This window comes from Gossypium raimondii, chromosome 9, assembly GCF_025698545.1.
Source record: "Gossypium raimondii isolate GPD5lz chromosome 9, ASM2569854v1, whole genome shotgun sequence".
NCBI lineage: Eukaryota > Viridiplantae > Streptophyta > Magnoliopsida > Malvales > Malvaceae > Gossypium > Gossypium raimondii.
The window spans coordinates 32,197,389-32,269,477 of record NC_068573.1 but is presented as its reverse complement, the minus strand read 5'-3'; the positions used below and the strand labels follow the sequence as shown (position 1 = coordinate 32,269,477).

Sequence of the window (72,089 nt, the reverse complement as noted above, 5' to 3'; positions counted from 1 at the left end):
GGATTCCGACAACCGATTCTTGTGGCACCTGAGGTGTTGGATGATCATCACAGAATCGACTTACGGCAATTGCATATGGATTGACCGAGATTCTGGTCACACTATATCCAAATGTGAGAAGATCAGTATGATTATATACCTACTCAGGAACCGATCATTGTTCCAGAGTTAGCGTGCGTGCCGGAATACATACCATGGTTTAGGATCCATGGCAAGCCATATTTACTGTCGGAAAAGGAGGAGCAGTGGCAATTGCGTGTCCAAAGGGAACGACGTGGCCCTCTAAATCCAAGAAGAATGGACGACAACGCAGGCCCATCACAATCACCCGGCCCATCACTAGGCCCAGCAACAGCACCCACACAGTCACCTGGCCCAACACTTCAACCAACGACACCCATAGCACAGCCTTTTCAGATGATGCCAGGTGCATATCCTAGCCCTTTTATGTATCCTAACCCTTATATGTTTCCTTTTTCTAGTCCTATGGCAGGTTGGAATGCATGGCCCGGTTCATCTCCATTTTCGATTACTCCGAATGGACCGCCGATTTATATGCCACCATCATTCGAGGGATCGTACGAGGGGCTGTCGGGGAGCTCTTCTTTTTACCAATCCCCATCACCTTATAGGTTTCAAACACCTTCGTCATTGGTGATGCAAACACCTCCGCAGTCAATATTCTATCAAGGTGGGTCATCCTCCCAACACCGACAACCAGATCCCCTATCAGAGGAATCAGAATCCCCGTCGGAGCAACCACAACCCCCGCTGGAAGCTGGACAAAGGAGGAATCCAGTGCGTAACCGTCAACGACCTCCATGTGGCACTGAATCCGGCGGCCACGGACATTGATTTTTATTTTAATATATTTGTACAAACATTTTGAATATTTTTATATTTTTTCATGTAATAAAATAAAAGGCAATATTTTGAATATTTTTATATTATTTCATTTAATAAAATATAAATAATACAACATATTTTTTTACAACAACTATCAACTATTGCGATTTGGACATGATCTACTTGTATGGCCTGGGTTCCTACACTATCCGCACAACTTCTGTTGATTGGCTGTTTCCCGGATATCCATATTGTTACATTCACTCATCTTCAATTTCTAACCTTCTTAGCCTCTATAATTTTTTTTTGCTGTAACTTATGCAACCTGAGAAAAAAATTTGGCTCATTTATAGCCCCAGGCCAAATAGGAACTACTGTAGCAAAAGAGCGTCCATGTGGGAGCTTTTTTCAGTACTTTTGCTGACATTGCATCCTGATTGAAGCGTTTTTGACACTATTTGCTCAAAAACATCTTCTCAAAATTATTTTTTTAGAAACTACTGTAGCAAAAGAGCGTCCACGTGGGAGCTTCTTCAGTACTTTTGCTGACAATGCATCCTGCTTAAAGTGTTTTTGACACTATTTGCTCAGAAACGTCTTCTCAAAATTATTTTTTGAGGAACTACTGTAGCAAAAGAGCGTCTATGTGGGAGCTTTTTTAAATTAACAAATAATTTAATTAAGTAACCCTAAACCCCAAACCCTAATTTATTTGATTTTTCCTTAAAAACCCAAAATAATAAACCCTAATCTAATTTTTCTAAAATTTATAATTAATTTACTCAAGTAACCCTAAACCCTAATTTATTTGATTTTTTCCTTAAAACCCATAAATGCTAAACCCTAATCTAATTTTTAAAAATTTATAATTAACTTAAACCCTAAACCTTTATTTATTTAATTTTGTCCTTAAAACCCTAAAATCTAAAAACCCCAAAACCTTAACCCTAATCGTAAAAAACCCTAGCCATAAAAAACGGGGAAAACGCTTCCTCAAGGAAGCGCTTTGTCCATGTGGACACAAAGCGCGCCCTCAAGGACGCATTTTCTGTCCACGTGGATAAAGCGCTTCCTTGAGGAAGCGTTTTCCTGCTTTATCCCCTGACATCGCGCTGACGTGGATGCGTTTTGGGGGAAATTGGTCCATTCCGGTAATTAATTTAGAACCTGGCCCATTTCGGTAATTTTAAAAATAAAGGGGATTTTATTGGTAATTTACCCTATTTTTGTAGATATGTGTTCTTCAATGATTGTGCGATGCATATAAATATTTCAGATTGTTTCCCGATTGAAAACTTATTGCATTAATTGTTTACTAAGTCATTAAATTATTAGTAAGTTTACTATTTGGTCATTTAATTTTAGAAAATTATAAAATAATTATTGAACTATTTGAAAGTTTTTATTTAAGTCACTAGGCTGTTAAAATTATTGTTGTATACCTTCTTTGTTCATACCGCATGCACTAACTGGAAGCTTTCATTTCTCTTTTTTTTTTCTGCAGTTCAATTTTTTTTATGAAACAATTTTAAACGTCACAAATTTACCAACCAAAATCGAATCATCTTTCTTCTTTGATCTTCAGATCGCCTTGGATCAAAATTATGTTTTCCTAATCGTCGGTAGGTATTAATTCACTATACTGATTGTCATGTTGTTGCTTGGAGCTTGCTAACCGAACTTTAAAAAAAAAACTTAGCAGTCCAATGACTTAAATAAAGACTTTTGAATAGTTCAGTGACTTAAATAAAATGTTCCAAATAGTTTAGTGACTGTTTTTAACATTTTGAAGTTAATTGATCAAAACGCAAATTTACAAATAGTTTAATAACTTTAGTGTAATTTACCCTTGTTTAATATATATATACTTGTTTATAAAACAAAAAGATACTGATAATTTCTTTAATTTACCCTTTAAAAAGTGTGGTAAAGAACAAGTGGGAGAATGGTGTAATCCTTGTAATGATATTTTAGCTACCATCCTTACTCAACTTTTGGATAAAGATTATATTCATTTTCTGGTTGTTTGCCGTCATGGATGTCAACATCTGCTTCTCAGCAGACCAATCACCAACCCTCACTTTAGAGCAAGTACTAGGGCTGTAATCGATTCAAGCCGAGCTCGAATATTGTTAAGTTTGAGTTTAAATTTGATCGAACATCTATTTTTAAGCTTGAATTCGGCTCAAGATATAATCGAGCTACTCGATGTCAAGCTCAATTAAACTCATATACTAATTTTTGTACTCAAGCTCGAATTCTCAACTCAATAATTAAGCTTAGGGTTAACAATCACTACACCAAAACAGGATTTTAGCGGTGCTTTTTTAGGCCTTTAGCGGCGCTTTTTAGCGCCGCAGAAACTTTTAGCGGCGCTTTAATAAGCGCCGCAACAGAAGCCGCTAAAGATTGCTCCGCTAAAGACTCTAGTCTATAGCGGCGCTTATATCACAAACGCCGCTGAAGAGTAAGAGCTTTAAAGACCCTGATCTATAGCGGCGTTTTGGTCACAAACGCCACTAAAGACCCTGATCTATAGCGGCGCTTTTACCAAAAACGCCGCTAAAGACCCTATTCTATAGCGGCGCTTATACCAAAAAACGCCGCTAAAGACTAATACCTTTAGTGGCGTTTTTAAAAAAATGCCACTAAATTTGGCAGATTTGTAAAATAAATTTTTATATATTTTCAGCCCTCCTGTAAAAAAACAAATCAGAAGAAATCATATCTAAACCAGCCAAAAGTAATAAATCTATATATTAAACAAATAATATAATAAATATCAATAAATATTATAAAATTCGTATTATTCGTACAAAAATGTTAAAAGTTAAAATGATAATTCAAAGTAAAAATTGAAGTATATTTACACGATAGTCTAAGGCACGGCGATTCTATGATCACAAACATCTTCATCATACTCTGAGCTGCTTGGAGTTCATCGAACTTTTGACGCTGCTCTGCTTCCCTCGCTGCAACCTCTACTTCCCTCGCTTTAGCCTCTGCTTCCCTCTTAGCAGCCTGTACTTCTCTCATTGCCGCTTCTGCTTCTCTTGTCGCCAGATTCTGCTCTAAGTCTTCTTGGAGTTCTTCATACTTTCGTTGAACCTCAGCTTCTCTCGCTGCTGCATCTGCTTTAAGTTGTAGCTGGAGTTCTTCATATCTTCTTTGAACACCAGCTTCTCTCGATGTTGCCTCCGCTTTAAGTTGTGTAATTTGCTCAGCTGTTGTCGCTTGCATCTAAGCCATCTGGTCTCTTAACCTCTGAACTTTAGCTTCAGCTCGACTCCCCGAAGGCATATATTGTTGCGAGCTAGATCCAAAATATTGGGATGGGTTAACAAAAGATCCTTGAAATCGAACCCGACCATACCTTTCAGGACCCAAAACTTCATTGATAATCCGGTTATATCAATGTCGTCAATATGAACAGAACTATCACTGGAAGCAATCGCTTCGTACTCTGCCTTTTTATCCTTCAATTTTTCCTAAAAAATAATCACATAGTTAGGAACGCAATATATATTAAAAAACCGAATGCAACATAACTTAACAATATTTGCATTACAATAAATGAAATAAATAATTAGAAAGTAAACACTATAAATAATTAAAACAAGTGAAATTGTATTAAGCAAACGTACCATAATTTCTGCAGCTTCAGGAGTCATAGGGTTACCATCTTTCTTCCTATGTGTAATGTCAAAAATTTGAAGTCGTCCAACTTTTGACCGGACGACGCCCTACAATACAATAGTAAAAATATTAATTGATAGAAAGTATTAAATATCGCCAATATTAAAAATTCAAAATACCTCTGCATGAGCTACACACGCAAAAACTTTTCGACCCAATTGTGTGAGTGAATTTTTGTTGCTGCCTACTTTGTTTTCCAACTTTTTCACGATCCTACATTATGAAATTATTAGTACGTTAATTAGGAAATACTATACACCAAAATAATTACAAAATTTTATAAGTTACACATACCTCTCCTTTCTTCGAAGTCCAAAATCTAACGACCTCTTCCCACTGGTACCTCAGCATTCCCGGCGGGACATTTTGTAATCTCTCGTCGAGTGTTGTTTTTGTCTTAAAATATTCTTTCTTTAAAGTGCTCTTATGGTCTCTCCATCTTTTTCCCAATGCCTTCTTTACATAAGCATCGGAGACCTCTAGAGCAAATCTCGCCTACAAAAAACACAATTTAAGAAAGTAAATGTAAATGTAAATGAAACTTAAACCCAAGTATTATAAATGACATACACGTTTTGTTACCTTAATGTTATCGAGAGCTTGGTTCTTGTTACTCTCGGGCACTTTATGCCATGACTCGAAGTTAATTGGCAACATATTTGCATTCCGTGCTAGAATGCCCATGTATCCTGCTAAAAGGCGGGCTTCTGATCCAACAGGCTGACCAAAGCTATTACTGGATACTTGGACACGCTCGACTGGATCTAGGTCGTATAAATCGCTCAGTACTGTACGTCCGCGAACTCTCCGAGTCCCACCAGTTTCATCTGAAAAATAAAAGTATTGTAATATACGAAATTTAAAAAAAAACAAAGAAGAAGTCAACACACATGTAAATTAAATGTTAAATTACTTTGATCTTCTATAGGTTCCTAAGGTGTAACCGGAACATTCGAAGATCCAATAGCAGTCTGTTGTTCAAGGTTTGTTTGTTTCATGAGTTTGGAGTACCTTGAACAATGCGGTGCGATCGCACTTTTCTTCTAGGCATTTTATCTGCAATACAAATAAATTAGTTGAAAACATAGTATACAATTACAACAATAATATCACATATAAAATAGTTGAAATATCATCATTCGTAAATATATACATACATAATCGTAAAAGCTTACTACATTATAATTCGTAAATATCTTCATCCGTATCCTGGCGGACCCATCCAAATTGTGTACTAGTACTACGGATGTTTTCATTTAAGTTCTGTTCTGGAAATGGTAAAGTTTGTGTTCTGTCGTCAATGTCATCTCTACTTCCACTGCCCATGTCAAACAAGTCTCTAGGGATGTTACGGAGTACAACGTACCAACCCTCATCAGTTGGATCTTTTGAGTAAAAAACTTGTTTGACTTGAGAAGGAAATACATACGGCTCCTCATTCAATTGTTGTCCTGTGTGAATCAATCGAGCGAAGTTTACCATTGTGGAACCAAACTAATCTTGCTTGATTCCACGTGCAGTATTAACATCTGCCCAATCACCTCGAAATAAGAAAACTTTCCATTTGCCGTAGTAATCCAACTCAATTATGTCAGTAAGAAGTCCAAAATATTCCACATTTCCCTCCACAGGATTATTGTCCCTAGCACTAGTATAACTTGTAATTGAGGAATTAACAACTATTCCACAATTTTGCGTTCTCCTCAATCTCTCGCGATATTTTGTATGAAATCTGAATCCGTTTATGAGGAACGCACTATATCTTTTAACCACCCGATTTGGACCTTAGGAAAGCCATTTAACTTCGTCGGTGACGTTCTTCCCACTCAAACCTATTGAATGGAAAGTAAACCGAGTAATTAAAATGTTTTGAACAAATATTATTATTTGTCGGTGAAAGCTCAATTACATACCATTTGGCTTAACCATTCATGAAAAGATTCGTAAACAACTTATTGATATCTCGATGTTGTGTTCTTCTGGGAGCGAACGAGATCTCAATATTTGTTTGTACTCACTATGTTAAAAAATGTTCATTTGTTAGACTATAAACAATTTTTAAATGATGAATATTTATCAAATTTCTAGAACTTACTTGCGTAAAGGTTCCATTGATTCGTGGTGAAACAGAACATATCGATGTGCTTGTACCCACGATAAATCATCTAATTCTACAATTTCAACTTTACCGATTGGTTCTCCAAAACTTTGGAACAAATAATTGTCGGCAAAGTTATGATCCGTGAGTCCAGCATTTCTATTAGGTCTGTTCAACCGTGTTCCAACATCTTCCAAATATCTTGAACAGAAGGTCATACATTCCTCTGCCAAGTAGCCTTCAACAATCGATCCTTCTGGAAAACGCTTGTTGCGGCAATAAGACTTTAATTTGGACAGGAACCTAAACACGATATACAACATTATCAAAAGTTGTAACTAAAGTCATAGGTGAACAAAGGAAAATTTTAAAAATTGTAATTAACACCTTTCTATGGGATACATCCATAAGACTTTAATTTGGACAGGAACCTAAACACGATATACAACATTATCAAAAGTTGTAACTAAAGTCATAGGTGAACAAAGGAAAATTTTAAAAATTGTAATTAACACCTTTCTATGGGATACATCCATCGATAGAAAACGGGTCCGCCAAGAATTGCTTCACGCGGGAGATGGATTATCAAGTGAACCATAATAGTGAAGAAGGAAGGTGTGAAGATTTTCTCCATGTTGTATAAAGTTAAAGCGGCGCGATCCTGTACCTTCTGAAGTTCTTGAACATCCAAAACTTTGCCACAAATGGCTTTCATTATATTGGATAATTCAATTATACAAGACGTCACCTTCTTGGAAATACAACATCGTAGAGCAACTGGCAGTAAATCTTGCATCAAGATGTGATAGTCATGTGATTTTAGCGAATATAGTCTTCGATCTTTAACACTAACACATCGAGATATATTTGATGCATACGCATCTGGAACCTTTATATCCTTCAACACCATGCAGAACACTTCTTTCTCTGTCTTCGACATTGAGAAAATAGAAGGCGCCAACCGATATTTACCATTCGGAAGTGGAGTCGGATGAAGATCAGGTCGAATTCCCATCTGAACTAAATCAAGTCGACTCTGAAGATTGTCTTTTGATTTTTCGTCTACATTCAAAATTGTACAGACAATGTTCTCGCAGACATTTTTCTCAATATGCATAACATCAAGATTGTGTCGTAAAAGGTGGTGCTCCCAATAAGGCAACTCAAAAAAATACTTCTTTTCTTCCACAAGTCCGCCTCATTAGGATCATCCTCTTCATCGGAGTTATCATCAGCTTCATCATTTGATCTTCTATTTCTTTGCGTGTTTGCCGGTTGATTCATCTTTCCATAACTGAAATTCATATCTTCCAACATTAACAAGATTTCAGATCCACTTGTATGCGAAGGAGCTTCTCTGAACTCTTCAGTACCGTCAAATGCCGAACTCTGAAATCTAAATCTATGATTTTCCGGTAACCACCGACGATGCCCCATGTAAGAGAACTTCTTCCCATTGTATAACCATTGCGAACATGTTTATGCAAAGACAACAAGGGCACGATAACGACCCTTGGTACTCCAACCGGATAAATTGGCATAAGCTGGGAAGTCATTAATGGTCCACATCAAAGCTGCACATAAATTAAAGTTCTCCTTTCTCAGCACATCGTATGTCTCGACACCAACCCATAATTGTTTTAACTCTTCAATAAGTGGCTGTAAATAAATGTCGATATCATTCCCGGGCCCTTTCTCTCCAGGGATAATCATAGATAAGATAAGGGAATATTGCTTCATGCAAATCCACGGAGGTAGATTGTAAGGAACAAGCACTACTGGCCAAGTACTGTATGCAGTACTCATGATCTTGTAAGGATTAAATCCATCAGATGCTAGGCCAAGCCTCACACTCCTAGGATCGCTTGCAAAGCTTGGAAATTTATTGTCAAATGATTTCCAAGCTAAAGAATCTGCCGGATGCCTTAATAGTCCATCATCGGTTCGTCCTTCATGGTGCCACGTCATTGACTCCGCTGTCTTCGACGACATGAATAGCCTTTGAAGCCTTGGTATCAGCGGAAAATACCGTAAAATCTTGACCGGCTTCTTTCTCGACTGTGCATCATTTTCATCGCTGTTCCCATCTTCTGTGTTTCTATTCATCCAACGGGATTCGCCGCATACATGACAGCACTGTTGGTTTATCCGATTGCCCCAGTACAACATGCAATCATTCGGGCAACTATGGATTTTGTTGTACCCAAGACCTAAGTCTTTTATCATTTTCTTCATATCTTTGCATGATTGAGGGATTTTTGCAAACGGAAACATTTCTCTCAAAAACTCTAACAGCATTGTCAATGAGTTCCCGGTCCACCCTCCCAAACATTTTAACTGGAAAAGACGAATGCAGAAAGACATTTTTGAAAATTTCGATCCCTCATATAGTTCTTCGTTCATCTCATTAAGTAGCGCGTAGAACTTTGCCGCTTCTCCATTCGGCTCTTCATGATGTACACTTCTTCCGGTTCGGTGAAAGCATTTCCACCGAGATTACGATCATCGATGGCACAAAGTCGGGTGGGAACGATCAGTAAACCATGATTGTGAATATTAAATGCTTCCATAACATCCCTTCAATGTTATCCCTCTAACGGTGATGGTAAGTAGTAATATCATAAGATACATCCATCCTTGAAGAGGAAGTACTAGGCAGGCATTCTCCATGAAAAAACCATTGTTTATAACCACGAACAAACCCATCAACAATTAGATGCTCATATACAACTTCACGATAATGCCAGTTTATGTTGACACACTTCTTACACGGGCAAAGAATCATGTTCTCTTGGCTTGCATATTGAAATGCAAAATTTAGAAATGTTTGTACTCCATTTCGATAACCGTCGCTTACCCTTGACAAATTCATCCAAGACCGGTCCATTTCTTATTTCTTGAAGCCTAATCTTGACAATAAATTGCATGGTAAGTTATGTATTGTGTAAGCTATGTAAGTTGTGTATTATGTAAGTTATTATTATACTTTAAGTTATGTAAGTAATGTATTATGTAAGTTGTGTATAATGTTAGTTATGTAAGTTATGTAAGTTATGTAAGTAAGTTATGTAAGTTATCAAAGTAATGTATGTTATGTAAGTTGTAAGTTATTATGTATTATGTAAGTTAAGATGGATTACGTAAGTTATGTAAGTTAAATGTATTATGTAAGTTGTAAGTTAGATGTATTATGTAAGTTGTAAGTTAATATGTATTATGTAAGTTATGTAAGTTAAATGTATTATGAAGGTTATGTAAGTTGTGTAAGAGATTTAAGTTATGTGAGTTTTGTATTATGTAAGTTATGTAGGTTATTTAGGTTATGTAAGTTTTGAGTTGTTCAAGGTAGGTTATTGTTATTAAATATTAATATCTATTATTATTAAATATTTTTAATAAAAATAAAATAAATAATTTAATTATATTTTAACATAATTATTGTTAAGTACAATTTAATAAAATAATATATAATTTAATAACATAACTAATATAATTATTAATAATATTTAATAATAATTTTAATATAATTTTATTATTAAGAATATTTCATTGCCTAATATCATTTGATTCAATCTAGCATCTCACTTGTTCTCTTAAGTCAAAATAGCCAATATTAAAATGAGTTTAACATACTTGTATGATAATCCAATAATAACATTTTATTTTAATACTCAATTTTAATAGAAAACATATATTTTATATTTTATATTTTATATTTTATTTTATCTTTTATGATAACATGATAACAAAAATTAATTATAAGGTATACTCTTTATTAAATTAATTATTTATAACCCGAATTGGTGAAATAAAACCTTCAAAATGTCAAAAATTACCCCATTGTTTATAACATTCAAAAGTCATAGTCCTATGTTTTAAAAACTCATAGTTCTTTTCAATTAATTATATGATTGCGTTTTTTGCACGAAGTCTGCAGAGAAAAAACATGATAAATGGAAAATTCCATGTTCATAATCCTTTCTAAGATAAAAGAACTGTACTAATCGAAGTTAATTGATTTTCAACAAAGAAAACCGAACACATGAGAATTCAAATGGAGATCAAATATAGTAAGATCACATTATACTTATTCTTCTATCATATTAAATATTCATGACAACTTCAAACAAACAAAAAAGAGGTCTCCTCAAGATTCTTTTGCCTATTACATTGATATGGCCATCAATCCTCATAGTTTAACAATATTCAAGATTTAGTCCCTACATTTAAATGTAAATAAAGGCTTCTAGCAAAAGTGGAATTACATTGCTTAATGAAATCACAATGTTTGACCATTCCAATTACATTGCTTAATGAAATCACAATATTTTATCTTCTTGTAATTTAATTCTAGAATAATATTTTTATTATAATGTAAGCGTTAGAAAATATGTTAATTTATCTATGTTTAAAACTTTAATGAAATAAAAATATAAACAATTATTAAATATCAAACTAAAAATACCATAAAATATTTTTAAAATATGGATAAATCTAAAACGAGCTTAAATTAACGATTTACGATATAAGTATACTTAAACAAACATCAAAATTATTAAACCATACAGTAGCTTATTGTACCTTTTAAAGCATGACAAGTATTTTATGGTTTTCTAGCTTATTGTACCTTAAAGCTTGGAGTTAGCCTTCTTCTCGCTCAACGAATCATTGTCTTCTTGAACTATTGTTTTCGTTTTATTTTGATTACTAAATTTTCTTCTCTTCTTTCTTTTAAATTTATTCATTAATCTCTTCAAAATTAAATATTTGATCATTCTCTCATTAGTTGCGTTAGATAAGTGACAATAAGTTGATGTCAACTTTTTATTAGTCTAATAATAAATTTAACCCTCAAATATTTATACATTCTATCAATTTAATCCTAAATAGAAAATATTTAACAAATTCAGTTATTACTATTTACATAATTTTGATGAAAGTTCAAACCGTATTACTTTTTCACTATGAAAGGAATGGTGATATTTCCATAAATAAAGTAGTAAAGACATGAGGCGACATCAATTTTTCCTAAAAAAAATTCCCAGCCCAGGTGATAACATGAGAAGTGCTACAATTTTGTTTCTATTTATTTTGTTTCTATAATTAGTCTGAACGAGGAACTCAATAATAGGATAATTCGAATGGAGAAAGAATTAGATGGAAAACGGGCATTAGAAATGGAACTTCAGCAACTAAGAAAGAGATTGACAGTTTTGAAGCAGGTTGAGGCAAGTATTAAGAAGTTCGAGAAATGGATATTAAACTTGCATTTTCATCACTTTACTCCAAACCAATGAAAGCATTCCCGAGATAAAAGAAGTGAAAGCTATAGTGTACCTTCATAGCGATGAAGAAAAATGAAACAATTGGAAACCCTATACACAGAGAAGACGATTTCAAGACATTTCAGGGTCATCAACAAATAACAAACAAAAAAATTAAGCTAGACAAGAAAACCCAATGTTTAAATGCGCAGAATCGGGAAATCTTACCTTAAATACTGTTTCCCCCGACGACAGAATCCGAATGTCTGCCCACCTTCTCCGTCTTCTTTGACTGGGTTATGTGAGTTAGCAAGAATCCGAAACAATGAAGGTAAATAATCCTTATAAATTTGCAAGAAACCGAACAACGGAACACCGAAGCTTTTCAATTGAAGAATCGCATGTAAGAAATCGCAAATAGAAAAAAGGATTAGGGATTTCGACAGATTGGGGGATTTGGTGCTGGGGGCGGGGATTTAGTTGAAAACTGAAATATGTTTAAAACGACACCGTTGTCGATTCCAACTTTTACGGCGCTTAGAATCAAACGCCACTAATTTTACAACATTTACGGCGTTTTGAGAATAAACGCCACTAATATTTAATTAAATCAATGAAACGTATTTGTTTCGTTCAATTTATATTAAAGATACTGCAGCGTTTATTCACAAAACGACACTAATATTTAGATTGTGTGGCGTTTTTCAGCAAAACGCCACTAATTATTCACTTTTAAAAAATATATTAATAAGTTTATAAGTTTTCAAATTATTTTTCAGCAGGTACATTGTTATGACTTTGTTAATATTATTTCAATAACATTATATAAAAATATGTTACATATTTAATACAGTAATTTTAAATGTTAAAATTTAATAAATTTTATAAATCATACAAATTTCATTTCATGAAACGGCTCGTTTTATTCAATTTATGGATATTATTCATATTTGCGGCGTTTTAGAAAACGCCACTAAAATTTCATGTACGAAATCGACGGTGCCGTTTTATTAAAACATAAGTAAACTTTACGGCGTTTTCATAAAAAGCATACAAATGATTAACTGAATCAACGCCGTTTTGAGTTTAAAGATAATTTCTGCGTTTTCTAAAACGCCACAAATAAAAATGCAATCGAGATATATATTTGCTAAAATTTGAATAAATTTTGTTATTTATTTATTTATCTATTGTACATTTAATTTAAATTTTACATAAATACTTGTTAAAATTTTAAGTAATATTTAAAAGTATTTAATATAAAATTAATCAATAACCCTAATTCCCAAATTCCTAACCCATATATAACCCTAAATCCCTTTAGCCCTTAAAGCATAAACCCTAAACTCCTCTAACCCTAAACCATAACCCTAAAAATTTTATTATATAATTTTACTATTTAAATTTTACGTAAATAAATATTATTTAAAAATATTAAGTAATATTTAAAAGTATTTGAGACATGTATCAATATCTACATGCATAAAGTGATCAATCATCTATCTATTAATTATATATCTCTTAAATAATATAAACTATATACTCATAATTTAAATTCATCCAAATTTCTTATTAACTTAAATAACATATTTGATATAAAAATTAATAAAAAACTATTTAATCTAAACTTAAACTCTAACCTTACCGTTCAAACCCTAAACCAAAAATCCCTAAACCCTAAACCCATAAACCCTAAACCTTAAGTACTCTTAACTCCCCCTAACACCAAAAGCATAACACCTAATACCTAAACCCTAAATCCATACCCTGACCTACTCCTTAAACTCTAAACCATATACTATATATATATAATGATAATTAATTCAATATTTTAAATTTAATACTACCTCTTTTACGATTATATAAGAAATTATTTAATATATAAACTAAAAAAATCAGTAATGTATCCAAAAAACTTTAAAAATATTTTAAATAATAGTTTTTTAATTTTTCAATTTTTAAGAAATACTTTAAATTATTTTAAATCCCTTATCATTAGCGGCGCTTTTCTAAAAACGCCGCTAAATCCCTCAAAAGCACAGAAAACGACGACGTTGCACTTAGTTTTTTTGCGGCGCTTTCCAAAAAACGCCTCTAAAGACTGAACATTAGCGGCGCTTTAACAAAAACGCCGATAAAATCCCCGAAAGCCAGAAAACGGCGTCGTTGGGCTTAGGTTTTTTTTGCGGCGCTTTAACAAAAACGCCGCTAAAGACTTCAGCATTAGCGGCGCTTTTTGTAAAAGCGCCGCTAAATCCCTGAAAGCTCGGGAGAAGACGTCGTTGCGCTAGTTTTACGTAGCGGCGCTTTTCCAGAAACGCTGCTAAAGACCTAACCATTAGCGGCGCTTTATAGAAAGCGCCGCTAAATCCCTGAAAGCTCGGGAAACGACATCGTTGAGCTTAGTTATTTTTGCGGCGCTTTCCTAGAAACGCCGCTAAAGCCTTGAGCATTAGCGGCGCTTACTGAAAAACGCCGCTAAATCACCGAATGCTGGGGAAACGGCGTCGTTGCGCTAGGTTTTTTACAGCGCTTTCTCAAAAACGCCGGGAATGATTATTTTCAGCGGCGTTTTTAATAATGCGCCGCTAATGATTGATCTTTAGCGGCGTTTGTTATCCAAACGCCGCGAAAAACGACGCTAAAAGCCTGTTTTGGTGTAGTGAATATTTATTAAAGGTAATGACATAATTTAAGAAATAAAAAAATATAAATAGTTCGATAAGGCTTGCGAACTATTTGAGTCAAGTATTATTAAGCTCAAATTTGAATCGATCGATAGCTCGAACTTGACTCGATAATTACTAAATCAAATTTATTTTTTTTAAATCAAACTCGAATAACTTACGAATACCAATGTCTCGTTAACACCACCAAGTCGATATCCATTTCTTTCTCATTTCTCGGGCAACAGTTGCAAGTGCAAATTTTATGATCCGTTCTACAATGGTTCATACGTAGCAGCTTACATGCAATCATTGGACCGAATTTGACCGTTTCAGCGAAAAAATAGGCCTAATTTAGCGGAAAGTATATAGTTTTATATAAGCACGGATAATACTTCTTTTAAACTTAAAAAAAAAAACATACTTTTTTGCTCAAAGGGTCTTCGCTCGATTGACATTTTTATTGTTGTCAGTATAAGAACGTAAATTTAAGTGCATTGAAGCGCGTTTATCTTTTTATTTAATGTTTGGAAGAACTCAAAACAATCAAAAACAGTAAATGAGACAAAGTTGTATATAACAAATACAATGTTTTGAATAAAATTATTTTAAACAACATTTGGAAAAATTGTACTTCAGATTATATCTAAAATACAAAATGTTAAATTTATACTTGGAAACAATTTTCAAGGCCAAGTTAATTAAAAACAATATTTCAAACATTTTCAAACAAGATAAAATGCTTCAGCCAAAAATATTGATATTTTTGTCCGGTATCGATAAATTTCTAATAATTTATACCAAAATAGGTCACCGACTTGTAATTAAGTTACCAAGTATCGATACATTTTTATTGGTATCGATTAATTTTAAAGATTATCGATTTTGGTATGTTTTTTATTGATACATTTTTTAGTATTGATACTGAAATTAACACTCGCCATTTTTAGGTATTTATTAAGTATCGATCTAGTATCAATACATTTTATTTGATATCAATAATTTTCTCTTAGTACTAATTTTATCAAGATAATGGTCATTGAATTAAAGCATTAAATGTTAAAATTATCGATACTTTTGAAAAAGTATCGATACATTTTGTTGCGTGAATTAAATGAACTGGTATTTTCATCCCAACAGACTTTATTAACTAAATTATAGGTATAAATATCAGGTTTCAAAGGTCCTACAACAACAAGATAGAGAATCGAAGCAAAAAGATTAATCATACAACCTTAGTGCTTAAATTTTCAATACTTTTCTTACATACACTTGTGAGCTTTATTATTTTTCATTCAGATCAAGTGTTCTCTTTATAATTGTGCTTAATTGGCAAACAACTTGATCTTGTAAGGGTTTTTTTTTTTTTGTTTGCTTCTTTGTATTTCTTTAAGAGAGTTTGAGTCTTAAGGTTTGGGTAGAAATCTTAAGGGAGTTGTAAGGTTAAACATTTTCCTAAAAGGTTGAACAAATTATTGAATTTAGAAAAATCATTAGTTGTGGAAAGCTAAGGTAGTGTAGTAGGCAACTGGGGCCGAACCACTCTAAATCTTTGTGTTAATTGTTTATTCATTCATTGCTTCCACCAAATTTATTAAAAGACCAATTCACCCCCTCGATTACTTCAATTGAGTTTTCGATCCATTATCGAGCTAAAAAATATGACGTTTCGGATTCGGATCGAACTGTCTCGACCGGATTTAGGGTGCCACACAAATAAAAAATGAAATGTGAAATGTTAGACACTTAGTTAATGAGAAATGAAAATAAAAGCTTAACATTAGATAACTTTTTCATATAATGAAATGAGAAACTTTGACATAAAATCCATTAAAATAAAATGGTAAATTAATGAAAATATGTATGTTGTGGATAAAAAAATGTAAATATAATATAGTTAAATGAATATTTACTCAAAGTGCAAGAATAACAATAGCGGTAATCACCCTAATTGTGTATCGAAAATTGATCTAATCGTATGAGGCTTGAGTAATAATGATATGTTACTTACTCGAGTTTTACGAGCTTAACGGGTTAATGGTTTCAATGTTGTTTTGAAAATATTGAACTAGTGACTTGAGGCATCGCATCACCGTTTGAGGAATAGAAGATTTAAACTATGATATTGATTTTGAGTTTGCTAGTAATGACATGTACATAAAAACCTAAACTTCTCAAAGAGTTGTATAATGTTGTTTTACGATTTTAAACTATGATATATTGTGTTAGAATAAGCGGCTTAAGATATCATCATGGATGGTTCCTCCATTTCTCAAAAACAAGGAGAGCAACTAGTGTCAAAGAGTAAGAGAGAACGGAGTGAAGAAGATAAAAAGAATATACAGCTCAATGCTGAAGCCATGCACATTCTATTTTGTGCACTTGATCCGGATGAGTATAGTAGGGTGTCATCTTGTTCTAATGCGAAGGAGATATGAGACAAACTTGAGGTCACTCATGAAGAACAAGAAGAAGCCTATTTTTTGCATATAGTCATAGAAGATTCCAAGATAACTTCTAACTCATCTAGTTCAATTTCTTATTCTTCTGATGAATTACAAGATGCCTATAATGAATTAGGGTTGAAGTTTGAAATTATGGTTTCAAAATATAAGAAAAACATTTCAAAATTAAAAGATGAAAATAGTGCACTATATAAGATCAATCATGAACTTGAAAGATATGCAAACAATTATAAATGATTTTGAGAAGATTATTTGGTAATGTATGATATAATCCAACCAAGTTTATCAATGGCTAGCCTCATATGTAGTGGATCCCTCGTTAAAAGTAAAGGAGGAAGAGCTTGTTATGCCATCACATGTTGAATGAATTCAATGAAATTGCAAATACTTTATTTAAATTGATGGATTGTAATAGCTGAAAGGTAACAGCTGGAACTTAGAAGAAAAAAATAGAACAAGAAAACTCAGCTATAAGTTTGCAACATGCTGCTTAATGAAGGTCTATTTGGATTTTCATCCTAACAAAACCACCGTTGTTGGAAGATGATTGACAAGATAAAATAACCTTGTCATGACTCAATTCAACACAATTTTTTTTTATTATGTGAAGGGGATATTTAAGGTAAGGTTCGATTTGAGAAAAATAAAAAAATATATTCAAATTTCGAATTAACCGAATCAAGTTGTTCGAGTTATTCGAGTCAACTCGAATAAGTAATTTGAGTTTTGAGTTCGAGTCAAGTTGAATTTTATAATTCGAATAACATATTGGTGTAAATACCCCTTTAATCCCTATCAATTTTGAAAATGAGCAAATTGGTCTCTCTCAACAAAAAAAAAAATTCAAAATAACTTTCAAATTTTCAAAATAATTTTAAAATTCAAAATATTTATAAAAAACTTTAAAATTTATATTTTTTAAAAATTTTAAAATAAAATTCTAAATAATATATAAAGAAAGTTAAAATTTTAAAATTTTCTAAAATAATAATTTTGGGAACCTAAATAAGTTGATTAATGATTCAAGTTTATCATACTAAAATATATTATAATTTTTATTATTTTGCTTTGAAAAGTTTTCAAATATATATGCTTTCAATTTATGTACTCTAATATAGAATTATGTATACTGTAACAAGATTTTAATTTGGCATGTTTAATTTTTACTTTAACTCAAACAATTTTATTCGATTGGACTCGACTCGAATTTCATTTCACTTGATTTGATTTGATTTAAAATTGATTCGAAAGAATTTCAAATCGAATTAGGATAATAAAATAGGACTCGTTAACTCAATTAACTCAAAAAAATTTCACTCGATTGAATCAAACGCTATCTAAAGTTTGCCAAATGCTTTTTAGTTGGTTATTTTAGGTTGATTGGGATTTTTCGAATTGTTTGTAGCTTAATTCACACATGTGGTTTAGGTTGGTTATGTTAGGTTTATTCGGAGTTTTTGAATTGCGATAGGCTGTCAAAACATATAAAAAATAAAAGTAGGAAGTAGTGTCGTATGCACAAAAACGATGATAATTTTTTTTATAAACAAATAAAGTAAAGATGAGAGGTTATTATAGAATAAAGAAAAAACAACTAAATTCAAATTAAAAACTAAAACAAAGAAAACAATAGTTAAAAGTTTTAAAAAAATCAATGATGGGAAACTCCAACCAAAAGTAAAATCCTCGTTTGATTCATAAGTTCAATCATCGGCGCCAGAATGTTTTTGAAGTTAGTTCTAATTGCTGACTCAGTGTCAAGCAATCAATCTCTCCTTACTTGTTCAGTAATTAAGAGGCAACTCCTTCGAAATTAATTTCATAATTGATAAATAATCTTGTAACTCAACTTTTGAGATTTAACTTACCGACAACATTAAAAAAGAGAGAGACCTAACTGTAACCAACAAACTCACCCCAGTATGGCTTATTTAAGCTAGATCACACATCAACACCACATAATCATAAACTGTAATATAAGCAATTTATGCAGTTTATAACTAATATTAGAATAAATTAAACAATTACGGATTTAGTTATTATAATTGACAAGACAACCGTTCTAAGCTATTAAATAGATGTCACGTATTTAACAAACCTAAACAATTGTAATTCAAGCAAAAAATGTGTTAATACTAAAGAACAAAGAAGAATTAAAACGTAAATTAAATCTCACAAATGTATTGAATCAAATTTTGATAATCCTTTGACTAGAAAAGAGAGTTTGGAAACCATAAAATAAAGAAAACACAAAAGAAAAATAATACTAAGAGCGGTTATGTCCAGTTATTTTCATATGGAAAAAATAATATAATAGAGAAAATATAAAGTGTCATTAATTAAATAATGCAAAATTTTTCTAGGTTTCTTGGTAATTTTCGCGTCAAACTTCCAAGTCATATTAGGACACCTTTCTGATATTTTTTGGGCTTGAGTTGTGAAATATCTTCGATTAGATCTTTTAATTCCTTTAGAATCGATATATTACAGGCCAAAAATGAAATTTTATAACTCAAGTTATGACCAAAATACTACAGTTGCATTGTTTTGTAAGCCTAATAAATAAAAATTTGTCAAAAACTAAGCTATTTTTTGGACAAAACACCATTAAAAGTTTTTTTTTTAAATTTACCGAAATGGGCCCGATATTTTATTATTTACCGGAATGGCCCTTTTCCCCGAAAGCGCGTCTATGTCAGCGCGATGTCAGGGGACGTGGCAGAAAATCACGTCCCTGGGGGCGCGCTTTGCTTACGTGGATGAAAATCACTCCCTCAAGGGCGCGTTTTGTTGCCACGTAAGCGCTCCCTTAGGGACGCGTTTTGCCCGTTTCTCCCCACATTAGGTTTTGGGTTTTTAGGGTTAGGGTTAGGGTTAGGGTTTTTAGGATTTTTAGGGTTTAGAGAAAAAATTAAACAAATAAAAGATTAGGGTTTAAGGTTTCTTAATTTATTTAATTATAGTTTTTTCAAAATTGGATTAGGTTTCGTGTTTATGGGTTTTTAAGAAAAAATCAATTAAATTAGGGTTTAGGGTTACGTAAGTAATTAAATTAAAAATTTATTAAGGAAATCGCTCCCACGTAGATGCGCTTTTGCTACAGTAGGTCCTGAAAAATAATTTCGAGTTGACGTTTCTGAGTAAATAGTATAAAAAATGCTTCAAGCAGGATGCTTTATCAGAAGAATTTCTATAATCGCTCCCACGAGGACGTGCTTTTGCTACAGTAGGTCCTGAAAAAATAATTTCGAGTTGACGTTTCTGAGCAAATAGTATAAAAATGCTTGAAGCAGGATGCTTTATCAGAAGAATTTCTGAAATCTCTCCCACGTGGACGCGCTTTTGCTACAGTAGGTCCTAAAAAATAATTTCGAGTTGACGTTTCTAAGAAAATAGTATAAAAAACGCTTCAAGCAGGATGCTTTATCAGAAGAATTTCTGAAATCGCTCCCACATGGACAAGTTTTTGCTACAGTAGCATGTTTGGGCTAAGGCTATAAATGAGGCAAAAAATATTCTCAGATTGCATAAGTTATAGCAAAAACAATTTAGAGAGGCTAAGAAGGTTAGAAATTAAAGATGAGTGAACGTATTAGTGCTGTTATTTACTATGATGGCGAGGTTTGCCACACTGAGAATGGTGTTGTTTTTTTATCGGAGAATACAGTGCGAGTGGTTTTTAACCAGAACATAGATTTGATAGAACTTCGTAAAAGAATTAGGCGTAAAATTTTCGGAACGACGCCAATGAAAGTTCTGTCTATTACCTATCGATTTTTTTCTTCTGTTGATCCGGTGACATATGACTCGTTCGACATAAAAGGTGCTCGTAGCTTGGAGGCAATGGTGCAAACTCATCTTGCTAGTGGAGCACCTTATATTGAGTTATATTTACAATTTACATCGCCAAATGATGTACTAGAGACTGGTGTTCAATAGGTATACACGACCCTGGCCGACACTCGGTTAGCGGGTTACAAAATACGGAACAGCCCATGTTTGGTAGCGGTGTGGAATGCACATCCCCTGCAAGACACTCTGTCGGTGGATGGGACATGTACGTCGATGGCTCGATGTTTGATGCTAGAAATACGTATTGGAGAACGACATCAAGTTCTTGTGGTTGGGGACGTTATGAAATGCCCAGAAGAAGGGATGATGTACTCCCTACAACGTCCACCGGTGATGGGACCTCGTACGTTGCAGATGATGATGGGTTAGAAGATGACTCCGATGTGGATCCACCTCAAGAGCCCGGGCCCTCTTACCGCAAGGCTTGGATAGCTAAGCAAAAGGAGTTGGAGAAGATGCATAGTGGGCGGGACGCTTCATATAATGAAATATGGCACTGATGTCAAGTGCTAGAGAGATACATCACAGGTTTCATCACAAACCTTAAAACGGAATATGCGTACTACAACAGCCAATTGCTTCGTAGATGCCAAGTGTTCAAACGCCTGTTTTGGACCTTTAAGCAATGTCGAGACGCATTTCTATGCTGCAAGCCATTGGTACAAATTGACAGTACCTTTATGTTTGGTAGGTATACTCATCGGCTATTGCTTGCAGTGGCACAGGATGGCGGTGGGAGAATTCTTCCAATTGCGTTTGCAATAACACCGGGGGAGTCATCTAATGACTGAGATTTCTTTCTATCTAGGTTAAGGAGGCATGTGTGCCCCCAACCTGAATCTGTGTTATTTCAGATTGGGGCACCGGTATACTAGTTGTATTTGATCGATAGGGAAGCTTATGGCAGCGCACACACCATTGTTATTGCCTAAAGCACGTTGCTTCCAACTACTGCAGACAATATCCATCTAAGAGCGAACGACAACAAGTGACCAACATGGGTATTTAGTCTCTATCTGTGTTATTTCGTTTGTCATTTTAAATTTATTGTAAATGAAAAAGTGGTATGTAATATTCGCTATGAACTTATATTGGCAGGGTATGAAATAAATGAAAACCGTTTTCACGAGATGTTGGCAGTTTTGCGTTCAATTAACGGTAAAGGCGCGGACTACCTTTGTAACATATGTTTCGAACAGTGAGCACAAGCATACGACGGCGGCCTACGATATGGTCATATGACCTCAAACCTGGTTGAATGCATAAATTATGTTCTAAAAGGAACGCGCCATCTACCGATAACATTGGTTGTGCGAGAGAGATATTTTCGTTTTGTGGCGCTATTTCCAAAGCGAGCAGCGAGTTATGCAGGCCAGATGCAGGAAGGCCATGTATGGTGCAGTAAGGTAGTTCAAGAAATTAACAAGGCAAAGACGAGGGCAATATCGTGTACACTTGCGAAATAGGACTTGCGACTGTGGGATGTTTGATGCACTTCGTTATCCATGCGTTCATGTAATTGCAGCTTGTCAGAATCTCTGTCTAGATCCGATGAGCTATGTCGACGAAGTGTACAAATTAGAAAACATGTACAACGTCTGGAGACACGTTTTCCCGTCGGTCCCAGATGAACGTAAGTGGCCGTCCATATCGCTTGCTTCTTTTAAGTTGTTACCGGATAGAGAATTGCGTCGCAAACCAAAGGGTCGACCTTGCTCGACTAGAATACGTAACAATATGGATATCCGAGTAACAACCAGTCAACAGAAGTTGTGCGGATGGTGTAGGAATCCAGGCCATACAATTTGATCATGCCCAAATCGCAATAGTTGAACGTCAATGTAAACAATTTTGTATTATTTATATTTTTTTGAAATAAAAAATTGGTAAAAATATTTAAAATATTTACTTATTTTATTTTAAATCTATTTCATTAAAAATTTTAAAGTAAATTACAATCACTTTATTCAAAACTACTTTGTATTTTATTAAATGAAATAATATGCCAAGTGTTCAACATATTGCCTTATTTAAAAGAATTTCTATTGTTAAAAATATTAGCTATTTTGTATTTTATTAAATGAAATAATATCAAAATATTCAAAATAAACTATTTTATATTTTATTAAATGAAATAATATCAAAATATTCAAAATAAACTATTTTGTATTTTATTACATCAAATAATATCAAATTATTCAAAATAAACTATTTTGTATTTTATTACATTAATATAAACTATTTTGTACAAATATATTAAAATAAAAATCAATCTTCGTTCCCGCGAGATTTAGTGTCACATGGCGGTCGTCGACGGTTACGCGCTGGATTCCTTCTTTGTCCAGCTTCCGGTGGGGGTTGTGGTTGCTTCGGCGAGGATTCCGGTTCATCCGGTAGGGGATCTGGTTTTTGGTGTTGGGACGATGAGCCACCTTGATAGAATAGTGAATGTGGAGGTGTTTGCATCACCAACGGCGAAGGTGTTTGAAACTCATACGGTGATGGGGTTTGGTAAAAAGAAGAGCTCCCCAACATCCCCTCTTGCGATCTCTCCTGCGACGATAGTCTATACATCGGCGGTCCACTCGGCGTAATCAAAAATGGAGATGAACCGGGCCATTGACTCTAACCTGCCATGGGACTAGAAAAATGAAACATATAAGGGTTAAGATACATAAAATGGCTAGAATACGCACCTGGCATCATCTGAAAAGGCTGTGTCGTGGGTATCGTCGGTTGAACTCATCGGGTCGTGGATCGTGGTTTGCCGTTGCTTGGGCCTGATGAAGTTATGGGCGCTGATGATGGACCGGGTGAATTTTTGGGCCTCGTTGATAGGCCTGTGTTGTCGTCCCTTCTTCTTGGATTTAAAGGGCCACGTCATTCCCTTTGGACACGCAATTGTCGCTGCCTCTCCTTTGGCGAGAGTAAATATGGCTTCCCATGGATCCTAAAACATGGCATGTATTCCAGCACGCACGCTAACTCTGGAACTATGATCGGTTCCCGAGTAGGTGTATAGTCATACCGATCTTCCCATACTTGGATGTAGTGTGAACAGAATCTCGGCTAATCCGTATGCAATTGCCGTAGGTCGATTTTGTGATGATCATCCAACATTTCAGATGCCACGAGAATCGGTTGTCGGAATCCAAATTGTCGTAATACTCTGTCCGACTGGTGCATCTCCACAGTCGCAAAGTTGACCAATGGGACTTTCATATGCCAACCGTTTCGATTTTTGAAGTACTCATCCTGAATTACTGCCCGAATTGCCAGTTCCTCGTATGGTGTCCATTCAAACTATATGACCATGATGGAAATATTAGTTATGTACTAAATACTAAATACCAATCGACTATCTCATTATGGAAATATCTATTTTATTTAATACTTACTTGTGTTTCCGACCGTTGGTCCAATAGAAGCAGTTTATCTTCAAGAGAGGTAGGTAATCGAGCTTAACTTACCAGATGGTTCCACCTAATTAAATAAAATTTTAACATTCGATTATATTTTAAATCTACGTAATAATTGTAAAATCTAATATAAAATTTACCTCGTTATAAGTGGGAATGTATACGGTTGGTCCACTTGAGGACGTAAAAATAGAAAGCGAAACCGTGCCCATGACTGCAGTAGTGACAAGCAGCCTCCGATTTTTGCTTTATTCGGTCACGTCGCCCCACACATCTCCCAGTACAATGTTGCCAACACGGCAGAGCTCCAGCTAAATTTACCAGCTGCTCGAAAATCAACGAGTTTCAACAGCCATCTTAGATGCACGAGGTTCTGTGATAAGTCCGGCATCAGATAACCTCCAATTATCTAAAGAATGTATGTCCGAGTATATCGAATTCTTTCTATTTCGATTGAATCATCATCCGGATCCGGGAATGTGTCATAACCAGCCTATCTCGATTCGACCTCCGTTAATATTCTCTGAAATAGCGCCCAACAGCTCGTAGCATATTGTTCCCCATCACAGATTGAATGCAGACTTGGATCGCGTGCAGCCCACCGGAAGATGGAATGTGTGCGTCTCAGGTCTCCACATGGAAGATAGAATTTGCACTCTCCACATGTAAGATGGAATGTGTGTGTCTCGGGTCTCCACCTCTCAATCAACGCACTGATGAGTTTCGGGTCTAACTTGCATCCCCGGCCTACCGTCGCCACGTGCCAAAAATCCGCCTCCCGTAGGCAATTCTCTACCAACGGTGATGGAGGACCATGTATATTGCGGATATAACATTGCAATATCCGATCTACATACTTGTATAACAAATAATAAAATAATAATTATTTAAAATTACATAAATAAAAAAATCTTAAATAATATTTAAAAATTAAATTTAACACTTACCATTTTCATTTGTTCCATAGATATATGCTTGTCATAAAGATGAACCAATTCTCCAGCCATTGCTAAATTGGTACAAATTTTTACGATTTAAAAAAAATTAAAAAAATTTTAAAACTATTTTAAAAATAATTAAAATTTGAAGCTCTTTTAAATAGAAATTTAAGAGGAATTTGAGAGAATATTAGAGAGAAATTGAGAAAGGATTTAGTTGTGAAAAAAATGGTGGGAGTTTTTATAGTTTTTTTTTTTACCGTTGGGGGGTCACCAACGGTTAAAAAAGTAGCTGTTGCTACTGTTCACGCGTGGGCAAAATGCGTCCCCAAGGGAGCGCTTACGTGGCAACAAAAACGTGCCCTTGAGGGAGCGATTTCCGTCCATGTAAGCAAAGTGCGCCCTCGGGACACAATTTTCTGCCACGTCCTCTGACATCGCGCTGACGTAGACACGCTTTCGGAAAAAAAGCGTCATTCCGGTAAATAATAAAATACCGGGCCCATTTCGGTAAATTTTAAAAATATTTAAAAAAATAACAAATAAATTGAGAAATTAAAGATATAATTAGCTCAACAGCCTGAAATATTCAATATATGTGCAATTTTTATTTTCCTTGTTGAGATTTCGGATCGCAAACCATGCAAAAAGAGAATGGAAAAATAAAGGGTTCAAATTGATTAAAATAAGAAGTCAGGAGGTAATTTGCCTGTAAAACTCAAAACTATGAATAGCATAAATAAAGTGCAAAAGAGTGAGGAAAAGTGGATAAACTTTATGTAGCATTTTTAGAACACATATAATTAAATGGTCAAATATCTTAAAGAACATTCAACTTAAAATGCTAAAAAGGGAAAACCAAAAAAGAAAAAAAGAGCACACTTAATTGGACATTCAAACAATGAAAGCGCTCGCCTCGACAACCTTCTGAAAACGTAATCTCATCAAAGGAGATCCGCGACATTCGATGGCAGCTCCTCGATGACAACATTGTAGAACTTCTGGATATCAAACAGCATTCTTTCATCATCTACAGTCACAAAGTTTATGGCAACACCTTTTCTCCCGAACCTTCCACTTCGTCCGATTCGGTGGAGGTAGTTTTCTGGTTGAGTGGGCAGATCGTAGTTTATGACAAGGGAGACTTGCTGCACATCAATACCACGGGCTAACAGATCGGTAGTGATGAGAACACGGGAAGAACCAGAACGGAATTCCCGCATGATGACATCTCGCGTATTCTGGTCCATATCTCCATGGGTGGCAGAAACTGTGTGGTCTCGACTTCGCATCTTGTCAGTTAGCCAGTCAACCTTGCGCCTCGTGTTCACGAAAATGACACTTTGGGTAATGGCCAGTGTTTCATAGAGATCGCAGAGTGTTTCGAGCTTCCACTCTTCCTTTTCAACATTCACATAAAACTGCTTGATACCCTCCAGGGTTAGTTCGTCGCGCTTAACCAAAATTCTCACAGGTTTATTCATGAACTTCCGAGTGATCTCTAGGGCTTCGGGTGGCATTGTAGCAGAAAATACCCCAACCTGAATCTTGCCCGGAAGAAGCTGGAAGATATCATAGATCTGACAGACATGACAACATTAGCAGAGCACAAAATATCAAAACCAAAGGTTGCAAAACACAAAACAGTTGCGTCAAATATCGCACACCTGATCCTTAAAACCACGGGAAAGCATTTCATCAGCCTCATCCAAGACAAACATCTTAATATAATCTGGACGGAGTGATTGCCTTCTCAACATATCGAAGACACGACCGGGTGTACCGACAACAACATGAACACCACTTTGAAGAATTCGCTGATCCTCGCGAACACTAGTCCCACCAACACAAGCGTGGACCTTCACACCAAGGTAATCACCAAGTGCCCGCATCACCTTCTCGATCTGTTGAGCCAACTCCCTAGTGGGTGCCAAAACCAGAGCCTGGCATTGGACTATACCGTAATCAAGTTGCTGCAAAATTCCAGAGCAAAAAGTCGCTGTCTTTCCGGTCCCAGACTGTGCCTGTTGTATCACATCGAGACCCTTGCAGAATGGAACAATTCCTCTTTGCTGAATCGCTGAGGGCTTCTCAAAACCTTAAAAAATATCTCAGACAAAAGTATCGAGAGTCAACATAGATTAGCAAAAAAGAAAAATAAAACATCAAAAAATTTATGTAAGTTCAAACAAACCGAAGACTGCGATTCCGAAAGAAATTATAAATGCTGAGTGTAAGAGTTTTTTATTTTCTTTTCAAAGTACTAAGTATAAGTACCATATGCATAGATGCCCCTCAGAAGGTTCTCTTGAAGTCCCATTGCATCAAAACTGTCATAAACTTCATCATAAGAAGTGAAAAAATCATCTCCATCCGTTTGGAGCCTGTAACATTTGAAATTGCATCACACTAAGCATCAACAAGTTGTAAAATTGAACAACACTAAGAGGAAAGTTCCTGATCAACAAACAAGAAACTTACAAATCACTCATTTTCTGATCAAATTGACGAGCATCGAATTGGGATCCTTCGGGTGCTACACCAGCCATGACTGCAGATGGAAAAAAAAGAGTGAAAAGCTTGTCAACCAAAGTCCAGCTCACCTCAGGATAGATATTATAGCTTTTAGGTTAAAGATATAACAGAGTACCGACAAAGAAATCAAGATATTACATAAGATTAAGAATATGAATAAACATATTGGGTACAATGGAATGTTTTTCATTGCATTAAAGATGTAATAGAAGAGCCAAACTTGCACACCAAGTGAAAAGGGTGCACAAGCATTAACTTCTGATTTAGTATCCGGAGACAATATGCAAAGGACCAGATGACTATCTGATATTAAGTCGTAAATGTTTTACAATCAGAGACACCGCATTGCCCACCTCTCCAAAATTCAAAATTCACACAGGGCCAACACATTCAAAAGGAAACTGTTTACCACAAAGTTATCCCATAATTATAAAACATCAACACTTAAGAACATACCAAAGACACTATCTTGGGAACAAATAATCATCACTCCTATTCGAAAGGTAGTTAATGGATGAGTCTTCGTACAAGGGAAAGAAGCAAAAACCTACTTTGTCAATTACACATTCATTCAGATTTGTCCAACCGCCAATTAGCATTCAAGGGTTCTACAAAATTGGTGGCGTATCCTAACGCTAGGTCACACACCCTAATTCATTTGAACATGACAACAAATTCTGATTTCGAATATCAGCCTCAAAGTAACATCAATCCAACACATCGAGATTAAACTATAGTCGAACACTTAATCGAACTAGTGTTTGTCCTGTATCTGCTAACAATAATTCACTCAACCAATGGCATGGTTTCAACCTAAATGCTTGAAGTTGATTTATTGACAATTGAGATACATTCAAAATTAAGACTTGTAATCTAAATTACAAAAAGGAAGAACCTGTTTCTTTTCTTTTTATTTTCATTTAATAAACACATATAAAAATAGCATAACAAGGCTTCATATTTGCTAATTTCTCAAGCCCTAAACTACAAAATCATCTAGATAAAACTAATCAATCTCAAAAAACAATATAAACCCAAAATCACACAATGAAAACAGATCAAAACCCAGATCTCAAAAAGTAAAATTAAATCCAATACACATAAAAAAAATCCAACAGAAGAAGAAAAAACATAGAAACAAAAAGGACTCCACTCCACTCCAATCAAACACAAACACCCAAACCCAAAAAAGAAAATCAAAAATAAAAAAAGAGAGAGAAAATCAATCAACCTTGAAGCAGATGAAGAGAGCAAGAGATAAAAAAGCGACTATTTTGGGGGATGTGATGCTGAATTTGTTGAATAAGGAGAGTAAATGGGCAAAAAGGGTAGTCTTTTTTGGAGACCTTCTCGGTTAAGATTTAGAGAGAGAGTTTGTGTGAGGGTTTTCCCCAACTCCTCGGATCTGTGTCGTGGAGTGCGAAGGGAAAAAACCAATATGAAGAGAAGAAGAAGAAAGTGTTTTTGATGATAATAAGCAAAGCAAAACAAAAAGGCCTTTTCTATATATAACCCTTTCAAGTTTTCCACCCTAAAACCCTTAAATTCATTCCACACAGATTTTACCTATTTGCCCTTGTTTATTTGGATAATATAACATTTAATCCTTAAATTTGACAACTCTTATCAACTTGGTCCCAAAAATTGACAGGTTATTTTAATTTAGTTGAATCCCTAACCTGGATTCTGTTTAGTAGTAATGGCATGATATTATTCTAATATCGTACCATATCGTGACTTGTTTTAAAATTAATTAAATTTATGTTATGGCATGACATAATTTAAAAATGTCATGTTATTGTATCATAACAAAATTCAAGTTCATAAATTAAATTAAAAAATTTGTCAAGTTTTGAGACTAATGTTACCTACCTACCCTTGTTTATTTGGATAGTGTAACATTTAATCTTTGAACTTCACAAATTTTCCTTAACTAGTTCCTAAACTTTTTATTCACATTAGTCTCGAACTTATCAACTTTTCTCAATCTAATTCTTCAACTTGGATTCCGTTTAGGATTGTCATCACTTGAAAATTTAAATATTTTTATACAGAATCTAAAAATTACAAAAAAGTCAAGTAATAATATGACACAATCTCAAAGTGTCACGTCATCATACCTTAATAAAATCCAAGTAGAGGGATCAAATTGAAAAAGTTACCAAATTCTAGACTAATGTAGATAAAAAAGTTCAGGAACCAAGTTAAGGAAAAATTGTTATACTCCTTGTTTATTTTCTTTTATCATTCTTCAAATTTGGGTTGATCCAACCTTCCTCAACTTCCTATTTAATAATAAAATTAAGAAGCATATTCTCTCATCCTTTAAATGGATAATGTAGACTCGAATATTTGTAAATATCATATCTTATTTGCTTTTTGCAACTTATATCAATTTTTCATTTAAATACCTAAAGCTTCTTTTTTTTTGTCAAAAATAGTATTTAAACTATTAATATTATCTCATTTTACTCAAGAGGGTGGAATGTCCGTTAAAAACATGTCACGTATCACATTCTTATTAGATGATAGTATGTTTTGGATAAATATGACGAAATTGATTATTTAGATACTACTTTTGACCCCTAAAAAATATTAAGCACAACAATCAATTTTTGTTGATGGGAAAAGTCAGTGTTAAGACTAATTTAATTTAGTCGAGCCGTTCGAAATGTCGAAACGAGAAAAATAGGAGGCAATTACGGGATTAAGAAATAGAATTCATTAAACTATTAAATTTATAGTAGAGGGACTAAACGGTTAGGTGAGTAGAAAGAAGAAATTTGATTGAAGCATTGAATAAGTCCTTAGCTAGCAATTAAGCCAAGGACCAGAGAACAATTAAACCATTAAGCAATTCATACTTAGTGCTTGGGAATGATCTCTTCCATCCATTGCCACTAACTATTTTATGAGCAAATCATGAACATTTATTTATAATTAAATTAGTTAATTAAAGTAAACTGTGCGATTAAGTGATGGTGGAAGAGAGAAAGCATAAAACAAAAGAAAAAATATTTCATTTTCATTTTTAATCATCAAACCTTAATTAGCTCAAGTGTTAGTTTTTCTTTTTATTGCTAAGTTTTGTTCAAGCTGCCATTATTGAGTATTAGTGAATTGGGAGCTTGAAAACCATGATTTACATAGCTGTATAAGCTTTAGAATATAGTGGGTAATGTTGATTTGAGCTTGAATTGAGAGTAGATTACATGGGTAATTATGTGACATTAGTATCAAATTGAATAGAATGAAAATTGTTGGAAGTTTGTGTTATAGAATGATAATTAAGGTCCTTGTAGTATATTTACGAAGTCAGATTTAAATTCAACCGGGTAACTCGTGAGAAACGAGCGTTTCAGATATTAGGATTTTGAGGGATTAAATTGAACAAAGTGCATTTCATGTTTAATTTTTACGCCTCAATGTGTAATGTATGAAACTAATGAATTTTTGTAATTCAATTTATTGAACGTAGCTAAAGACGACGTCGAGAGATAGGAGAAAAGCAAAATTTGTTGACGATAGGGGTGTTCAAATGGTCGACTCAATTACTACCCTAACCGAATTATCATGAACCATAAAAGTTTCAAAATCTTTTAATTGACTGAAATAATTTTGGTTAATTTGGGAAGTTAACTGAATTATGTTTATATAAGTAGTTTAACATAATCGAATAATATTGATATCAAACACGATTTGAAGTACGTATAAACTTGATCAATTGAGTCAAATGGTTTATGTTTGAAATATATACTTGTATGTTTGTGACTATGAGATTGCATTGTGATAGTGCTATGTTAATTTGAACTATAATATGTTTTAATGGTTGTTAATAATCAACCATGCCTTATTAACAGTATCAAATAAAGTTACATGTATAGTTGACATGTCATAAGATTCATTTTGTAGGTGAGAGATCTAGTATTGAGTGCGTATTATTATGTTATAATCCTCTAATACCCTAAGATTGAGAACATATCAACAGCTCAAATACTCTGTGGGTATTAGCATATTTTAATATAGTTGGTGGGATTGGTGCAATTATGCCCTGTTAGCACTTATGTTGCATATTCTAGTGTGTTGGTAGATTGATCTACGTAACCGTTCTCGAGTCCAAGTCAATTAATAAGGGTCGAAATAATAAATCGAATATAAATTATAAATAATTATTGATTATGGTTAAAGTATTTATATTGAGATCGATTTACATTATATGAAACGAGACACTAATACTCTGAGGGCGCATCGACAAATTTGATATTCGATAATGTATTACGAATATCCTGAGGGTGTAATGGTAAATGAATTATGTGATTAACTATGTGATGAACAAAGTTAATGTAAAGTTAGTTAACCTGCTTATGGCATCTTTCTATTATGCTTGTTAATTTACTTAATGAATGTATTGATTTCAAGTTATGTTTCCACTACTAAGTACGAATTATTCCGTGTAAGAATTTATTTGTTTTCGTGCACAGATCCCGATTAAATTCCTTTCAGTGAGTTTCAATGCTTGATTTATAAACTAGTAAGGATGAATACATGTGTTTAATCACTTCATTATCTACAACATATAGAAATATATTGATTGCCAAACTGTTTGAGTATATAATTATGGTTTAGTGTTTAAATTGATGAACTTGAGTTTAGTGTAACCTTTGCCATTATGTTAAATTGATGTTCGGACATAAGAATTATAGTGCTAATAGCCATAGGCAGGAAATGATCATGTTTGGGGTTAGGTTAGGTGTAGACACTGCGATTCTCTCATCGACATCCCGACTCCCTTTTCTTGTCGCGACCTCGTGAAACTTGTAGGGACACCACGATGTCTCTTGTTTTCACGTCACAATCTCACCTACTGTTTCAGCACTAAGTCTTGAATCACTTTCGAAGTTTCATAAATGCCTCCATGGGCACAAATTGAATCGAGACACATCAAATCATTAAAGTTTAAATATCGACATTGCATTATTTCGTTATTTTAATTGCTTGGTGATATTGATATACATTATACTTAGATCTAATGATCGAGTTGGATATGAGGTGTCACATATAGCCTGAATTTGGATAATATTCAAATTTTGATATTTTAAACTAGAAATTTAACTCTAATAAAGAAAAAAACCCAGAACAACATAAACAATCCTCATTTATCAAGAAAGTTCAAACTCCTAATAAAATGTTGGATGATTAAAGAAAAAATACGAAAAATAATAGGGTCTCAGTGTAGCACTGCAATTTATATAAACTTCACAACGCTTAGTAACACAGTTTGTTGAAAATTATGTCACAGTTTAGCTGCTAAAACAATGTTATCTACAAACCAGTAATCAATCCCTGGTTTAAACATTATCAAACAACCACTTCTCCAATTCCGTATAATATTTTATCATTATGTTCATCATTTGTTCGAGAAACACCAAGCAATACAAAGCTGTTTCATCCGATCACCTGGACGAATGTACCGGAATCTCCTCATCCTGCATACATGAAACAAATTGAAAACAAGTAAAAAGATTTTCATCTAGTTCTTTATATGGATATGGATACTTCAAGAAAAATAAACAGTTGGAGTAAGATCGATATATGTACCAGTCGCAAGTTGATCTTCTCGGACCAGTTAAAGATCTTTGAATAAACTTGATCCCCTCCTAGTTCTTCACCGGAAGCCCCAGCAGCAATCCTTATAACATCTTCGATCAATGCAAAGTTTCCCATGATATCGACATGAGCACCGCTAAGGGTGCCACGGCCTTCCAATAGGTTGGCCGGAGGCAAATGATTGTATTCCCTAATGTATGTTCGAATTCCGGAGGGATTAAATCGGGTTTTACCACGCCAGCCTTTAGCGCACATGAAACCTGCACTTAAAACAGGTACTGTCTCGTCCCCATCCACGGAATACACACCGTCCCTCAGGCAGGTATCTTCATCATCGGCAGATGTATCGATCTTAAACGGAATACTACACTCGGCATGCGGTGATAACTTGTACACATATGCTCGTTCAGTTGGTAGGCCAACTCCATACAGAGAATAGATTTCCATATCCGGTGCGTTCGGCAACCTATGGAAACATTTACGAACCTAATGAGTGTTTACATATACAATCAATCGGAAAACAAAATTCACGGCCTGGAAAGTGCATTATATCGTACCCGTATATACCGCAAATTGAAAGGAAAATTAAGTAGAATTCAAGAAAATAATCAAAAGTTATGTTACTTGGACTCAGAGATAAGTGTTGGTTGGACTTCTATCAACTTTTAGGCCACATATTCAGATTAAAGATAAAAAACCAAAGGAGATATAAAGAAACAATAAAGTTACTCGAAAAGGGAAATTGAATGTTAAATATCAGGCAACAAGAAACAAAATGAAACGATGGAATAGAGATTCTCACCTCGTTTCCAAAGGGTTTGACCAATACTTGTAGTGTTTATACTGGGGATCGTCCAAATTGTCCGCAACTCCATAGGAGAAATGGGCGGTACCACGAGCCATCATTTTTGGAGCAACAAAATGAAGCAGGTCAACAAGTGAATCAGCAGTGTAAGTTTTATACTCTGCAACGGCTTTGATACCAGCAAATCCCATGTCATGGTATTCCGTCCACACGTCTCTACAAGTCGTGTTTGCAGCACTATGACCCTTAATAGCACCCTGAACATTGCCATATAGAACAGTCATACAGCAAAACAAGGTAAGTTAGCTATGTTACATGGACTTGAACTTGCACTCGAGCAAATAAGCTAACAGGGGAACCTCCAAGATTACAAGAGAAATGAATTACCCTGAAGTCAATTCTCTCAATGTCGGATGAAGGTGCCTCCGCGACATCTTTTCCAAAGGATATAATCCTTCCATAATTTGCACTTTTAGCTTTACAAACCGCATTTTCGGAACCAGCTTGGTCGGCAATCTGAGTCTCATTCTTCTTTTCTCCCTTCTTGGCACAAGAATTTCCTTCCTCCGGTGACCAGTCTAGACCACCCCATATTGTATTCCCACCTCTCGGTATCATCGACATGGTCGAATCCCAAGTCCGGCTCATTCTCATCACATGTTGCAATGTTTGGAACTGAAATATATCATTATCCAAAAAACCGGGTGCAAGAGCCCTGCATTGCAGGTTCGTTTTTGTAAGAAAGAAATTACATTTAAGAATTCCTGATATAATTTGAGACTATCAACTAATAAGTAACTTGCATATCTACCAATTTCGGAGCTCAAGAATATAGGTTTACTGGATGCTCTTTGACAAGGAAAACTGAAAACTTCTTCCTAAACATGAAAGACGCGACATATACAATCAGCCATATAACACACTGATTTATTACAAAAGCAGAAAACGGACTAATGACAGTAATGAGTAAATGAGATCCACGGTTGTGTTGCTTTCGGCATATTTAAAACTCAACAGATAATCGTGTTTCTAAGGATACGTACAAAAATGTGGTTTTAAATGCAAATGCTGCTTCATTTGTGTTGTCACAACTCACGGCCTATTTAAAGTAACCAAATTAGTACTTGATGAAACCTTTAAAGTTTCCCAATACTGTGCAAATTCCAAAGCTTTTGCTCAGAAAAGATATAATAAGATGACAGACGAAACATCATAAGATACATACGCAGTTGCTAGAACTAGTTACTTCCGAGAAGGTATACTTTTTAGATACCTGGCAACTGCAATATCCTTTGCTTCAGCCGAGAAAAGCCCAGCAATAGCTTTCGGAACGCCGAGAAATGGCCCACCAATGTTAACAACGGCTTTAATATGCTTAGAACACCAATCTGGCCCACCACCACCACCCATCGGAGCAGGTGCTTCAACCCACTTCATAAAGTGTAGGAAATACAGAACTCCCATCGAATGTGGAATGACTACAACTTTTCTCCCTCCATTTGTAGCAACCAACAGTTCAATATTACTCTTAATACGGCTCAGTGTTTGATCACGTACCTGATTAATCAAAAGATGCCAACATCTTAAAGGTGCATAATCAATGAACCACATTGCCAACGTGTTGGGGAAAATTTACCTCGGTGTTTTGAAATGAAAGTCTCCAATCGTAAGCAGCCATGTACATGGTTTTATCCTCATATCCAATCCGAGCCAAGTTAGCAATCAGAACTGCCCACACAAAATATCCAGGAGCGAAGTAATCTGCAGCCACTAGGCCAGAGACAGGCCTTACTCTTATACCACAAGGATCTAATCCGGTTTCATTATCCAATGACATGTGCTCCACCCAGCATAGAGGTCTGCATTCCAATAAAACCACGGAGAACGATTATCCAAGCAACACTAAGAGTTCATAACTTAGTCACAAAACTAACACTTACGAATCAAAATGCTATTGAACTGGAACAAGGAGCAAGCAAATTGCCATAGGCCTATTCTAATACAACATAATACTTTTCAATTTTTACCAGATTAAAAGTTCTTTAAACAACCGTAATGCACTTGACATTCAAAAGAAATGTTGCTTTCAGTCCAGTGCTTCAATCTCTTGCAGGTTATGGTAAAAAAAAAAAAAAAGAAGCTAAACATGTCATTTTGGTTCCATATTGTTTTCATACATCATGCAACCTGGTGTTTCAATTTAAAACGCAAGGCACACAATTGAAAGAGTAAAGACATGGATCCAACTCAAACATGTCTCGTCTACTAAACCAAGAAAAGCACAATAACTGGTATGCAAAACAAGAAGCAAATAATAAACGGATGGCACCTCATAACCATATAAGCATATCTTATAGTCTATGTTAATCAGACTCGGTGTGTCTTGGATATGGATACGTGTCTGATAAGGATATGAATAGTCAGAGCAACATAGGTCATAGGTTGTTGGCCCAGCATGACTTTGAAAATTGGGGTGAAGAGAAGAGTAGATTGAGAAAAAATCAAATGAATACAGAATATGGAGGCTGTTTCTGGGGTTGTCAAATCAAAACAAAACATCAATTCTCAACTTTCCATAAAACTTGCAAATTCTCCAATGTTATGCAAAAGGCTCCAGATACATGCAGCATCTCCCAATATATGCAGCCTTCCTACTGTTTATAAATAGGGAGGCTATTTCGGGGGCTTGAATCCGTGATCAAAACGGAATTTACCAAAAATTCACAAACTAGACCTTTTATCAGACAAACAAAACTGCCTACAGAAATCACCAATACATGTTGCATAGAATTAACAAACAATTGTAAAAACAGCATTAAAATCACCAGTACCCCTTACCGGAGACTATAAAACTACACCTCATTTTCAGGGTTTTGAACCTTAATTACCAAAGGTTCAGAAACTACATATTTTATCCCACAACCAAAAAGACAACATAAAACCATCTATACCTAATGTACAGAATCAACAAACAATCCTAAAAACAGCATTTTAATCACCGTTTACCGATACCCCTTATCCGAAACCACAAAATACCCCCAGTTTTACGGGTTCTGAACCTGGAAAACTATTGAAAGAAGACAGTTAACCTTAATTACCAAAACAAATCATAACTAAACCTTTTAGCACGCAACCAAAGCCGCAACATAAATCATCAATACTTGTTGAACAAAATCTCAAAACGATACCCTGAATCCATAAAACTATACCTAAGTTCTGGGGTTTTAAACCCCCGGAGAACAGATAGCAAGTAGACACTTAAACTTTAATTAACAAACATCCACAAACACAACCAAAAATGCAACATAATCACAATGCTTTGTGTAACAAAATCAACTAACAATCCTAAAAACAGCATTCAAATCACCAAAACCCTTTATCCAAAACAACAAACTACACCTAATTTCCGGGGTTCCGAACATGGAAAAACGGATAGCAAGTGGACACTTGTTGAACAAAAAACAACATACAATCCTAAAAACAAAACCCCTTATCCAAAACCCAGAAAGCCACACCAAAAACCCAGAAGCTTGATGCCAAGTAGACACTTAACCTTAATTACCAAAGATTCACAAACAAGACTCTTTACCATCCAACATAAATCAATAGTACTTGTTGAACAAAAATCACCAAAAAAATCCTAAAAATAGCATTTACATCATCATAAAACTACACCTAATTTCTAGCTAGACAGCACACATACGAAACTTACCAATAAAAGAAAGCAAAGCATCAAAAAGAGATTAGATACCTTTTATAGACTTCACCAAAAGTACCACCCCAAAGGCGTTTCCTAAACAAGCCTTCAGCACACTCACGGCCTTCCCATAGTTCAAGTCCACCAGTGACAATCCCAGGCACAAACACCACTGGGTGCTTAGCTTCCAACCCTTCTTTCTTGAGCTTAACACCAGGCGGGTCGGGTAAAGGACCCGTTATTGCTTCCGTTACATACTGAGGGAATGAAGCCGGCATTGCATTGTAAAGGAACAAGAGGAGCCACCAGGTTATACATATACAACCAATGAACCAACAGCAAGTGTCCATACATGACCACTTGGGTTGTTTTGGTGGTTTCTCACCACGTTTCTTCTTGATCTTTGATGGGGTTTTCTTGTTTTTGCCATTAACATCATCATCACCATCCGCATCAACATCATCATGATCTTCGTCTTCTTCTTCTTCATTATGCTTTGAATCTGAAGATTCATTTATGGGTTTTCTTCTTCTAAGTGAAGACATGTTTTTCTCTTTTTGGTTCTTTTGTTTTAATTTAAATCACAAACTCTAGTCGGTCTTGAATGAAACGCAGTGTTCTTTAAAAAAAAAAAAAAAGACTGTCTGAAAAAAAATCAGTTGAAAAGCTTGAAAAGAATCCTCTTTCTAGGTTTCAGATCGAAAAAGGAAATAGGACAATTAAAAGCAAAGCAATTATAGGCATCAAAGGGTCAATAGTCCAAAGCCAAAACGCTTATCCAATATACTAGCCATAATTTTAGATATATTATATTTAATAAACAATTAAAAACATCGAGATTACACGACAAAAGAAAGAAAAACAACAACAAAAGATTTTGGTTGAAGTAAGAATATAGAAAAAAAATCAAACATATCAGCCGAATAAATTTTAACTCGGTATAATTGTAGTTATTAATACGATAAAATTTAAGTTTATTATGCTGAAGTATATTATTCTTTTATCTATAAAGAGGGTATAATAGTTCTAAAGATTATATAATATAACCAAAATTTATAATAAAATTATTAAAAATAAAAATAAAACATATTAGTTTTATGTTCTGGACACTGTCTTTTGTTATTTAAAATTTGTTATATAAATTTTTGGTCCCAATTGACAGGCTATTAACATATTTAAATTTGTTAACACTCTGGAACATATGAAAATAATGATGTATAAATTATATTTATATAAAATTAATTTTGATCTTGGGTGTCATGGTTTTTAAGTTCGAATGTCACTATCTGGGGTTATTCTTCTGGATTTGTTTTGAATATGAGTTTATTTGTATGACTTTTATATAAAATATAAATATAAAAACACAATCTTAGTTGTATTTATTATTGGGTAAATTACACCCCAAGGTTACTAAATTATTAGTAAATTACGTTTTGATCATTCGATTTTAAAATGTTATAAAATAATCCCTGAACTATTCAAATATTTTCATTTAAGTTTAGTTAGCAAGCTCCAAACAACAATTTAATGATCAGTATGGTGAATCAATACCAATTGAGTAGAATAATATACCTTAGATCCAAGTTGTTTGGATTTTAATTTGCAGATTCGTGACATTCAATGTTGTTTCATGAAAAAAATTAAACTATAAAAGAGAAGGGGAAGGATAACTTGCGGTTGGTGCAGGTGATGCTAATAGAAAAGGTCGTACAACAATGATTTGAACAGCTTAGTGACTTAAATAAAAACATTCGAATAGTTCAATGACTATTTTGTAACTCTTTAAAGTTGAGTGATCGAAACGTAAGCTTATTAATAGTTTAATGACCTTAGTCGTAGTTTACTCTTTATTATTTTATAAAAAGAATTGATCTTTTAATTCGAGTTGACTCATGATGTATTTTTAATTAGGAGCTTAAATATAACACTAGATACTAAAATTATGACACACCCCAGGATATGGGTGAAAAAAATTACGACATAGATTTATAAAAAATTTTAAGTATGACATTGAACTTTCATGCCAAACTGAGGTATGATTAGATATATTAACCCAAATAAAAACCTTCATAAATTATATTATAAATAATAGTAATTTAATAAAAAATGCTAGAACCGTCTAAAAATGGGAGGAAGGGAAAAAAAGATTCGCTAATGCGTTGATTGGGCGTTGTGGGGGGATGGGATGCTGCAATGGGTGAAGTGGGTCCACTTTAAATATGGACCAATTAACTGTTTGTTTTTATTATGGTCACGTTTTTTTAAATTTATAATTTAACGTCAATTTTCAATTCAATGCGCGGAAAAAAAATTAAGGAAAAATAATTCTAGAAGAATAATATAAACACAAAAATATGGGAGCAGTTAACCAAATCAATTAAAAAAAAGGAAATTGGTAGCAGTCATTCGATGATGAAGTTATGGGTGATGTAGGTGATAAAAAATAAGTTAAACACATCACATCGTTTTTTATTGTCCATCTAAATCTACCCGTAATCAGCTAAATTCAGGTGCAGCTAAAAATTTGGCAGTATGACTTGTGGGTGGAGTTATCATCCAAGCCCAAAGGTTGGTTTAAAATTTTGAGAAGATTTAAACAAAAAATTAGGTATGTTTAAAATATAGTTCGAGTTCGAAACATTTAAGGCTTGAGCTTAATTCAACCTTTTCTTTTTTTTATATATATATTCTTCATATTCGTTTTACAGTCCATGTTCAAGATTCATGGGAGGAGTCCAAAGTTCAAACGTGAGCCCTCCCCTTGAAAGTGTAATAATAAATAAAAATATATTTTTAAAATTAAAAAAATAATATGAGCAGACTTAACATGAACTTGAAATAATTATTTATAAATATAGATAATTTTAGAAAGAATTTAAATTTATATTTCAAGTCGAATTAGGTTTAACTCGAATCAGACGAGGCCCTGCGCATGAATGCCTCTCTTGCTTCGTGTTTATACCTTAAGCAAAAGATGAAGTTGCTGGTAGTGGTAGCGGCAGCCACAACCGACTTCATACCGCAACAACGGTAGGACTTAGTAGAGGAGTTTCACAATTTTGGGGGGTTTTTTACATTTTTTTTTTCTATATTTTAGGTTTTATTTATTTGGGGCATTTTTGAGTATTTTATGTTGGGTTGAGTTTGGTTTAAAACTAGATATATTATTCGGCTAATAAATATAACACTAATAAATGAAAAGGATTAAAAATACATATAATTAAAATTATTTTATATTTTATATAAAACACTAATAATAAAATGTGATATACTAATAAAACAAATAAAAATAAAAATTAATTTATATTTTATATAAAGATGCTATTCATAAAACAATTATAATTATTGTTATTTATATTAAGAATGTTTTATGTTTATTTGAAAGGAAATGTGATATATTAATAAATAATAATTTATTATTTTAATGTTATTTTAGTAAGATATCAACAAAAAAAGGTATTCTTGTCAGTTTAAAATTTTTTCAAAAGTTTTTTAAACCCATATTATATATAGATTAGCTTCTAATGTCACATACGTTGGGTTTTTACCCAAATATATTAAAAATATATTTTAAATACCTAAATAGGTTGTCAGCTAGATTAATTACCGAAATGGTACGTTTTCTTTAATGCCTATCTGATAGGCGCGAATCAATTTTTTATATTAAAATATTTTTTCGTTAAATAAAATATTATTAATTTTTTTCCCGGATCAATATATAACCCAGATATAGATACGAAATACAGGTTGACTAGTTGAGCCTATCTCGGAGGCGCGACTAGTTGTGCCTAACTCAGAGGCGCGAATAGTGGGGCCCACTGCTGCTTAATTTTTCCCTATCCGATATCGTATGTTGATAGTCAATCAACTATATTCATTACATAAATATGAAGTTATTTATATTACAAAACCCCCCTAAAATTGATGGTTTGATGGTGTTTCTAAGGGTATATTTTTGTGGAGCTCGATGTTCACGTTGCGGACGATTACGGTGATCAACGTTCTCGTCATCCGTATGTAGGGGTTTAAAAAAATATACAAATTAGAAAAATAAAAATAGAAATAGATACATACCCGAGTAGTTTATTTCAAACAAACTATAAAATAACAACAAATTTAATCAACATTTTAATAAATCAATAAAAATTGTTAAATAAATAAAAAATCAAATAAAATTACATTATATAAAAATTACATTAAAAAATCACAAAACACTAAACTAAACACTAACAATTTATATAATCTAATCATAAATTACTAACAAAATAACTATAAAATAACTAAACAGCAGACCATTCGTGCCTACCTGTCAGGCTCGATTAGTCACGCCTATCTGACAGACGCGACTCGTTTTTTACCTATATTTTGACCTGTTGACCGTATTTTTACCTGTATATATATTTAAATATTTTTAATAAAAATAAAAAATTAATATTTTATTTAAACAAAAAATATATAAATATTTTAATATAAAAAATTGATTCGCGCCTGTCAGATAGGCGTGATTAAAGAAAACGTATCATTTCGGTAATTAATCTAGCTGACAACCTATTTAGGTATTTAATTTTTTTTAATATATTTGGGTAAAAAAACCCCACATGCGTTGCATGTGGTTTTACATGTTTAATATTTATTTATTCTTTTAAACATTGTATTTTTAATTAAAATAATTAGCATAAAATAATAATTCATATTAGAATTATTGGATATAATTCAAATATATTAACTTATCAGTTCAAAAATCATAATAGAAAATTTTTAAATAATAATTAAAGCATTTTTAACATATTCAACATATAATATAGTTTTACTTTATGTAATTAATGCAAAGTAATATTATTCAAAAAAATAACATGCCCCAAAATTAAGGGGTTAATTGTAAAGAATAACCAAGAAATGACCGAGGCTCGATGGTTAAGTAGTTAGCGCACTTTTTAAAGATCTTAGGTTTTTTCCACTCCTCTCCCATTTATTTTCTTTTAAATGTTCAGCAACTTAAGATAAAAGACACTAAAACAAATATGAATTAGTGTAAAAATTGAACAAAAATGGCAATAGCTTAAATGGTTAAAATGTCACTCTTCCCCCTTGTTTGCCCAATCCTTAAAATTGTCCCTTTTATTTTACTCTTAAATTTTCTTTTAAATTTCAGGCCAAAAACTTTGGGAAAATTGCTCCTGACGTCTTAGGATTCCCAAACCCTAGATATTTAATTCAGCTTCTCCTAATTGAACTAGGATTATGTTTTCTCTTCAAATCCAAATAGGATTTTCTTCTTCTCCCTATTTCTTCTCTTTTTTTTTCTTTTCTCTCTTTTACATCAAATTTTACCTTCTATATGTTGCTGAACAAATTAAACCCTTCCCGTTTAATTGTTCTTCCACCGATCATGCAATTCACAACAATCTCAAACTCGATCTTTGCCAAGAAATGATAAGTGCATCTCGTTTCAGAGTTTATATCCCAAACTTCTACAAATTTTCTATCTAACACTAACCCTACATTCGATTAATTAATCTTTATCGGTTATTGTCACATCTCTTGAAAACCTTGATTTATCTTGAAATCCATCATTAATTCTTGCGTAAATGTCGTTTGAAGGACTCGATTTAGGTGCCCAAGACTAGATTTGATTGTAAGGGACATCGTTCGGGCTTTCGATGAAAGGTGTGTGTGTTCTTTTACAAGCGAATCGGGGCAAATCGTGCCTAGGTTTAGGGCCACACAAGCGTGTGGACCACACAGTCATGTGCCATGAAAACCCTAGTGTAGTTCATAAACCACATGACCTAGACCATTCCACACAATCGTGACGCCTCTATAGGTTGATTTTTTAATTCCCATGCAACCTCAGTCTGTTACAAAGCCTGGCCACACAGCCGTGTAACCCTTCCACACAGTCTATAGCATCTCACATGGTCGTGTGCCCCTATTTTTTTAACTTTTTTAGTTTTGCCCAAAATTTTATGATTTGTTCAGTTTAGCCCCTGAATGGTTCTTGATCTGTTTTTAGTATTTTATTTTATCCAATTAGGATCCCCATGATATGAATAATGTTAGAATCCATGATATGATTGATTGAATTAATATTATATATATATATATTTGCATGAATTGTGACTAATACATATATCTATTGTATATGTATTTGAGATTGTACGTACAACATGTCTTATGTTACCGTTAAATCAAACACATAATAAGCATGACTTTTGCTATTGAATCGATATGTTATAAACATATTATTTGCTATTGTATTGAACTGTTATAAGCATATTGATTGCTACCATATGTTCTGTTAAAAGCATAATTAAATGCTACCGTTTTGATTCGTTTTGAATATGCCATATTGCATTACGTAGGGTGGGACAATTTGAACAAAGGAAGTAGTCAGCAGTTTATCTTCTCGACCAGTGGTTTATCCACAACATATTTTAATCGGCAGACATCTACTCGACCAATGGTTTATCCATAACGTATTTTAGTCGACAAACATCTGCTCGACCAGTAGTTTATCTATAACGTATTTTAGTCAGCAGTCATCTGTTTGACCAATGATTTATCCACAACGTATTTCAGTCGGCAGTCATCTACTCGACCAGTGATTCATCCACAACGTATTAGCAGCTTTTATCTGCACAAACAGATGGTTCATCCATCAATATATTTTATTATTAAAAGTTAATATGCAATTATTAGTGGTTCATCCACAATGTGGTGTAAAGGTAGAGGAGTTCTAAGGAACTCCTACTGTGGTTTATAGAAGTGGGGTAGAAACATTTCTTAATGAGCTAAAATTGCATTGCATTCATAAGCATTTACATGGCTATGAATACAAAGATATCATGTTGATGAGTTGATCTAATTTATCGATATTCTGTATTGCTATTCAATTGTAATTTATTCTATGAGTGGATATTCTATATGATTTATCTACTGTTTGCACTGGTTTTCTTGTGATTGAATTCACACTGAGCTTTATAGCTCACTCCCCCTCTTATTTCCATATTTCCAGATAACCCACCAAGTTAAGACACAGACTCGACATACAGAGGGCTTGGCTCGGATTTGTTTTTATACAAAAATATTTTAGATTATTATTTAAAATTTCATTTATTTTGAGTCTGTATTGTTTTATTTTTAAAACTGTGGCATGAGACTTTAGATTTTGGTTTTACATAGCATATGCATGACATTTAAGTTGTTTCTCTTTTATTATAAAATGTTGAATTACGGATTTTAATCAATTATGCATGAAAAATAGATTTTACTAAAACTAAGAAAATATCACTTTTCCGCTACTTAGTCATTATTAATTTATGTTTAATAACCTAGAAGTTAATTGAATTTTCAATGCTAATAATTTTTTCCGAGAAATATTAAAAATTAATCGTATTTTGTCAACCCATGAGTCATTTTCTAAAAATAGACTAAGTGTGGGTTTGGATGGATGGTACAGTGCGTTTAACTTACTTTTTGTCTCACGTTATAGTATCGCTATAGTATCTAATCTTACTGTCACTGTTGTTTTTATACTAACTGCAGGTAAATGCATCGCCCATTCAAACTCACCCTAAGTTTTTTTTCCTGAAGATAAACAAATATTTTAAAATGACTGATTTACAAGTCATTAATCGTACTAGGCCATTTTGGTGGCCGATGTAATCTTCCAGATTCGGGCCCAACATCTAAGCCAGGTTGTGGAGGTTACATAACTAATTATGATAATTAACTCTAATATCAATTAAATGATAATTAAGATGCTTAACAATTTATTCAAGTAATAACTCTATTTTACATAAATAAATTTATCACAACTTTTATTTACCTCAAAATTTGTTAACTAATAATTGTAAATTATTATTATAATTATCATAATCTTTTCCTATATTTTATGCCTAGAGTTCTATTTAAGTAATAACTCCATCTTAAAATTAGCACAACTTTTTTAACTAATAATTGTAATTTAAATTTTAATTATTTTAAATGTATACTTATCACTTCTATTTTATTTCAACTTTTTAACTAATAATTCTAAATTATATATTATAATTATTTTTAAATATAAATTTAGTAATACAAAAATAAAGGATATTCTCGTCGGTTTAATTTTTTTCAAAATTGTAATTATATATATATATATATTCTAGATTCTAGATATAAATTATAAAAAAATTGAGCAAAATTGAATGGGATTAATGTATCCTCTACATAGTTTTTGCGGTTTATAAAAACTCTTTTTTTGTTTTTTTGGTGAAAAGAAACAAGATGGTTCCAATTACATTAAATTAAGTTGGGCAAAAATGCCATCTATTTAATTACATTAAAAACTTCTCTACATAGATTATCAAACACTTGCACATCTGTCTCCCTATCAAAGTCTTTTTGGTTAAGCAATCGACAACTTTATTATTTTTCCTAGAAACATGCCTAAAAAGCTATTATCGTCCATGCATCAGAATTTGTTGGATTCACCTGAGCAACGTAGAACTCAGATCCATCTATGTACTGTCTTAGATAGCTAAGACTGCTTGCAAACTATTAGATTGAATAACCACTCTATTATACCCTTGTATTTGAAGAAAAACTAATTCATCTAAAATATCTCATAATTCAACGTAAAAAATTGAACACTCCCCCAAATAATGGTTATAGCCGAGAATCCAATTCCCATCCCGCAACCCTCCTCCAACTGCTGCAATTCTTGAACCCATGACAGCGCCATCAATATTTAAAGAAAAACCCCAATTACCTATCATTAATTGTCTAGGCTCATGTTGGCTAATCGAATAGTCTTTGTGAGCAGAAATATATTGTTTAGCCCGTCTGTAAAATAGTTTAACAATGTCAAAAGAGCTCCAAGATACGCTTTGAAAGGTGATTAAATATGTACTCTTATTATGGTGGGGATGAGAAAAAAATAGAAAATTGAATATTCGATATTATTTTTAAAAGTTAATAAAAATTTATTTACCAAAATGCAAATTTGAAAAATAAGTAAATAAATGGATTCAATTTTTTCATTTTAATGAGCTAATATATTCATACTCAAAATCGAATAGTTTAATACTAGTTTGTATTCTCTGCGATGCGGTTATATATATATTAAATTTATAATATTTTTATAATATTAGTTTTTATTTAAAATTTTAATGAATTTTTCAAAAATCATTAATAAATTGAAAAATTAATATAATTACAAAATATTTTTAAAAATATTTAACTAATTTAGAATTTGTTATATTAATGTTATTTAATTTTAAAACATTTAATATTAAAATGAAACAAAAATTTATCAAGGTTTGAATTTTGACATTTATATATTATAATTTAAATAATATTATTAATAATTTCTTATAGTTTATTTATTATATATATATTTTAAAATTAATTTATTTTAATGTTAAAATTGTTAATATTCAATTTTGTAATTTTATATTTATTTTTCTCTACTTTAATCAATGAATGTAATTAACTCTTATTATATTTGAAAAATATAAATTTAATTTGATAAATATTATTAATATATGTATTTTTAATTATATTTTAAGCTTAACTATTTAATATTCATTAATTTTAATATTATAACATTAAAAGTTAATTCAGTTAAGTAAAATCTTAAAATAAATAGATAATTTATTTAAAATCAATTTTAAATTTAACATATAAAAATTATAAAGAAATATTTTAAACAAACGGCATAGAATAACTTAAAAGATAAAAAAGTAAGAGATAAAAAGATAATTTACGCAATTTGTAAATAAGTGCTTCAAATAAAGAGTATTATGCGTCAAAAGTTATAATGCAAACCTTACTATTTATTTTCCTTTTTATAACATCGTATTGCTATAATATATATGATTGGTTTAAATAAATTAAATTTATTGTACGCAAATGCTTGAGTATTTATTATTTAATTTAAGGAATTAATTTTTATGTTATAATAATTTGATTCTACTTTATGGTTGCTCGAATATGTATTTATATTAGTATTTTTATTGTAATAAAATTCAATTCAATTGGTTTGACCTATCCAACTAATTCGATTAAAAATTTAAATCAATTGGTTTTTAGTTGGTTCAATAATTTTTTTGCTCAATTCAATTGGTTCATATTGATTTCCATCTAATATTACTCTCCCAATCAACACTTGACTGATTGTTGGTCCGGTCCGACTCAAACAACGCTGCCTAAACTAAATAAATTTATTAATTATGAAAATATATAAAATGAAAAATCTAGAAGATCGATGACCTAGTTCCTTGTGTAAGTTAATTGTATCCAACTCAACCATAATCATTTAAAAAAATATACAAATCTCACGAGCTGTTTAAACATTGTAATATAAATCACAATTTATATGCAGATAATATTATTAAATTGATCTCTTATCCCTCAAATTTTGCATTTCCATATATACATTTATTAAAATTTATAATGAAGAATTTTCCTTAATTAATTATGAATTTGAAATTCTCAAAAAATTGCAGTACAAAGACCAAAACAATTAAGGTGATGAGATAGATGAGACACCCTCTATTCCCATGCACAATGAGTTATCGTCCGACGTAAAATCATCACCACGAGCTACCCGTCGGTCGACGGGGGTTCGACAAATCGGGCAAATTGAATGCGAGTACATCCACTTATCAATACAAGGAGCATGAAACGAGTGCTTGCATCGATGAAGCTGTCGAACCACTTCGTCATCTTCGAACCCTAACAAGCACACCACACACTCCGTTCCGTCCTCTCGGTTCGACTCAACGGTTCGAGCCAACCATAATTCCTTGTTGAACTTGAACGATGAAGCCGAATAAGGGCTTAGGTCTAGTCGAGCCGACAAACTTTTACGGCTCGTCGGCCCCGAAGGAGCTGATTGTGAGAAAATGGCGCAGTTTCCGTACATGACCAAGGTGAAAACGGTGACTGCAATAGCTATGGTTCCTACTATTGGAATAAGAGCCCAATAGATTAAGTGCTTCATTGCATTGTTTTTGATTGGTATAGTGAGAAAAAGCATATTAAATAGAAAGAGTTTTCAAAGATGATCTAATTGTAGTGTTAGTCCCTCTTCTATGCTTAAATTTAATATTTAATCTTTTTATTTTAATTTATTATAATTTTGCTCCTCTCCTTTTATAATGTTATTGGTAAATTTATTTTTTATAAGATGAAGGGAGATTGGATTGCCGAGATTCGAACCTTTTGACTGTCAACAAATATTTCAAAGCAACCAAAAGATTTTGCCATTGAATTAGTAGCTTGGTCGACATTAGTTGGCCCACCACGAGGTGTGGCGTGATGAGAGTTTATTTCGTCTCTTAATCATGTGGCCAGGCGTTCGAACTCTACTCATGAGAATGTAGCATATATATTTTGTGACTAGCCATTGACCTCTTCAGAGAGCTTCCATATCAAGGAGATTAATCACTGCTATCGGTAATGGATACCCTGATTTCAATAATTAAAAAACGCAACATTAATTGGTCAAATTGATACCACTATTAGTTGTTGTGACCTAATTTCTTTTTAACTACTATTTGGTCACAGTGTGTCACCTAGAATTTCAATCAACCACGTCTAATTAATAATATGTTTATATATGTCCAAATATAATTTTTTTTCTTTTTAAAAGAAAAGAGTTTATGTCATCACTTAATAATTTTATAAAAATAAAGAGATCAAACAATATCAATTTAAAGTAAAGAGATAAATTTCAAATTGCAACATAATAGAAGGACTAAAACTAGAATTAAACATTTTAAAGATGGATATATTATGGCGGAAATTTCCACCATTTTGGGGTTTTTCTTGTTCTTCTTTGGACAAAACCAGAATCTCGATCAGCAGCCCTACCAATGATGTCGTCGGCAATGCTCGTATATTTTATCCTGTTATCATTGTGTAAAATTTATTTAATTTTTTATTAATTAGTAATCCATATCATATAAGTTCTGGGAAATTTTTTTTGTATATTAATTGTTTTCTATATTAAAATTCGAACTATGTTTAATTATATGGGTGAGTCTTTAAGTTTTATCATGTGCGGTTGTCATGTATGTGGGTTTTAATTCAATTAGTGTAATTACATCATCTTTAGTTTGGATTGCATCGGTTTTTAGTTTACTTGGGCTGTAATACTCTGATTCTACTTTATAATTACTTAGACAGTCGGTTTATATTGTAACAATTTGATACTTGTGGTTATTTTTACATATATATATATATATATATATATATATTTGTACTTTATGATTACTTAAATTTTATTCCAATCCCGCGGCATTAAAAAGTTATTTTATTATTCAAGTGACATGTGTCACATTTTTATATATTTTAAACATTGCGATTTTACAAAAGGGACAAAATACCATTAAAGGCCCATTTTTTTAAATTTATCGAAATGGGCCCGATATTTTATTATTTGCCAGAATAGACCCTTTTCCCCGAAAGCACGTCCCCGTCAGCGCGATGTCAGGGGACATGTCAGCAAAACGCGTCTCTGGGGGCGCGCTTTGCTTACGTGGACACAAAGTGCGCTTACGAGAACGCGTTTTGTTGCCACGTAGGCAAAGCGCGCCCCCAAGGACGCGTTTTGCTGCCACCTAGCGCGCCCCTGGGGACACGATTTTGGGTTTTTAGGGTTAGGGTTTAAGGTTTTTAGGGTTTTTGAGAAAAAAAGTAAACAAATAAGGGATTAGGGTTTAGGGTTTCTTAATTAAATTAATTATAATTTTTTAAAAATTATATTAGGTTTCGTGTTTATGGGTTTTTAAGATAAAATCAAAGCAGGATGCTTTATTAGAAGAATTTCTGAAATCGCGCCCACGTGGACGTGCTTTTTCTATAGTAGGTCCTGAAAAAATAATTTCGAGTTGACGTTTCTGAGCGAATAGTATAAAAAACGCTTCAAGCAGGGTGCTTTATCAGAAGAATTTCTGAAATCGCGCCCTCGTGGACGTGCTTTTGCTACAGTAGCATGTTTGGGGTGAGGCTATAAATGAGGCAAAAAATGTTCTCAGATTGCATAAGTTACATAGCAAAAAAATTTAGAGAGGCTAAGAAGGTTAGAAACTAAATATAAGTGAATGTATTAGTACTGTTATTTACTATGATGGTGAAGTTTGCCACACCGAGAACGGTGTTATTTTTTTTCCCAAGAATACGGTGCGACTGGTTTTTAACCAGAACATAGATTTGACAGAACTTCGTAAGAAAATTAGGCGTAAAATTTTCGGAACGACGCCAATGAAAATTCTGTCTATTACGTATCGATTTTGTTCTTTTGTTGATCCGGTTAGGGTTTTTGTTAGGGTTTGTCAATTAAATTATAAATTTAATTATAAATTTTAAATTTTTAAATTTTTAATAAATTAGGTTAGGGTTTTTAAGTTAAGGGTTAGAGTTTTTAAGTTAAGGGTTAGGGTTTTTAAGTTAAGGGCTTAGGGTTTTTAAGTTAAATGTTTATGGTTTTTAAGTTTAGGGTTAGGGTTTAGGATTTTTATTAGGGTTTGTCAATTAAATTATAAATTTAATTATAAATTTATAATTTATAATTTTTTAATAAATTAGGTTACGGTTTTTAAGTTAAGGGTTAGGGTTTTTAAGTTAAGGGTTTAGGGTTTTTAAGTTAAGGGTTTATGGTTTTTAAGTTTAGTGTTAGGGTTAGGGTTAGGGTTTTTGTTAGGGTTTGTCAATTAAATTATAAATTAAATTATAAATTATAAATTTATAAATTTTTAATAAATTAGTTTAGGGTTTTTAAGTAATAACTCAAACAAATTTCTATTTTATTACATCAAATAATATCAAAATATTCAAAATGTTTGTACAAATATATTAAAATACAAATCAATCTCTGTGCCCGCCGGATTCAGTGCCACATGGCAGCCGTCGATAGTTACGCGCTGGATTCCTCATTTGTCCAGCTTCCGACGGGGGTTGTGATTGCTCTAGCGAGGATTCTGGTTCCTCCGGTAGGGCATCTAGTTGTCGGTGTTGGGACGATGAGCCACCTTGATAGGATAGTGAATGTGGAGGTGTTTGCATCACCAACGGCGACGGTGTTTGAAACCCATACGGTGATGGGGATTGGTAAAAAGAAGAGCTCCCCGACGGCCCCTCTTGCGATCCCTCGTGCGACGTTGGCCTATACATCGGTGGTCCACTCGGCATAACAAAAAATGGAGATGAACCGGGCCATTGGCACCAACCTGCCATAGGACTCGAAAAAAGAAACATATAAGGGTTAGGATACATGAAAGGGCTAGGATACGCACCTGGCATCATTAGAAAAGGTTGTGTCGTGGGTATCGTTGGTTGAACTGTTGGGTTGGGTGACTGTGTCGGTGCTCTCGCTGGGCCTGGTGATTGAATGGTCGCTGATGATGGGCCGGGTAAATGTCTGGGCCTCGTTGATTGGTCTGCGTCGTCGTCCCTTTGTCTTGGATTTAAAGGCCCACACCGTTCCCTTTAGACACGTAATTGCCACTGCCTCTTCTCTACCGACAGTAAATACGGCTTGCCATGGATCCTAAACCATGGCATGTATTTCGGCACGCACGCTAACTCCAGAACGATGATCGGTTCCAAAGTAGGTATATAATCATACCGATCTTCCCACATTTGGATGTAGTGGGACCAGAATCTCAGCCAATCCGTATGCAATTGTCGTAGGTCGATTTTGTGCTGATCATCAAACACCTCAGGTGCCACGGGAATCGGTTGTCTACATCCAAATTACCGTAACACTCTGTCTGACTGGTGCATCTCCACGGTCGCATAGCTGATCAACGTGACTTTCTCGTGCCAAGCGTTTGGATTTTGGAGGAACTAATTCGGAATTACTGCCCGAATTACCGGATCCTCGTATGGTGTCCATTGAAACTATATGAACATGATAGAAATATTAGTTATATACATAATACTAAATACTAAATACCAATCGACTAGCTCATGATGGAAATATAAATTTTATTTAATACTTACATGTGCTTCCGACTGTTGGTCTAATAGAAGCCGTATATCTTCAAGAGAGGTAGGTAATCGAGCATAACTTGCCGGATGGTTCCACCTAATTAAAAATTTTTTTAGCATACTATTATTTTTAAAAATCTACACAATAATTATAAAAAATCTAATATAAAATTTACCTCGTTATGAGTGGGAATGTATATGGGTGGTCCACTCGATGACGTAGAAATGGAAAGTGAAACTGTGCCCATGACTGTAGTAGTGATAGGCAACCTCTGATTTTCACTTTACTCGGTCGCGTCGCCCCGCACATCTCCCGATATAGTGTTGCCAATACGGCAAACCCCCAACTCAATTCACCAGCTGCTCTAAAATCAACGAGTTTCAGCAGCCATCTTAGATGTACGAGGTTCCGTGACAAGTCCGGCATCAGATAACCTCTAATTATCTGAAGAATGTATGCCCGAGCATATCGAATTCTTTCTACTTCGGTTGAATCATCATCCGGCTCTGGGAATATGTCTCGTAGCCAGCCCATCTCGATCCGACCTCCGTTAATTTTCTCCGGAATAGCGCCCAATAGCTCGTAGCACACGCTTCCCAATCGTCAGATTGAACTGACCCGATGATTGGGTACCCGTCCACTGGCAATCCCAATTGCAGATTGACATCTTCCAAAGTGATAGTGCACTCTCCACATGGAAGATGAAATGTATGCGTCTCGGATCTCCACCTCTCGATCAACGCACTGATAAGTTTCGGGTCCAACTTGCATCCTCGACCTACCGTCGCTACGTGCCAAAAACCCGCTTCTCGCAGGTAATTCTCTACCAACGGTGATGGAGGACCATACATATTCCGGATATAGCATTCCAATATCTGATCTACAGACTTTTATAACAAATAATAAATTAATAATTATTCAAAAATGCATAAATAAAAAAATCTTAAATAATATTTAAAAAATAAATTTAACACTTACCATTTTCATTTGTTCAACGAATATGTGCTGGTTATCAAGACGAATCAATTCTCCGACCATTGCTAAATTCATACAAATTTTTTTATTTAAAAAAATTTTAAAAAATTATTTTTTAAAAATAATTAAAAATATAGATTTAAGAGAAAATTGAGAGCAAATTAAAATTAAATATGGATTTGAGAGAAATTGAGAGCAAATTGAGAAAATAATTGAGAGAGGATTAGTTTGTGAAAAAAATAAAAGGGTGGGGGGTTTTATAGGTTTTTTTTTATCGTTGGGGGGCAACAGTCAAAAAAATAACCGTTGCACTGTTCACGCTCGGGGAAAACGCGTCCCCAGGGGCGCGCTACGTGGCAACAAAACGCGTTCCTGGGGGCGCACTTTGCCTACGTGGCAACAGAGCGCGTCCTCGTAAGCGCGCTTTGTGTCCACGTAAGCAAAGCGCGCTCCCAGTGACGCGTTTTGCTGACACGTCCACTGACATCGCTCTGACGGAGACGTGTTTTCAGGGAAAATGGCGCATTCCGGTAAATAATAAAATACCAGGCCTATTTCAGTAAATTAAAAAATAGGGCTTTTTTGGTATTTTGCCCTTAGAAAAGGTTAAAGACATGACAATTCAAAATTTTTTTCTTTAAATGTGACGCATTACATGTGTTAATAGTTTGGGATATTAGTGATCGCACATTGTAAAGAACTACATAGTATAAAAAAATGTAAATAATATTGTTTTATTAAGGCTTACTTATTGGGTCTCATATTTATACATATATGGTTAAAAGATTGATATTTGGGCTTGAGATTAGTAGTGCAATAATATTTTATAGGGATAAATTTCATAATTATATATGAAATGTAGTTTAATGTGTAATTTTATATATAAATTTTGATTTTATGTAATTATATTTAAAAGTACATTTTAATTTTTCACTTTCTACTATTATGATATTTAAATAATTTAATATAATTACACATGAAGTACAAATTTTAAGTAATTAATATAAATTAACTGTAAAATTGATTATATATATATTTTTAAAAATTAAATATAATAAAAATATGATTTTAAAATTTTAATATAATGATAAATGATATTTATATTATTTAATATAATGATATATAAAATATAATTTAATTTAATTTTTATAATTTTGATCATTTTTACCTCCAGATCTAAAATTTAAAAGCACCTAAATTTCAACTTTTGTGTTTGGATGGAAAAGCATTTTTTGGCCCCACTTTTTACTGCAAAGGCAAGTATTCTTCATAGTTTATGTGATGGAAGAATACTTTTAACCCAAAAATCTCTTTCCACCGCTACAAAGAATGCACGTTTATTTTTTTTTTAAAAGGGTAACCTATAAATTGGTATCTAAATTATATCTTTGTCCCGTTTTGATACTTAATTTTTTTTTTGGTCATAGTGGTTCTTAAACTATTTTTCCCCGATACCTTTATGAATTCAATAGGTAGTTAAATCATTAAGTCTTTTTTTTTAAAAGATAATCAATTAAAAATTGACATGTGTCAAAAAAGACAAAAAAATTATTATTTTTTATATATATTATTATTTTTCTTCAAAACTAGACCAGTGATGGTCAAACCAGTCAAGCCACAAGTTCTCGATTTGATCAATTTGCCAGTTTTTTTTAACTTGGTTCAATCAATCTATATTAGTTCCCATGTCAATTGGCTCAACCCCTATCGATTCCCAAATCCAACCAATTCGATTTTGAAAACATTGATTTTGATAAAATAACTTTTTTGATTCCATTAGGTAGATAAAGCAATCGGTGTAGTTCAAAAATAAAATTAATTCCTAGTCCCTCGACGTCGGGATGATAAATTTCGAGCATTACCAAATATTATAAAAGAAGAAAAATGAAAAAGAAAAAGAGAAATAATGTAAAAAAGGAAAATAAAATAACTAAATAAATATATTTTAAGTTTATATAATGCGACGATTTATTATTTGCTAGAATTTTTTATTATATATAATATTTTGGTGTAAAATGAATAATAAAAAATAATTTAAATATTACTTGTGACAAAAAAATTAAAAATTTTATTAAAAATAGATTTAATGGTTTTAGTAAAGTTAGTCTAACATAGAGATGCCAATACCATCTAATTGGCAGCCGCTGAACCAACAATGTTTCAAGACAACTGCCACCCAAAAAAAGTTTCTTAGATAGGAAATCTTTTTGTTTTTTCTTTTCAAAAAAATCAATTGGGGAAAAAGATATTTATTAATTTAGGTGGGTTAAATTTGAATTATTATTTAAAGTAATTTGTATAAAAATTAATTTATATTTTAAATTAATCTTTAAATTTTAGAATGTGTTAATTACATCTTCAACTATCGAGATTATATTAAGCAAGACATTTTATTATTAAAACCGTTAATTTTAACGTTAAGTGCCTGATGGGCTGGCTATCTAATTTTGCATTTTTCTGTGACCATAATAATTGTCGCGGTCATAGTCGTGGCCACTACTTGTGCGTAGAAATGCTGAAAATAAAAATAAAAATGAGGGGTTTAAATCAATTAAGATAATAAAATAAGAAAATACAAAAAATAAAATAAAAACATATTCGAAAATGCAAAAAATAAATTTAAGAAAATACAAATAAATGGATAAATAAAATATTTTTTTAAGCTTAGTCTTAGCCTCGGTTTACTCTAATCTTGAATCGATCCTTGAAACAAATTTTTATTTCCAAGCGATAAGCTGATTATAGCAATTGATGATCCCTCGAACCGTCAGCTCTTCCTTTCATAGTCGATCCCGGTATCACCTACAAATCGACCCTTGCTGAATTTCCAACCACGTGGAACGTACCCGTAATTTAGGACTTCGATAGCCTTGTGATCTCAAAAGCCCAACTTGAATTAACGGCCTCAATTGTGTGGGTCGTTTAAATCTGATCACTATCTCCTTTGACGAAATCCAATTAAAATATTTCCAATTGAACACGCCAATTTGTTCGCGGGATTTTGAGTACAGCACCACGGACTCAACTTCCCAACTGTATGCCAAATGATTCCAATCCAATGCCCACTTTTTGAATTGAAATCGAATCAACTTTGAGGGACGAATTTGTACTATCCTATATACCAGAGAGATAATGAATACCGAATTGCAAAGTATTTAGTGTGGGTTCATATCTCACGATTACTTTATCAAAGTAATATCTGGGCTAAGGCTAAAAAGAATTTAGTTAATCATGAAAAGAATCATATTTGAAAATAAATTATTTAAATGGAATTGTGGAAAATGGGAAAGAGGAAAGGCTTTGAAGGCAAATAACCAAATGGTTGAAGGTAAAAGAAAAAGCAGAATGGAGCATTGTTAAAGGGAGAAAAAAAAGAAATTATTAAATGCAAAAGATAAAGTGTGTGTTCAAGTAGCTCTAACCACTAAGTATTTATACACACTTTAGTGCTAAAATTTAGCTAGATTTTTCGAAATATTATCACTAAATAATTCAAAATTTTAAAATCAAATTTAAAATTTCAATCTTTATCCAGTCACTTTTTATAATAACCTAAATTAAAGGTTATCAGAACAGTAGTTTCGTAGCCACAAATTTGACTTAAAGATAAATTTATCTTAATATTTTAGCATGAATATTGATATGATAGGAAAATCGTATGAAAACATCGATAGAAAAAATTTACCGATTTAGTGGTTAGTTAGAAAAAGAAATTATTGAAGAAATTGGGTAAAAACAAGGTATCGAGACCTCGATCTCGTAAAACCGAGTCAAAAATATTTTGGGCTGCATACGCTGAGAAAAATCAGGAAAATTGGTGAAATAATGGTAAAATGAGAAAATAACAAATTTTACTAACATAAAAATGGGACCAAATTGGAATATCTAGAATTCTCTTTATTTTTCTGCATTCTCATCAGCCAAAAACACCCTAAAGGTTTATTCAAGCTGGTTTTTCATAATTTTTGCACCAAGTGAGTTAATCCTTACCTTTTTCTTGTAATTTTTATGTTTCTAAGACTTTTACAACTAGGTCCTATACTAAATTCATCAGTTTGATTTTATGAATGAAATTGAAAGTTTTTATGAATATGTGCTGGAAGTTTATGATGAAATAGCATGAAATTGAAGCTTTAATTTGTTTATGAGATGATTTTATTAGGTAATTTTAATAGAAATTGATTTGTAGGACTTAATTGTGAAAAAGTTTGGAACTAAAGTCTAGTGCTAAAATTCTGATTTCCAAATGTTATAAAGTAGTTTAAAGTGATAAAATAAAGTGTTGATTGAGAAAAAAATCAGCTCAATTGAGAGGTTAATTGAGCAGGGATGAAATTGTCATTTATTGAAAGCTTAGGGAAAAATGGTAATTAACATCATGCACTAAAATAGTTTGGACAGCAGCAGTAGATTAACTTTAAAAAATCACCATAAATTGTGAAAATTGAATTAGAGAATTAAAAAAATATGGAATTAAATCTTATTGAGTCTAGTTTCTCATAGAAGAAACGGTGTAATCAATAGAATTGTAAATTATGAGATATGTTAGATTTTGTGAGACAAGGTCAGAATGAATTCGGGTTCCCCTGTTCTGACTTTGGAAAATCATAAAAAATTGGATAAAAATAATTAGGGGCTTAAATTTATATGTTTAAAATCAGTAATGAATCTATTTTCAAAAGAAACAAATGAGAACATCATCCGAATCCTTTATAAGGAGATAATTAATTTTTAGTGAAGAAGGGTCGAAACTGTCAGACAGCAGAATAGGGATGACTTTAAAGAATAAACTATACTGTTTGGCCAAGCCAAAAATTCTGAAAATTTTATGGTAGGAAGATATGTGAGTCTAGTTTCAGGGAAAATTATCGGATCTTAATTTGGAGCTCTGTAGCTCCGGATAAAAATGATTTAGTGACTTTGACTCAAATAGACAGCTTTGAATTTAAATATAAGTGAATAGTGAAATTATGTATAATGCTATTTAAGCATGTTATATACATAAAGGATGTGAGATGGAGAGGAGGAGGAGGATAATAAAGTATATGAATGAATTGTGTATAATTGGTTACATGTCTGATTATAATCGATAAATGTTGAAATAGGAGTGATGCTTACTGGTCATGGTAAGCTCATAAGAGAAAATAAAGTTTCATAGCATATGCGTGTGGTATATTTGGCATGGAATGATGTCATGAGTGGCTCATGAATTAACTCATGTTGGTAACTTGATGCATAATTATAGTATTCAAATATATACATATTTGTAATATTTTGCTATGTGATTCGGAAAAAGGGGAATAAATAGTGTTGTAGGCCATTTTGCCCGGGGACCAATTAAACCCAAAATAAGAGTCCAAATTACAGTCCATAAAGTCCAAAACAACAAGCCCCCCCCAAAAATACAATGGCCCAAATAGCCCAATGAAAAAAAACCCTAGCCCAACAGAATGGACAACAAACAACAAGCAAAAAACCCTAGGTGCGCTGCACCTAGGTCCTCTGGCCTTGTTGCCGCCGCATGTCACGCGTCTACCACACGTCACCTCAGCCCCTGCAAAGAAGAAAAACACGCAAAGAATAGTAGCAAACAGAGAAAAAGAAAAAGAAAACTAAAATAACATGTAAAATTGGCTATAAAAGCCGAGTATCATCTCTGTAATGCTCTCTCTTTTTTTTTGGACAAACATTAATAAAAAAACAGAAAATCAATTTCAGAGGTGAAACTTCTATTTTTCCTTTTCTTATTTGATTCCTTTTTATTTTATTTTTTTGTTTTTGTTTTCGCATACTAAATAACCAAAAAAATGAAGAAAAGCTCACCTGGAACGTCCCTCGGCCGTGTCGTTGGAGGCAGTCTCTCAGTCGTCGAAATCGGCCCTAAGAGGTGGAGTGAGGGCTCCTTTCTTTTGTTTTTTTTGGTTGAGAAGGCTTGGCCTTCAGATCGTTGAAAACGAGGGCTAAAAACCCTTTTTACAAACGCCCACCAACCGCCACTATGGCCTTACTGATGTATGGCGATGGCCGGATCTGGAGATGAAGGCCGAGAAGGGGAAAGACTAAAGGTCTCTCTGTTTTCTTTTTGAGAAATGAAAAGGGGAAATGTTTTTTTTGTTGTTTTTAAGTATTTATATAAGGTGTAAAACGACGTCGTTTTGGACCTTAGTATCAGTGGCCAAAACGACGTCGTTTGGCCTAGGATCCGAATATCTGACCCGTCAAACGGAGGGTTCGCACGTTTTCAAAGCCAAATGGGTTATTTGCGCGTAAGGTCCCTTTGCTTTCGTGCCGTCGTGCAATGGGGTCCCTTTTGTTTTTTTTTTTAAATTTGGCCCCGTGATTTTACTGCGATTTCAATTCGGTCCATTCCGGAACGACGTCGTTTTGGGGGAAAGGGAAAATTTCCATTTTGGTCGCTCCATGGAGTGGGCGCGTTCGGAAGGATCCCTTTTATTTTATTTGCAGATTTGCCCCCCGAATTTCATTCTGATTTCAACTTAATCCTTGGCCTGTTTAACTTTTATTGTTTGTTATGTTTTTTTCTTTTTTCTTTATTTTAAAAAAGAGAAGGGGTTTTATTTATTTATTTATTTAATATTTTATTTATTTCTTTACTTATTTGTAACTTTTAATCTAGTTTATATTAGTTTTTTTATGTTATTTATTTATATTATTTATGGGCTTATTTATTTTATTTTTCCATTATTAGTGCTATTTTCTCCCATTATTCATTTATTTGCTATTTTTTAGAAACACTTTCAAGATTTGGGTTTATACTTATATAGCAAAACTTGGTAAATGTACGATCATTTTGTTACGTTTTGTCTATTTTGTTGTTATTACTTCGGTTTATAATCACTCTATTGGTTTGAATTTTTGATATGTTTCTACATATTGCATTACATAACTGCTCAATTATTTCTTTTTAAGTGGGAGTGAAAAGCTATTTCCTTCGTGAGGTCTTCACCTCCGTGCAGGATAGCAGATCGCTTTCGGGATACATCCGTACCTATGTCTTCGTGAGATTTTCATCTCCGTGCAGCCATAGGGAAATGTATTCCCTTGAACTAAACTTGGTCCGTATGAGCCTATAATGGGTGAGGATCGAGGAATTTGCTGGTTCGGGTACCTTACTTTAGAGCCAAACTACATATAGTGAACCCTAATTGCCCACCTTAGGAATAATTACACCAAACTCTAGTGATCTCCCGAATAGGTGCTCAATTTGTTTCTTTCTTGCTTGCTTTTGTACTAACCTGTTTCGTTTTGTTTTGGTTATGATTGCATTGCATTTTCATTATAGAAAAAAGGTGTTGATTCAAATTTGATTGCTAAATAGAAAAGCTTGTCATGGAAAACGAATTCCTTGATAAAGTGGAATATAATGCGACTGCCTGAATATGGACTGATTAAACACAACGAGAGAAGGCTGGAAGCTCATTGAGGAATATATGACTATGCTTCGCTGCTTGAGGATTCAAACTGACAAAGATTATTCGAGAGCTGTCACGAAACTAAAGAGCATTGCGGGGGAGCAATGGGTCGTGGCTCGGATCAAACAAAAAGGAGATAGTAGAGACAGATTCTGGGAAATTCGCAAGATTTGATCCTAACATCCAGATATAAAGAAAAGATTGATGTCTTCACCTAGAATTTGAGGGCAAAGCCGCATATGTAATCCATTTTATGTGAAGAAATTTGTTATCTAGAAAAGTTGTTCTAATGGAATTGAATTCAGAATCAATGCCTCTCTTTCTTATTGCATTCATTTTCATTACATTACATCATGAGCATTAAAGTCCACCAAAGAGCCTAATTGATTGAAATTATTTCAATTAATATGGAAAACCAACACCCTTGCGGTACCCGAACAGAAACTAAAGGAATGGACCAAAGGTTAGAGAGATTAGAGCAGATGCAAATATAGATGCTAGATCAATTGACCAAATTTCAACAAGATATGAAATATCAGATGCTAAAAGTCCAAGGAAATCTGATGAGCCAGTTAACCCAGTTATTGGATAGAGGGTTAGAAAAAAGAGAAAATCCAGCGGTCCACTTTAGAGATGATAATGAAGACCCTGCTCATTTTCTAGGCTTTACCCCAACAAATATCCAAGCACAACCGAATACATATCCACAAAGGGTAACTGTTAACATCCGACCACAATACCAGACCAGTACCTCGACACCGGTAAATTTCGCGACAGGCTCAGGTTCCAACATTATGGGCAATTTAACTAATCCCGTTGTCCTTGATGATCTAGCGGGAACAAAACAGGCGAGAGTGGAGTTCTCAAAACAATTTGGAGATCGTTACAAATGGAAATGGCAAGAGTGGAGCCCCCAAATCAATATTTCGAAGGCCCCGAGGAAGAGGAAAAATGAGGTGAATGATGCGAGTAGGTATAATGAGGTTTATTCAAAGCCGATTACCGCAAGCCAGCCAAGGACGGTTGCTTCTGGCCATTAGATCCCCCAGAGACAAGAATCCGGCACAAAACAAAACATTGAGAAGTCCCAATTTGCACCAGTCCCAATGTCATACCGGGAGTTGTATCAAAGTTTATTTGACGCACACATTGTTTCCCCTTTCTACTTGAAACCTTTACAACCTCCGTACCCTAAATAGTATGACACAAATGTGTAATGTGACTATCATGCGGGAATTACGGGGCATTCTATAGAAAATTGCACTGCCTTTAAAAATGTGGTTGAAAGGATCATCAGTATAGGCATTATCAAGTTCGATACAAAAAATCTACTGCCCAATCATATTGATAGTCGGGGTGAATGCGATGAATGAAGAAATATTGAGAAACGTTCACATCAACGCCGTATACGAAGAAACAACTAAAGAATGGACCTTGTTAGATATCCACCCTTATAAATTTGAGAGTGTTTTAAATAAATCGGACTGTAGATGAAATCTTTGTAGCATTTAAAGCTTATTTAGAGTAATGTTCAAAACACTTTTGTTGCTTTTAGCCTAGAGGCAGTCAGAATGTCTATGTGAAATAGGCTCATGTCTGAACATTATCATGAAATACATTATTGTGATCATTTTGAGCTAGTATTCTTTCTTTCTTTACAAATAATTATGTTTGATTCTTTCATTCTTTTGGATTTTCTTCCACATCATTCTTTCATTCATAATTATATTGTACAAATAATTATTCATAAATTCATACATTCTTTGTATATTCTTTTGTACCTACAAGGGGTCCTTAGATATCGGTGACATGAGTGACACTGCTACAGACTCGGAATTTCCTTTTGAGCGAGACATGTGTTTAAAGGAATCTCATTACTTTAAAGATGATATAGATTGTAGCCTATCTCCGGACTTGTTGAGGATGGTAGAACAAGATAAAAAAATAGATCCTACCTTACAAAAGTCAGTGGACAGTGAGCTTAGGAGAAGAGAAAGAGGTAAAGATCAGAGCCTATCACCGCAGAGATAAAGCGAGACGTCATTGAGTTACTCTAAGAATTCAAAGATGATTTCGCATGATCAAGATATGCCTAAGCTACTTAAACATGTGAACGCTGTTAAAGCTAAGAAAATACATGCTAATGGTTTTGCAATGGCCAAGCAAATCATAAGATTCGGGTACTGCTGGTCCACCATGGAAGAGGATTGCATTAGTGATACCAAGTGCCATTTATGGAGTCAAGATTTATGTGCTGCCTTCATCTCTTCATGTTATGACTTTTCCATAGAATTTCTCTATGTGGGGCATGGAGGTGATGGGGGCAATCTCGTCAAAAGCTTTTAGCCAATATCGATTCATCTTTGTGGTCATCGATTACTTCATTAAGAGGGAAGAATAGCTTCATATACCAATGTTACAAAGTCGAAGTCATTAAATTCCAATTACAAAAAAAAGAAGGTCTTAAGTGGCTAATTTGATTTATCCAAGTTTTTTAATACAAGGATCGTATTTTAAAATCTTTCAACCTTCGACATTAAAACGTTAATTAATCAATTAGGTACCAATTTTTGGGCGTTACGAGGGTGTTCATCCTTCCTCATACGTAACCGACTCCCGAACCTATTTTTTTAAATTTCGTAGACCAAAAGCATCGTTTTAATAAATCTAAACCGTTTATTAAAAATAACCGTTTTACGAGGTGACCCGATCACACCTCATCAAAAAAAGATTGGTGGCGACTCCCATATTCGTTTTTATTTTTCAAAACCTAAGTCGACCCCGTTTTGTCAAAAAAATGGTGTCAACAAATAGCATAATGAAAATTCGGCCATGTGCTAGTTTATGTTAAAGGAGTGTTTTATGGCATATCTTAAGTAATGAAATGTTATGAATTTTGAGATTAATTTTCTAGTCAAATAAATGACAAATGAATTGATTGCGTATTCGTAATTTTGACATATGCTTGGTATATGAAACGTAATAATATATGCTTGAATAAACTTTAAGTATTCGAATGACATGGATTTGATGGTGATAAGATTCGAACATTGAATTCATGAAGCACAGTGATGTATTATTGTTGTGTGATAGCTTGGTTCGAGAAATTGGTTAGGTAAATGGCAAGTGAAAGCATTTAATGATATAGAAGAAAATATGGAGTGAATATGAAATTTAGCTCAATTAAATGATTTCATCAATTAAACATTGTGTATACCAGAATGTGTTAGTGAATTACATATTCGTAAATTGACATTCAAGTTCGATTCTTGATATATGAAAATAACATGAAAAGATTTATGATTGTGATTAATATTGATTCTGACTTAAAGTGGATTCTTCAATATTGGATTGATTTAACGAATATATTGAGCATATGAATGGGTATGTATTGAGTCTCGTAATCCCTAATTAGCGACTCGAAGATAATAATTTGAAAATTTTTAATTTGGATGAAATTTTATAACTCGGTTTAATATGTTTATAAGTGTATTTATTCTGGTAATGCCTCGTACCCTATTCCAGCGTAGAATAGGGGTAAGGGGTGTTACACTTTTTGAATCTTCAATCTTTCAATCAAGTACTCGTCTTTGCTTTTTGTTCCAATTTAGCCCCTTTTTGTAAAAGTTTGAATTCGACACACCAACTTTATTCCTGATAAGAAAAATCCAAATTTAATAACATTTTATTCGATAAATAGCCAAAAATAAATATATTAAAATACGAATTTATCTTGCTATCGGTGACATGTCATATTTTATGTGTTATAATTTAAAATTAAAAAATTAAGAAAAAAATAAAACCTTAAAAGTATTTAAAAGTTGGAAGTAAAAAACAACAAAAACAAAACTTTTCCGCATAAACTAAACTTAAAGAAAAAAGTAAAATCAAAATCAAAATCAAAATAAAAGTTGAATCTTTAGCGTTGTAGGTTTTTCAAAAGTTTCAAAGGGCTTCAAAGTTGTCATATTTTTCGTAGTTTATAGTTTTACTCTACTATGTTTTATTTAAAATTTGAGTTTATTTTACTTTATGTAACAAAGTTTTGCCATTTTGTTTTTATTTTGCTTTTAACTTTTTTAATTAAGGTTTAATTATTCCTTAAATATTTTTAATTTTAAATCATGCCACGTTAGATATGATGTGTCACTTTGGATAGTGAAATTAATAGTTTTAGTAATGAAGAACTTATTATAATATTAATAGTTTGAAAATATAATTAGAACATTTTAAAGTTTAGGAACAATTTAAAATGTGAATCATAGTTTGGGAATGTTTAATACAATTTACTCTATTATTTAATAATTGAATTTTTTTAAATTCAATTGTACAAATATATACATATTAATATAAAAATCTCAATTTCTTAATATTAAATTAACAATGTATTTGTGAGGTTGAGTTAAAAGGCATCATGAATAATAAAAAATTCATAAAATCTTGATTTGTGACTCAGCTAAAATATATTCCATGTTTTGTATTTTTGCATTTAAAATTTAATTCCTCTATTTTAATTAAAAATTAAATAGAAAATTAAAAGTTATGATATTTAAATAAAATAAGTGTTAAATAGAAAATTAAAATCATGGTTCAGAACTCACCCAGTTCCGGACTTGATAAAATCTGGTCGAAAAAAATCAACAGATTATGCTAAATAATTTTGAACCAATGGTCATTAAATAAAAAATATATAATTTTATAAAAACAAAAGCCAACAATTGCACTGGCTTGAGTATAATTTAAACTTAATATTATTATTTTAATTTACGTATTTTAAATTTTAAAATTAAAATTTATGAAATTCAAAACTCTTAAAAGGTCAAACTTATTAAGATACGAGACTAATATCGGTCCAAACCTCAAAACATTATATTTTAAACTTACTAAAAACAAAATTTACAATATATTGATATAGTAATGCAACAGAAAGATGTATGGAGGAGAGTGTGGCGATTGTTATGGAAGTTAATTCATCCAGTCGAAACGAAGAGCCAGATGTTATAAAGAGTGAAGGAGAGGAGAGTGTTAAGACTAAGAGCTAAAGTTAAGTTGGCAGAATATAGGCCTAGTTTCTTTTTAGAGTCAATCCCTTTGTAGCGACCAAAAAAATTTTAGCACGGGTGCTAGTTGAGGCGATTATTGAAAATTTAGAAACGGAGTCACAAATTTATTATTATTTTTTTAAAAGAGAGGAGTCGCCACCGATCCTTTTTCTAGGTGTGATCGAACACTTATTAAATCCTCTTTTTAGAAGAAAAATTATTTTTTTCTAAAAAAAAGTCGATTTTAGGTCCACGTCAAAATCTAGAGAAAAATTAGGGTTCGGGAGTCAGTTACCCGCAAGGAAGGTATTAGCACCCTTGCGACGCCCAGAATTGGTATCTTGTTAAACGCGTGTTGTCTTAATTTTCAAAAATACGAGTTCAATTTAATATTTAGTCGTGATTCGATTAAAATACGAGAATTTTTTTAAACACTAAGATTTTTAAAACGATTTTTTTTGAAAACACGAAAAAATTTTAAAACACGATAATTTTAGAGACACGAAAATTTTTGAAACACGAGAATTGTTGAAAACACAAAAAATTTTGAAAAATAGAATTTTTTTGAAAACATGAGAATTTTGAAAAACGGATTCTTTTTTATTTTTATTTTGTTAAAACACGAATATTTTTGAAACCACGGAAAGATTTTTTTTTTACACAAATTTTTCAATTTTTTATTAAGCACGTATCGTATTTAACACGAACCGGTGATATTCACTCAACATAGCAGTGAAATCAACGAATTAGTGTCAAATCGATTCGTTGCCTTATTTTTGAAAACACGAATATTTTTTGAAACACGAGAAAAATTTTTTGAAGACACGAAAATTTCGAAACACGGGAATTTTTTTGAAAATACGAATTTGTTTTTGAATATTTTGATTTTTAAAAGGGCGTATCGAGTTTAACGCAAACCGGTGAAATTCACCCAGCATGGCGATGAAATCAATGATTTAATGTTAAATCGATTCGTTGCCTTATTTATTAAAATTATTTAAAATAAAATAAAATTGAAATTAAATTAAATTAAAAATATAAATACAAAAATATAAAAATGCATAAAGTACTAATAATATTAAAACGAAATAGCATAAAAATACGAGTATTAAATTAAAAGCGAAATAAACAAAATTACTGAAAATGTCCAAAACACGAGCTTGGTCAAACGGGTTACGCAAATTGAACCCCTTTTTTTCTTTTATTTTCTCCTTTTTTTTTGCTGGGTTGGCCTGTGGGACTTGGGCTTGCTGGGCCGCGTCGCTGGGCCTGAGGGGGATGCTACTATGCAGCTGGGCCTGCGCTGAAATGGCCTGCTGCCTTGGCCTGAGCTGCTGGGCTTGGACAGGCCTACTGTTTTTTTACTACTGCTTTTTTTTGCTGCTGCTATTTTTTTGGGTTGATCTGCTACTGTTGGGCCTGTTAACTACTGCCGGGTCGGGTCACGGGTCAATCGGGTCGAGCCGGATTCGGGTCAGGTCAGCCCGATTAAAAAAAATTATTTTCTTTTTTCTTTTTTCTTTTTTCTTTCTTCTTTCTTTTTTCTTCCTTTCTTTCTTCCCCGATCAGCCCCCCTTCGTGTTGCTTTCGTCGACGGCGACCTACTTCCCACCGACGGCCGGCGGTGGTGCGCATAGTGGTCTTCCCTTTCCCCCTTTTTTCTCTTTTTTCTTCTTTGCTTTTTTTCTTCTTTTTCTTCTTTTTGCTTGCGGTTTTTTTCTCTTCTTTGCTTCTTATTTGTTTTGCTAGGTGTTAGGACGGTGGTGACGGTGATGTCGTGGTGGTGGGCACGGTGGCGCGCGGTGGGGCTGCTGTTTTTCTTTGATTTTTCTCTCAATTTTTTTGCCTTCCTTTTTTTGCTTCTCCTCATCTTTTATTTTGGGGGTTTGAAAACCCTTTTTATTTTAATGTTTTCTCTTCTTTTTTTTTGAGTTCTTGGGTGGCTAGTGAGAGCTAAGTGGCCTGTGGCCGTTCTGACATAAGTTGTCTTGGTTCTTGCCGGAAGGACCAAAATATAAATGCAGTAAAATTTTTGGGGCTGAAACATAATTTTGAGAAAGTTTAGTGGTCAAAATGTAATTTAGAGAAAGTTCAGGGGTTAAAATGTAATTTAGAGAAAGTTTAGGGGTTAAAATATAATTTTGAAAAAAGTTTAGGGGTTAAAATGTAATTTTAGAAAAGTTTAAGGGTCAAAATGCAATTTTTTTAAAAAATTCTTTTTTAAAAAAACATGAAATTAATCCTGGACAAAATTCAGTGATTACAGCTGCCCCTCTTTGCTCATCGCTGTGAAACAGGGATAGAGCAAAGACTTAAAAGCACTAAATTTTGTTCGACCATCCAAAATATTCTTTTTATTTGAAAAACAGAAATCGAGAATAGCTCGGCTTGCGACCCGAGGCTCAACTCACCTCTCGCAATATGAGTTGATTTTTTGAAAAAACAGAAATTGAAAAATACTTCGGCATGTGCCCGAGGCTCAACTCACCTCTCGCAATATGAGTTGATTTTTTCAAAAACAGAAATTGAAAAATAATTTGTGAAAGAAACAGGGTTTCAAAAAACACCAGGTAAAACTAAAGGCCTTTTTTTCATTGATTCTGTGCAGCTTTCTCCCAAAATTCCTTGCTTTGCTGGGATACCTATATATGTCATGTATGATGTTATCATGATATGCACGTGTTTATCCTAAATGCTTTTATGCCTACATGATCATGTCATGCGCCCTGGGCTGTTTGTCACATGCCCCTTTTTCGTAAGAGACTGCATTCATCGCCTCAATCATCGATTTTTCTCTCCGGTTTTGTACTTATCTTCGAATTTGTTGAGTGGCCCACATTTTCATATTTCCCCTTCTTGCCCCATTGTTGAACTTGGTTCTTGCTTTGGGCCCTTTGTACATGTCAAATTCTCATCTAGGTAATGCTCAACATTCCTTTCGTTTAGAGTATGCCATCTTACCATTTATCATTTAAATGAACCAAACGCGAGATGCATGAAAAATGGCAAAGTAGGCATGAAAGAAATACCTCATATTCAAATTTTTCCAAAAGCAACAAAGAAAAATGACAAGGAATAGGTCAATAAAGAAAGCATCACAAAGAAAGGAAAGTGAATTCAATGGCTACAAATGCTTTAGATATCCAACGCATGAACTTCTCCATGTTTCTTCGTCCTGGATCTTTTTCGAGCACAGCTTCTCGTGTCAAAGATTTCGAGCTTCTGAGAATGCTTCAAATACTGTAACCCCGCCATTCGACTTCCCGTTTAAGTCGTCTTGCTCTTTAAGTCTGAATCTACTTTATTAGGACGCCCTTTCGAGTTTTCATCCTAATCTTTTGTTTATCAAGACGCCCTTTTTGGATTTTCATCTTGATTTTCCTTCTTTTTTCTTTTGTTTTTGTTTTGTTTTTTTTTGTTTTTTAGGCATAATATTTCTTCACAGCATCTGAGTTCACTAAATTAGGTAATTCTTTCCTATCCATTTCAGTGAGAATCAGAGCTCCTCCCGAAAATGCATTTTTTACAACGTATGACCCTTCCCAATTTGGTGACCATTTTCCTCGAAAGTCTTTTTGTATTGGGAGGATCTTTCTTAGTACGAGTTCCCCTTCGTGAAATTCTCTTGGTCGCACCTTTTTATCATGGGCTGCGATTATTCTCTTCTAGTACATCTGTCCATGACAAATTACCTTCAAGCGTTTCCCTTCGATAAGGTTTAGCTGGTCATATCGAGCTCGAACCCACTCTGATTCTTCTAACTTCGTCTCCATCAAGACGTGTAGGGATGGGATTTCTACTTCAATAGGCAAAACAACTTCCATTCCATATACCAGAGAGAAATGAGTGGCTCCCGTAGATGTCCGTACAGAGGTGCGGTACGCGTACAAAGCAAATGGTAGCTTCACGTGCCAATCTTAATATGTCTTAGTCATTATCCTGATAATCCTCTTCATATTTTTGTTGGCCGCTTCAACAGCTCCGTTCATTTTCGGGCGATAGGGTGAGAAATTATGATGCTTTATCTGGAATTGCTCACACACTTCCTTCATCACCTTGTTGTTCAAATTCAAAGCATTATCTGAAATGATTTTCTCAGGCAAACCATATCGACATATGATCTCCTTTTTTAGAAACCTGTAGACTGCGGTCTTCGTCACATTAGCAAATGAAGCGGCTTCTACCCATTTTGTGAAGTAATCTATAACCACAAAAATAAATTGATGCCCATTGGAGGCCTTCGAGGAAATTAGTCCGATAACATCCATGCCCCACATAGAAAAAGGCCACGGAGAAGTCATGATATCAAGGGGTGAAGGAGCTGCATGAATTTTATCACCGTAAATTTGACACTTGTGGCATTTTCGTGCGTAGCTAATACAATCTATTTCCATCGTCAGCAAAAAATAACCATGTCTCATAATCTACCGAGCCATAGTAAACCTATTGGCGTGCGTTCCACAAATTCCTTCGTGGACATCTTCAAGTATTCTTCTGGCTTCAACAGCGTCCACGCATCTCAAGAGCATTTGGTCCTTTCCTCTTTTGTAAAGGATATCTCCGTCAAGAACAAAACTAGCTGCCATTCTCCTGATTGTTCTCTTGTCATTCTCGTTTGCTTGCTCGGGATATCTCTGATTCTTAATGTACTCCAAGATGTCATGAAACCATGGCCGTCCATCTGACTCATTCTCAATGCTAAAACAGTGTGCGGGGACCTCATATATGCTCATTTGGAGAGGCATTATTTCTGTTTCTTTGTTTGCTTTGAACATTGAAGCCAATGTAGCTAGGGCGTCGACCAATTGGTTTTCTTCTCGTGGGAAGTGATAAAAAGTCACTTATTTGAATTCTTTGACCAATTCCTCCACGAGATCATGATACTTGACTAATTTCAAATCACTGACTTCCCGATCTCCGCAAATTTGATAAATCACTAATGCTGAGTCCCCATATGCCTCTAAGGTTTCTATTTTTCGTTCAATAGCTGCACGAAGTCCCATGATGCAAGCTTCATATTCTGCTATGTTATTAGTACAGAAGAAATTCAATTTGACAATAAGCGGGTAATGGTTTCCTTCCGGTGACACTAAGACTGCTCATATCCCGTGCCCCAATGCATTCGGTGCCCCATCAAAACTCATCTTCCATAATTGATCTTTTGATGATTCACCTTTAAAAATACACATCAAGTCTTCATCTGGGAAATCAAATCTCAACGGTTCATATTCCTCCATCGATCGACTTGCCAAGAAGTCAGCTATTGCACTCCCCTTTGCCAACTTTTGGTTCATATACACAATGTCATACTCAGATAATAAGATCTGCCATCGTGCCATTCTCCCTGAGAGTGTGGGTGATTCCATCAAGTACTTTAATGGATCTAGCTTTGAAATTAACCACGTTGTATGATACAACATGTATTGTCTGAGCCTCTGAACTACCCTGACCCAATGCACAACAGAATTTTTCAATTGACGGGTACTTTGCCTCATATTCTGTGAACTTTTTGCTGAGGTAGTAAATCACTTTTTCTTTTTTCCTTGACTCATCATGTTGCCCCAGTACGAAACCCATTGAGTTTTCGAACACAGTCAGCTACAATATTAAGGGTTTTCCAAGGGTCGGCGGCACTAGCATCGAAAGATTAGACAAATACTATTTTATCTTGTCAAAAGCCACTTGGCACTCTTCATTTCACTCTCCTGGATTAAGTTTTCAAAGGAGTCGAAAAATTGGATCACATTCGTTGGTAAGTTGAGAAATGAATC

The 72,089-nt window shown here is 33.5% G+C and overlaps 3 protein-coding genes and 1 non-coding gene across 4 annotated transcripts; all 4 read right to left on the bottom strand.

Annotated features, from left to right (window-relative positions):
* Positions 1 to 25,999: 25,999 nt before the first annotated feature.
* On the bottom strand, positions 26,000 to 29,263 carry LOC105799047 (eukaryotic initiation factor 4A-2). Its single transcript, XM_012629376.2, has 5 exons — positions 29,011 to 29,263; positions 27,726 to 27,795; positions 27,522 to 27,628; positions 26,912 to 27,342; positions 26,000 to 26,824 (listed from the first exon to the last, which is right to left on the bottom strand). The coding sequence occupies exons 2-5, from the start codon at positions 27,791 to 27,793 to the stop codon at positions 26,189 to 26,191; spliced, it is 1,242 nt and encodes a 413-aa protein (XP_012484830.1). The 5' UTR covers positions 27,794 to 27,795; positions 29,011 to 29,263; the 3' UTR covers positions 26,000 to 26,188.
* On the bottom strand, positions 27,978 to 28,083 carry LOC128033006 (small nucleolar RNA snoR98). The gene has a single exon (XR_008189342.1). It is a non-coding gene; the product is annotated as a small nucleolar RNA snoR98 (small nucleolar RNA).
* Positions 29,264 to 32,987: 3,724 nt separating the features above from the next.
* LOC105799046 (phospholipid:diacylglycerol acyltransferase 1) lies at positions 32,988 to 38,654 on the bottom strand. Its single transcript, XM_012629375.2, has 7 exons — positions 37,943 to 38,654; positions 35,828 to 36,050; positions 35,465 to 35,748; positions 34,579 to 34,906; positions 34,189 to 34,448; positions 33,378 to 33,852; positions 32,988 to 33,265 (listed from the first exon to the last, which is right to left on the bottom strand). The coding sequence occupies exons 1-7, from the start codon at positions 38,431 to 38,433 to the stop codon at positions 33,233 to 33,235; spliced, it is 2,094 nt and encodes a 697-aa protein (XP_012484829.1). The 5' UTR covers positions 38,434 to 38,654; the 3' UTR covers positions 32,988 to 33,232.
* Positions 38,655 to 48,395: 9,741 nt separating this feature from the next.
* Positions 48,396 to 48,875, bottom strand: LOC105797643 (RING-H2 finger protein ATL33). The gene has a single exon (XM_012627582.1). It carries the CDS (start codon positions 48,873 to 48,875, stop codon positions 48,396 to 48,398), a length of 480 nt encoding a protein of 159 aa, XP_012483036.1.
* Positions 48,876 to 72,089: the final 23,214 nt, after the last annotated feature.

Coding starts and splice junctions, on each gene's coding strand:
- LOC105799047 (XM_012629376.2), bottom strand. CDS start 27,793: ATGGCTGGTGTAGCACCCGAAGGATCCCAATTCGATGCTCGTCAATTT. Junction 27,629..27,725: donor GATCAGAAAATGAGTGATTT/GTAAGTTTCTTG, acceptor CAAATGTTACAG/GCTCCAAACGGATGGAGATG. Junction 26,825..26,911: donor CCCGTGGTTTTAAGGATCAG/GTGTGCGATATT, acceptor CATGTCTGTCAG/ATCTATGATATCTTCCAGCT.
- LOC105799046 (XM_012629375.2), bottom strand. CDS start 38,433: ATGTCTTCACTTAGAAGAAGAAAACCCATAAATGAATCTTCAGATTCA. Junction 35,749..35,827: donor TTTCATTTCAAAACACCGAG/GTAAATTTTCCC, acceptor TTGATTAATCAG/GTACGTGATCAAACACTGAG. Junction 34,449..34,578: donor TTGAGAGAATTGACTTCAGG/GTAATTCATTTC, acceptor GGCAATGTTCAG/GGTGCTATTAAGGGTCATAG.
- LOC105797643 (XM_012627582.1), bottom strand. CDS start 48,875: ATGAAGCACTTAATCTATTGGGCTCTTATTCCAATAGTAGGAACCATA.